The following is a 70,859-nucleotide window of genomic DNA, read 5'->3' on the forward strand; positions in this document are numbered from 1 at the left end:
TAGTCTACTATTAGACTGATAGAATACTGTAGTCTACTATTCTACTATTAGACTGATAGAATACTGTAGTCTACTATTCGACTGATAGAATACTGTAGCCTACTATTCGACTGATAGAATACTGTAGTCTACTATTAGACTGATAGAATACTGTAGCCTACTATTAGACTGATATAATACTGTAGTCTACTATTAGACTGATAGAATACTGTAGCCTACTATTAGACTGATAGAATACTGTAGCCTACTATTAGACTGATAGAATACTGTAGCCTACTATTCTACTATTAGACTGATAGAATACTGTAGCCTACTATTAGACTGATAGAATACTGTAGCCTACTATTAGACTGATAGAATTATGTAGCCTACTATTAGACTGATAGAATACTGTAGTCTACTATTAGACTGATAGAATACTGTAGTCTACTTAGACTGATAGAATACTGTAGTCTACTATTAGACTGATAGAATACTGTAGTCTACTATTAGACTGATAGAATACTGTAGTCTACTATTCTACTATTAGACTGATAGAATACTGTAGTCTACTATTAGACTGATAGAATACTGTAGACTACTATTAGACTGATAGAATACTGTAGTCTACTATTAGACTGATAGAATACTGTAGCCTACTATTAGGCTGATAGAATACTGTAGCCTACTATTAGGCTGATAGAATACTGTAGTCTACTATTAGACTGATAGTAGAATAGTAGACTACAGTATTCTATTAGACTGATAGAATACTGTAGTCTACTATTCGACTGATAGAATAGTGTAGCCTACTATTCGACTGATAGAATACTGTAGTCTACTATTAGACTGATAGAATACTGTAGCCTACTATTAGACTGATATAATACTGTAGTCTACTATTAGACTGATAGAATACTGTAGCCTACTATTAGACTGATAGAATACTGTAGCCTACTATTCTACTATTAGACTGATAGAATACTGTAGCCTACTATTAGACTGATAGAATACTGTAGCCTACTATTAGACTGATAGAATACTGTAGCCTACTATTCTACTATTAGACTGATAGAATACTGTAGCCTACTATTAGACTGATAGAATACTGTAGTCTACTATTAGACTGATAGAATACTGTAGACTACTATTAGACTGATAGAATACTGTAGTCTACTATTAGACTGATAGAATACTGTAGCCTACTATTAGACTGATAGAATACTGTAGTCTACTATTAGACTGATAGAATACTGTAGCCTACTATTCTACTATTAGACTGATAGAATACTGTAGCCTACTATTCTACTATTAGACTGATAGAATACTGTAGTCTACTATTCGACTGATAGAATACTGTAGTCTACTATTCGACTGATAGAATACTGTAGTCTACTATTAGACTGATAGAATACTGTAGCCTACTATTAGACTGATAGAATACTGTAGACTACTATTAGACTGATAGAATACTGTAGCCTACTATTCTACTATTAGACTGATAGAATACTGTAGCCTACTATTAGACTGATAGAATACTGTAGCCTACTATTAGACTGATAGAATACTGTAGTCTACTATTAGACTGATAGAATACTGTAGACTAATATTAGACTGATAGAATACTGTAGACTAATATTAGACTGATAGAATACTGTAGCCTACTATTAGACTGATAGAATACTGTAACCTACTATTAGACTGATAGAATACTGTAGTCTACTATTCTACTATTAGACTGATAGAATACTGTAGTCTACTATTAGACTGATAGAATACTGCAGACTACTATTAGACTGATAGAATACTGTAGCCTACTATTAGACTGATAGAATACTGTAGCCTACTATTAGACTGATAGAATACTGTAGCCTACTATTAGACTGATAGAATACTGTAGCCTACTATTAGACTGATAGAATACTGTAGCCTACTATTAGACTGATAGAATACTGTAGCCTACTATTAGACTGATAGAATACTGTAGCCTACTATTAGACTGATAGAATACTGTAGCCTACTATTAGAGTGATAGAATACTGTAGCCTACTATAAGAGTGATAGAATACTGTAGTCTACTATTAGACTGATAGAATACTGTAGTCTACTATTAGACTGATAGAATACTGTAGCCTACTATCCTACTATTCGACTGATAGAATACTGTAGCCTACTATTAGACTGATAGAATACTGTAGTCTACTATTAGACTGATAGAATACTGTAGCCTACTATTCTACTATTAGACTGATAGAATACTGTAACCTACTATTCTACTATTAGACTGATAGAATACTGTAGTCTACTATTAGACTGATAGAATACTGTAGCCTACTATTAGACTGATAGAATACTGTAGTCTACTATTAGACTGATAGAATACTGTAGTCTACTATTAGACTGATAGAATACTGTAGTCTACTATTAGACTGATAGAATACTGTAGCCTACTATTAGACTGATACAATACTGTAGCCTACTATTCTACTATTAGACTGATAGAATACTGTAGTCTACTATAGCCTACTATAAGAGTGATAGAATACTGTAGTCTACTATTAGACTGATAGAATACTGTAGTCTACTATTAGACTGATAGAATACTGTAGTCTACTATTAGACTGATAGAATACTGTAGCCTACTATCCTACTATTCGACTGATAGAATACTGTAGCCTACTATTAGACTGATAGAATACTGTAGTCTACTATTAGACTGATAGAATACTGTAGCCTACTATTCTACTATTAGACTGATAGAATACTGTAACCTACTATTCTACTATTAGACTGATAGAATACTGTAGTCTACTATTAGACTGATAGAATACTGTAGCCTACTATTAGACTGATAGAATACTGTAGTCTACTATTAGACTGATAGAATACTGTAGTCTACTATTAGACTGATAGAATACTGTAGTCTACTATTCTACTATTAGACTGATAGAATACTGTAGTCTACTATTAGACTGATAGAATACTGTAGCCTACTATTAGACTGATAGAATACTGTAGCCTACTATTCTACTATTAGACTGATAGAATACTGTAGTCTACTATTAGACTGATAGAATACTGTAGCCTACTATTAGACTGATAGAATACTGTAGCCTACTATTAGACTGATAGAATACTGTAGCCTACTATTAGACTGATAGAATACTGTAGTCTACTATTCTACTATTAGACTGATAGAATACTGTAGTCTACTATTAGACTGATAGAATACTGTAGCCTACTATTAGACTGATAGAATACTGTAGCCTACTATTAGACTGATAGAATACTGTAGTCTACTATTAGACTGATAGAATACTGTAGCCTACTATTAGACTGATAGAATACTGTAGACTACTATTAGACTGATAGAATACTGTAGACTACTATTAGACTGATAGAATACTGTAGCCTACTATTCTACTATTAGACTGATAGAATACTGTAGCCTACTATTCTACTATTAGACTGATAGAATACTGTAGCCTACTATTCTACTATTAGAATACTGTAGTCTACTATTAGACTGATAGAATACTGTAGTCTACTATTAGACTGATAGAATACTGTAGCATACTATTAGACTGATAGAATACTGTAGACTACTATTAGACTGATAGAATACTGTAGCCTACTATTCTACTATTAGACTGATAGAATACTGTAGCCTACTATTAGACTGATAGAATACTGTAGCCTACTATTAGACTGATAGAATACTGTAGTCTACTATTAGACTGATAGAATACTGTAGTCTACTATTAGACTGATAGAATACTGTAGCCTACTATTAGACTGATAGAATACTGTAGTCTACTATTAGACTGATAGAATACTGTAGACTACTATTAGACTGATAGAATACTGTAGCCTACTATTCTACTATTAGACTGATAGAATACTGTAGCCTACTATTAGACTGATAGAATACTGTAGCCTACTATTAGACTGATAGAATACTGTAACCTACTATTAGACTGATAGAATACTGTAGTCTACTATTAGACTGATAGAATACTGTAGTCTACTATTCTACTATTAGACTGATAGAATACTGTAGACTACTATTAGACTGATAGAATACTGTAGACTACTATTAGACTGATAGAATACTGTAGCCTACTATTAGACTGATAGAATACTGTAGCCTACTATTAGACTGATAGAATACTGTAGTCTACTATTAGACTGATAGAATACTGTAGCCTACTATTAGACTGATAGAATACTGTAGCCTACTATTAGACTGATAGAATACTGTAGCCTACTATTAGACTGATAGAATACTGTAGTCTACTATTAGACTGATAGAATACTGTAGTCTACTATTAGACTGATAGAATACTGTAGCCTACTATTAGACTGATAGAATACTGTAGCCTACTATTAGACTGATAGAATACTGTAGCCTACTATTAGAGTGATAGAATACTGTAGTCTACTATTAGACTGATAGAATACTGTAGTCTACTATTAGACTGATAGAATACTGTAGCCTACTATTAGACTGATAGAATACTGTAGCCTACTATTAGACTGATAGAATACTGTAGCCTACTATTAGACTGATAGAATACTGTAGTCTACTATTAGACTGATAGAATACTGTAGCCTACTATTAGACTGATAGAATACTGTAGCCTACTATTAGACTGATAGAATACTGTAGCCTACTATTAGACTGATAGAATACTGTAGTCTACTATTAGACTGATAGAATACTGTAGCCTACTATTAGACTGATAGAATACTGTAGCCTACTATTAGACTGATAGAATACTGTAGCCTACTATTAGACTGATAGAATACTGTAGCCTACTATTAGACTGATAGAATACTGTAGCCTACTATTAGACTGATAGAATACTGTAGACTACTATTAGACTGATAGAATACTGTAGTCTACTATTAGACTGATAGAATACTGTAGCCTACTATTAGAGTGATAGAATACTGTAGCCTACTATTAGACTGATAGAATACTGTAGCCTACTATTAGACTGATAGAATACTGTAGTCTACTATTAGACTGATAGAATACTGTAGCCTACTATTAGACTGATAGAATACTGTAGCCTACTATTAGAGTGATAGAATACTGTAGTCTACTATTAGACTGATAGAATACTGTAGCCTACTATTAGACTGATAGAATACTGTAGCCTACTATTAGACTGATAGAATACTGTAGCCTACTATTAGACTGATAGAATACTGTAGTCTACTATTCTACTATTAGACTGATAGAATACTGTAGTCTACTATTAGACTGATAGAATACTGTAGTCTACTATTCTACTATTAGACTGATAGAATACTGTAGTCTACTATTAGACTGATAGAATACTGTAGCCTACTATTAGACTGATAGAATACTGTAGTCTACTATTAGACTGATAGAATACTGTAGTCTACTATTAGACTGATAGAATACTGTAGTCTACTATTAGACTGATAGAATACTGTAACCTACTATTAGACTGATAGAATACTGTAGCCGACTATTAGACTGATAGAATACTGTAGCCTACTATTCTACTATTAGACTGATAGAATACTGTAGCCTACTATTAGACTGATAGAATACTGTAGCCTACTATTAGACTGATAGAATACTGTAGCCTACTATTAGACTGATAGAATACTGTAGCCTACTATTAGACTGATAGAATACTGTAGCCTACTATTAGACTGATAGAATACTGTAGCCTACTATTAGACTGATAGAATACTGTAGCCTACTATTAGACTGATAGAATACTCTAGCCTACTATTAGACTGATAGAATACTGTATCCTACTATTAGACTGATAGAATACTGTAGCCTACTATTCTACTATTAGACTGATAGAATACTGTAGCATACTATTCTACTATTAGACTGATAGAATACTGTATTCTACTATTAGACTGATAGAATACTGTATTCTACTATTAGACTGATAGAATACTGTAGCCTACTATCCTACTATTCGACTGATAGAATACTGTAGCCTACTATTAGACTGATAGAATACTGTAGTCTACTATTAGACTGATAGAATACTGTAGCCTACTATTCTACTATTAGACTGATAGAATACTGTAGCCTACTATTCTACTATTAGACTGATAGAATACTATAGCCTACTATTCGACTGATAGAATACTGTAGCCTAATGTTCTACTATTAGACTGATAGAATACTGTAGCCTAATGTTCTACTATTAGACTGATAGAGCTACAGCATGTCCACACGGCTAAAGTATGTCGACACGGCTACAGTATGTCCACACGGCTACAGTATGTCCACACGGCTACAGTATGTCCACACGGCTACAGTATGTCCACACGGCTAACGGCTACAGTATGTCCACACGGCTAACGGCTACAGTATGCCCACACGGCTACAGTATGCCCACACGGCTACAGTATGCCCACACGGCTACAGTATGCCCACACGGCTACAGTATGCCCACACGGCTACAGTATGCCCACACGGCTAACGGCTACAGTATGTCCACACGGCTACAGTATGTCAACATGGCTAACGGCTACAGTATGTCGACATGGCTAACGGCTACAGTATGTCGACATGGCTAACGGCTACAGTATGTCGACATGGCTAACGGCTACAGTATGTCAACATGGCTAACGGCTACAGTATGTCAACATGGCTAACGGCTACAGTTTGTTGATGCAGTAGCAGTATTGGGACTGAGCACAGCAGGCAGGCAAGCAGTGATTATTGTGCTAAGTAGCCTTTGTTTTGGACACAATTTACAATAACTGCTTAAGGAGAGGGCCATCCTATCCAAACCCTCTAAATTAAGAAGCCCTGGGCTATCCAAGCTAACAATCCAAACCCTCTTAAGGGCTAACCAAGCTAACAATCCCAACCCTCTTAAGGCCTGGGCTATCCAAGCTAACAATCCCAACCCTCTTTAGAAGGACTGGGCTATCCAAGCTAACAATCCCAACCCTCTTAAGAAGGACTGGGCTATCCAAGCTAACAATCCCAACCCTCTTAAGAAGGCCTGGGCTATCCAAGTTAACAATCCCAACCCTCTTAAGAAGGACTGGGCTATCCAAGCTAACAATCCCAACCCTCTTAAGAAGGACTGGGCTATCCAAGCTAACAATCCCAACCCTCTTAAGAAGGACTGGGCTATCCAAGCTAACAATCCCAACCCTCTTAAGAAGGACTGGGCTATCCAAGCTAACAATCCCAACCCTCTTAAGAAGGACTGGGCTATCCAAGCTAACAATCCCAACCCTCTTAAGAAGGACTGGGCTATCCAAGCTAACAATCCCAACCCTCTTAAGAAGGACTGGGCTATCCAAGCTAACAATCCCAACCCTCTTAAGAAGGACTGGGCTATTACATTTACATTTACATTTAAGTCATTTAGCAGACGCTCTTATCCAGAGCGGCTATCCAAGCTAACAATCCCAACCCTCTTAAGAAGGACTGGGCTATCCAAGCTAACAATCCCAACCCTCTTAAGAAGGACTGGGCTATCCAAGCTAACAATCCCAACCCTCTTAAGAAGGACTGGGCTATCCAAGCTAACAATCCCAACCCTCTTAAGAAGGCCTGGGCTATCCAAGTTAACAATCCCAACCCTCTTAAGAAGGACTGGGCTATCCAAGCTAACAATCCCAACCCTCTTAAGAAGGACTGGGCTATCCAAGCTAACAATCCCAACCCTCTTAAGAAGGACTGGGCTATCCAAGCTAACAATCCCAACCCTCTTAAGAAGGACTGGGCTATCCAAGCTAACAATCCCAACCCTCTTAAGAAGGACTGGGCTATCCAAGCTAACAATCCCAACCCTCTTAAGAAGGACTGGGCTATCCAAGCTAACAATCCCAACCCTCTTAAGAAGGACTGGGCTATCCAAGCTAACAATCCCAACCCTCTTAAGAAGGACTGGGCTATTACATTTACATTTACATTTAAGTCATTTAGCAGACGCTCTTATCCAGAGCGGCTATCCAAGCTAACAATCCCAACCCTCTTAAGAAGGACTGGGCTATCCAAGCTAACAATCCCAACCCTCTTAAGAAGGACTGGGCTATCCAAGCTAACAATCCCAACCCTCTTAAGAAGGACTGGGCTATCCAAGCTAACAATCCCAACCCTCTTAAGAAGGCCTGGGCTATCCAAGCTAACAATCCAAACCCTCTTAAGAAGGACTTGGCTATCCTAGCTAACAATCCCAACTATTTTAAGAAGGACTGGGCTATCCAAGCTAACAATCCCAACCCTCTTAAGAAGGACTGGGCTATCCAAGCCCTCTAATGGGTAGGATGTGCTGCCAAATAATGACAGAGACGACAGTCTACAGCCAAAGCCAACCAAACAGCAACCTTGTGTTAGTGGTGAATGATGCTGCACATTTTGTTAGTTGATTAGTGGTGATTTTATGATGTTTTAATGGCTTTGTTACTACTATATTCATGTAAATGAGTGACATTACAGACCGGTTAGAACTGGGTGGCCTAACAGGTAACTGGGTAGGTAGGCAACTGTGTATTCCATTCATGGACTCCAACTGCTTTAGCACCTATTGACGATAGTATCTTCTGGTCGGGGGATTTTTTACGAGCCCCGACGCTCGTTCTGAACGGTTAAACACCACTCGGGCTCCCGAGTGGCACTGGATCTTAGTGCAAGAGGCATCACTGCAGTACCTGGTTCAAATCCAGGCTGCATCACATCCGGCCGTGATTGGGTGTCCCATTGGGCGGCGGACAATTGGCCCAGCGTGGTTCGGGTTTGGCCGGTGTAGGCGTCATTGTAAATAAGAATTTACTCTTAACTGACTTGCCTCGTTAAATAAAGGTTAAATATTTAAAAAATAAAACTTGCGGTACAGTTTTCTAAACTGGGAAAAATCCTTTGTTTTTGTTAATGGTTAAATTACTACACGCTTTTATAGGGTTAGGGTCAGTGTTCCCACACGGCCATTTATCCATGTTACAGCGCTTGTTTAGGGAAGACAGCAGTGGCCACCTGGGATAATTAGCATGCTTTAAACACCTGTGCGTAAACTAACCGAGGAGGAAGTGTAGTCACCTGGAGACAGCATATGGATCTGGGCTACACTGCCACAGTAAGTAGATGTTACGCTGATATGAAAGATAAGGGGCATATTAGCATATGATTGGAAAAACGTTTCACAAGCAATGTTTACTGACGTTTCTAGATGTTAAAACACAGCGTGGAAATTATAGTTTCCACGCAGCCAACCTCTGAACACCCTACGGATAACCTAGTAACGTTAACTATGTAGGTCGGTAAGGTCGATCCTTATCAGACATCTCATGGATGGTCTGACCATAGAATAATTCTCATTCTAGAATTTGTGTGAATATTTATTATTATATTTGACTGGCATCCAACTCTAGGTGAACCACCACTTCTTACACATGATGAATTAACTCTCAGCCAGTCAATAATACGAATAGAATACAGTAGGCGTATGTTCCAGATTCCGTTCTATTATGTTCTAGATTCCGTTCTATTATGTTCCAGATTCTGTTCTATTATGTTCCAGATTCCGTTCTATTATGTTCCAGATTCCGTTCTATTATGTTCCAGATTCCGTTCTATTATGTTCTAGATTCCGTTCTATTATGTTCTAGATTCCGTTCTATTATGTTCCAGATTCCGTTCTATTATGTTCTAAATACCCATGCCATGGTGTATTACCAACTATGCTTATAACAGAGGCTGTAGTGAATGAACTGACATTAACCCTGGTTAGAGCTACTCCTAGTACCGTTTAGCCTTCATAAGCAAAGGCTGACAAGTGCGTCATGTTAAAAATGCGATCGGTTACAGTCATTATAGACTACAGTCAAGAGGTCAGCTCTTCTGTAACGTTTGGTCTAGTAACATAACTATGTTGCTAATGTATCCGATTACACTGATGCAGGATACATTTGTTCACCTTTTTAATATAATGTATCCGCCAAGAACTGTTGCCACGTTCAAGTGTCAATGTCTTTACAGCAAAGGTAACATTGTAGCCTACACGTGCATGACTGTGTATTAGAACTGAATAGGCTATTTCAGCAACTGGTGTGTCACTCAAAACTACCCTGTATTGTTAGCTAGGCTATCAAATGACAAGGACATTGTTTGTTATGAACAGTCAACAAGCGCCACTTTCCCGAGCAGAAAACTCTGGAAACAAAATTACATTTAAAAACAACACGACAATCTTTACAGACTCCAATATTTATCATGCCATTGCAACAGTTAATAAATAAGCTACGAATCGAAATGTCGTTCACATACCTGTAAAAAGTAGCAGGGACAACAAAGTAACGCAGATCGTCAACCCACTGGCAGACCTGCGGTCCGTCCCGTGTCCGTGCATCAGCTGTGAACACAACTCAGTGAGACTAGAGAAACGGAGAACACACCGCTGGCCTGTCTGAGGGGTTGTCACTATCTGGCCAAGCTGCAAAACCCGGAAGTTCTACAATTTATCTTCTTTAAAAATCGGATTTCAAAACTAACGCTAATATTAACCATACTCCTAAACGTGTGCCTGACCTACGCTTAAATGAAGAGCAAAAAGCGAATTGACGTCTTCATACATTTTCACAATTTATGCCAATTTCGACTTTGCAGCTTGGCACTATAGTGGGAGCTGTCTACTGTGGACTTCTTAGTTAGGTAATGACTGGTGCATTGTGGGATAGATTCCAGCGCCACAGGCACATATCTCCAAATATGAACAAGAGCAAAATCAGATTACGCGAAATTGAGTCCATACAGTAGTCAAAGTCAAAGGATCAAGTCAAACTAGCAGTCTATTTAAATGAGTTATCTTACTACTGGCTCTCATTCCTGGAAACATGATGGACTATTACAATAGATTGTTACTACAGCAGATTGGAAAGCGAGTCCAATGAGAGAAATAGAATAGCATAGCATAGCACTGTTAGAATAGTGAGTTAGAACAGCATAGCACTGTTAGAATAGTGAGTTAGAACAGCATAGCACTGTTAGAATAGTGAGTTAGAATAGCATAGCACTGTTAGAATAGAGTTAGAATAGCATAGCACTGTTAGAATAGTGAGTTAGAATAGCATAGCACTGTTAGAATAGTGAGTTAGAACAGCATAGCACTGTTAGAATAGAGTTAGAATAGCATAGCACTGTTAGAATAGTGAGTTAGAACAGCATAGCACTGTTAGAATAGTGAGTTAGAACAGCATAGCACTGTTAGAATAGAGTTAGAACAGCATAGCACTGTTAGAATAGTGAGTTAGAATAGCATAGCACTGTTAGAATAGTGAGTTAGAACAGCATAGCACTGTTAGAATAGTGAGTTAGAATAGCATAGCACTGTTAGAATAGTGAGTTAGAATAGCATAGCACTGTTAGAATAGTGAGTTAGAATAGCATAGCACTGTTAGAATAGAGTTAGAATAGCATAGCACTGTTAGAATAGAGTTAGAATAGCATAGCACTGTTAGAATAGAGTTAGAATAGCATAGCACTGTTAGAATAGAGTTAGAATAGCATAGCACTGTTAGAATAGTGAGTTAGAATAGCATAGCACTGTTAGAATAGTGAGTTAGCACAGCATAGCACTGTTAGAATAGTGAGTTAGCACAGCATAGCACTGTTAGAATAGTGAGTTAGAATAGCATAGCACTGTTAGAATAGTGAGTTAGCACAGCATAGCACTGTTAGAATAGTGAGAATAATCTCTATTCCTACAGTTTGGTTCTGGAGGTGAAGCAGAGGCCCAGTTAGAATAATCTCTATTCCTACTATTTGGTTCTGGAGGTGAAGAGGCCCAGTTAGAATAATCTCTGTTCCTACTGTTTGGTTCTGGAGGTGAAGAAGAGGCCCAGAGTTAGTAGGAACAGAGATTATTCTGTTTGATTCTGGAGGTGAAGAGGCCCAATCCAATGACAATAGATTATCAAGGTGTTCACCCCAACTCCTCGAATGACTGCAATATGACAGCATACTGCTGTAGACTCATGTTGGACAGCATACTGCTGTAGACTCATGTTGGACAGCATACTGCTGTAAACTCATGTTGGACAGCATACTGCTGTAAACTCATGTTGGACAGCACACTGCTGTAAACTCATGTTGGACAGCATACTGCTGTAGACTCATGTTGGACAGCATACTGCTGTAGACTCATGTTGGACAGCATACTGCTGTAGACTCATGTTGGACAGCACACTGCTGTAAACTCATGTTGGACAGCACACTGCTGTAAACTCATGTTGGACAGCATACTGCTGTAGACTCATGTTGGACAGCATACTGCTGTAGACTCATGTTGGACAGCATACTGCTGTAGACTCATGTTGGACAGCATACTGCTGTAGACTCATGTTGGACAGCATACTGCTGTAAACTCATGTTGGACAGCACACTGCTGTAAACTCATGTTGGACAGCACACTGCTGTAAACTCATGTTGGACAGCACACTGCTGTAAACTCATGTTGGACAGCACACTGCTGTAAACTCATGTTGGACAGCACACTGCTGTAGACTCATGTTGGACAGCACACTGCTGTAAACTCATGTTGGACAGCATACTGCTGTAGACTCATGTTGGACAGCATACTGCTGTAAACTCATGTTGGACAGCACACTGCTGTAGACTCATGTTGGACAGCATACTGCTGTAGACTCATGTTGGACAGCATACTGCTGTAGACTCATGTTGGACAGCATACTGCTGTAGACTCATGTTGGACAGCACACTGCTGTAGACTCATGTTGGACAGCATACTGCTGTAGACTCATGTTGGACAGCATACTGCTGTCAACTCATGTTGGACAGCATACTGCTGTAAACTCATGTTGGACAGCATACTGCTGTAGACTCATGTTGGACAGCATACTGCTGTAGACTCATGTTGGACAGCATACTGCTGTAGACTCATGTTGGACAGCATACTGCTGTAGACTCATGTTGGACAGCATACTGCTGTAGACTCATGTTGGACAGCATACTGCTGTAGACTCATGTTGGACAGCATACTGCTGTCAACTCATGTTGGACAGCATACTGCTGTCAACTCATGTTGGACAGCATACTGCTGTAAACTCATGTTGGACAGCATACTGCTGTAGACTCATGTTGGACAGCATACTGCTGTAGACTCATGTTGGACAGCACACTGCTGTAAACTCATGTTGGACAGCACACTGCTGTAAACTCATGTTGGACAGCATACTGCTGTAGACTCATGTTGGACAGCATACTGCTGTCAACTCATGTTGGACAGCATACTGCTGTAAACTCATGTTGGACAGCATACTGCTGTAAACTCATGTTGGACAGCATACTACTGTAAACTCATGTTGGACAGCATACTGCTGTAGACTCATGTTGGACAGCATACTGCTGTAGACTCATGTTGGACAGCCTGGTTCCTTCCCTGGTTCCAACATTGTCCATGCATCTCCACTCATTAGAGCAGTGGTTCCCAGACTGTGTGTCTGGACCCCCTATGGTTTGTGGTATTACACATCATTTCATTATTATACAGTACAATTCTTCAAATGGGTCACCGGAGCCCAGACTCAAATCTACATCGTCTGTTTTTGAGGAACATTTTGGTCCGAGTTTTTTTTGTCGTCTTTCCCCACCACTTATGGTAGGTCGACTCAGATACCTCAATTGGTGGGGTCAGGAAGCATAGTGGACACAGGCACAGCTGCTGGACAGGTTCTGCACTGAGGGACAGGTTGGGCTGAGGTAGAGACAGGCGAGGACACGTTGGGCTGAGGTAGAGACAGGCGAGGACACGTTGGGCTGAGGTAGAGACAGGCGAGGACACGTTGGGCTGAGGTAGAGACAGGCGAGGACACGTTGGGCTGAGGTAGAGACAGGCGAGGACACGTTGGGCTGAGGTAGAGACAGGCGAGGACACGTTGGGCTGAGGTAGAGACAGGCGAGGACACGTTGGGCTGAGGTAGAGACAGGCGAGGACACGTTGGGCTGAGGTAGAGACAGGCGAGGACACGTTGGGCTGAGGTAGAGACAGGCGAGGACACGTTGGGCTGAGGTAGAGACAGGCGAGGACACGTTGGGCTGAGGTAGAGACAGGCGAGGACACGTTGGGCTGAGGTAGAGACAGGCGAGGACACGTTGGGCTGAGGTAGACAGGCGAGGACAGGTTGGGCTGAGGTAGAGACAGCCGAGAACACGTTCCATTTCCATATAGAGAGAAAGCTGTGGAACAATACTTCAACACCATCAGCAGTCTTCACTGCACAACTGATTATAAAACAACTCTAATTATGTAGAGCAGTGATGGAAAAACAACTTTAATCAGAGCCATTTTTACAAGACAATTAAGTGACAAATGACATCTGAACCTTTTAAATGTCTGGGCATTACTGGACAACTTTAGCTTCATCTGGCTTGAGGGGGGGGTGTCGTGATAGGTCAATCTGAATGTTACAATAGAAATGAAACGGCTTCTGCATATAATACATATTACAGGTATAAAATGTACAATGTATACATAAAAATCAGAGAAATAAACATCATTTAGGGGGAGAAGCTGATAGTTGAAGCAGCAAGCGTCACCGTGAACCGTAGAGAAGAGCCACACAGAGAGGTTTGGAAACTTTTTACCCAGATTCCCAGAAATGCCGGTTGGAAGATACCCGGAATTATGAGGGAATAAGCAGAAAATACCAAAATCCCTCCAACCGGCATTTCTAGAAAACGTTAGTGTTTTTTTTGTAAGCCGCACACAGACCAAACTAACATATACACTCACTCACTCACTATATACAGTCTCATTAGTTTCTTATAAGAAAAACAACCTTCGGTTACATCACTGGTATTCAACATCCGGTTGTTGACAATATTACAAAAATATAAAAAGATTACCCATGATGCACCACGTAGGAAAGTACAGTCAGCAAAAAACAACTGGCTTCCATTTTGAACGTTGTTTATTTTGTACATATTCAGCTCTGTGCAGTGGAATACAATTGTTTAAAGTGAATGTAAAGGTCATTCTGTAAATGGGAAGGAGAGTAAGCACATAAAGTATCTAAACATTAAAATGACTACCCAAACAACAACATGACTTGAATTTAAAAAAAAGAATACTGGTTAAATCCCAAATGGCACCCCATTCACCATAGGGCTCGAGTCAAAAGTAGGGCTCGAGTCAAAAGTAGTGCACCACATAGGGCTCGAGTCAAAAGTAGTGCACCACATAGGGCTCGAGTCAAAAGTAGTGCACTATATGGGGAATAGGGTGCCATGAGAGGACGGACTCTGGTGGGGGGGTGCAGGAAAGCATATTGTTGGACACAAACACCCCGTTCTCGGTGTCGACCGGAAAAAAAATAATAACTTTCCAAGAAAACACAATTTGTAATAAAGCTCTTTCTTGCTGACCTCACGTTCCCTTTAAACAATGATTGTACCACTATAATAAACCCAAGACTTTCTTCAGTAATGCAGTGCCAGCTGTTTTTTTGTTTTAAAGCACAAAGTTAAGGCACAACCAGGTCAACAACTGCTGCAGGGGGACAGGACTGCACCAGGGTAAAAACTTTTATTTTTTAAATGTGCATTGTTTTGTACAACTTACTGCACCCCCACTTTCAACTTCACACTGCATTCCCCCCCCCCCAAAAAAAAAAAATACAACTAATGTTAATGGTGTGGAATCCTTTGATCGTGAAGCATCATGAACGTGTTAATAGGTCTAGCTCACATGCAATCATTCAGGACTTTACAGTCTCCATTTAGACACGAGAGGTGCTTGGAATACTTGGGGTGTGCAAGTATTGGCACCCTTTTCCCTAAATAGAGCACTACTTTGGGTTGAAAGAGGGTGGCGTTTGGCACCCTATTCCCTAAATAGTACACTACTTTGGGTTGAAAGAGGGTGGCGTTTGGGACACGGACACATGGAGCTTGTACTTTAAACAAAAAAAACGTATATATATATTTTTAAATCAGCTTATTTCTGCATCAACGTTAAACACCATTTTATTTCCGTTTTACATCTAAAAACAACGGTTTTGCGTGTGTTCTCTCTCTCTGCATCATATCTGACACGACTATAATAATATTACATTAGGTCTGCGTTTATCAACAACAATGGCTGGATACAATTAAAGAACCACAATAAACAAAGAAGTCAAATGACTTTTCAACATGGCAAGAAAACGGTTTTGCTCGCATCCAAAAATGGAACCCTATTCCCTATTTAGTGCACTACTTTTGACCAGGGTCCTATAGGATTAGTGCACTATATATAGGGAATAAGGGGCCATTTTGGGGACACAGATGATTTCTCTCTCACAAAGTAGTAATAAAACGGGTATAAACGTCCCATAAAGGGAATCTGGAGCGATGAAACCAGCTGAACTCTGTTCCTGTACACACAGGACCGGCTGCATCTGACATGACACGCACATCACTTTGTAGTGCACTACTTTAGACCAGGGCCCATAGGGGTAGTGCACTACTTTAGACCAGGGCCCATAGGGCTAGTGCACTGGCCCATAGGGCTAGTGCACTACTTTAGACCAGGGCCCATAGGGCTAGTGCACTACTTTAGACCAGGGCCCATAGGGCTAGTGCACTACTTTAGACCAGGGCCCATAGGGCTAGTGCACTACTTTAGACCAGGGCCCATAGGGCTAGTGCACTACTTTAGACCAGGGCCCATAGGGCTAGTGCACTACTTTAGACCAAGGCCCATAGGGGTAGTGCACTACTTTAGACCAGGGCCCATAGGGCTAGTGCACTACTTTAGACCAGGGCCCATAGGGCTAGTGCACTATGTAGGGAATAGTGTGCCATTTTAACACGCAGCAGAAACACAGGGCTGTATTGCAGGGATCATGGAACAGCTATACATTCACACCTTCCATTCCATCTATACCTCCAAGAATATATACAAAACGTATTAAACCAGTGTCTTACTGGGAATCCATTCACACACTCTGAATGGCACACACACACAATCCATGTCTCAAATCTCTTTCTTTAACCCGTCTCCTCCCCGTCATCTACATCCGTTTGAAGTGGATTTAGCGTGTGACATCAATAAGGGATCATAGCTTTTCACCTGAATTCACCTGGTCAGTCCATGCCATGGAAAGAGCAGGTGTTCCTAATGTTTTGTCCACGGACGTATCCTAAACGGGACCCTATTTAATCCCTATATAGTGGGCTCTGGTCAAAAGTAGTGCACTACCCCTATGGGCTCTGGTCAAAAGTAGTGCACTAGTAGTGCAGGGGGGGTGCACCAACACCACCTGCCAAAATCACTGTCTCGCAACAAGTTATCCTCCCAATCTCTCAAAAACGCTTCCACTTCTGAATACAGAATCTGATGCCGTCCGTATGTTAAAAAGTATTGTAGCGGTGGGCAGGACAAAAATGACAGTTTATGGTTTTTGCTTTATGAATACGGATCATTCAAAAGGAAGCCACCGTCACCAGCCAACCAGTCAACATGTATTTCCGGCTGACAGCTAAGCACCCACTCCCACCCTTCAGTCGGCTAAATGTTTATGTCTGCCTTTCCTCCGCCGCTCGACTAAAAACTACAAAAGAAAGAAAAGGGATTACATTCTCCAGGAAATAAAAATCCAGATTATGTTATAAATTCAAAAGCTTAAATAGAGGCTTTAACTTTAACCAACACATGCAGCAATTTCAATGTAAAGCCCGACTCAACTCCTTGAAAAATCATGGAGCCAGTCTCATTAAAAAAAGGATGGAGGGAGGAGAGGATGGGGAGACAAGAGAAAAGAAGGGGTTGTTTCTCTCTCATATCTGTTTTAAATATGCCATTAGAACGAAATGGAAGTTTTGTTTCCTTGTTAAATCCATAAAGTTTGTAATACAAAAATAACACATTAAATAGTGTTCGACGGCACCGGCGAATCACACATCTCCAGCTTGCTCAGACCACGCCCCCCTAGTCTCCAATCTCCCAGCCCATTGGTTGTTCAAGTGGTCTTCCAAAGTTTAGCTCGTCGTTTTGTTTTCAAAACTCTGATTGGTCTTTACGACAAAAAAACACAGCAGGACTGTCAGTCAGTCAGTCTAAAGCCTCCCACCACTCCTGTGGTCCAGACAGGTTGTGGACAACCAACAGTCAGTCCCATTTAAAAGAGAAAAAAAAGCCCTGTTTGTTGAGACGGTTCACCCAGCCCTGTGAGTCGAGACGGACGGTTCCACCCAGCCCTGTGAGTCGAGACGGACGGTTCCACCCAGCCCTGTGAGTCGAGACAGACGGTTCACCCAGCCCTGTGAGTCGAGACAGACGGTTCACCCAGCCCTGTGAGTCGAGACAGACGGTTCACCCAGCCCTGTGAGTCGAGACAGACGGTTCACCCAGCCCTGTGAGTCGAGACAGACGGTTCACCCAGCCCTGTGAGTCGAGACAGACGGTTCACCCAGCCCTGTGAGTCGAGACAGACGGTTCACCCAGCCCTGTGAGTCGAGACAGACGGTTCACCAAGCTGCCATCACCTCCAGTAGAGGCTTGTTAAGGGGAGACTGAAGGAAGGGGGCCTGTGTTGAGGTGAGATCGTTACACAGGGGTAAGAAGGAGCTGGTTGGGTTGGTAGCGGTGGTATCTGTGAGGGAGAGAGAGGAGGCTGGGGTAATCTGCCTCCCCCCTCAGGAGAAGCCTAGAGAGTTAGAGTTAGAGCTGCTATCAGGGCTGGTGTGGTGACGTAGTCTGGACATGGTGTTCATGTAGGTGTTAGAGGGCTTCAGGGAGGTGGTACAGCCCTGGGCCTGAGGAAAACGCTGGTGGTAGCGGTCCAGACGCAGGTACTTCACCGTCACCAGCTTACCTGGGAGGGGGGACGGTAGGTAGGGAGAGACGGTAGGTAGGGAGGGACGGTAGGTAGGTAGGGAGAGAGAGACGGGAGGGAGAGAGAGACGGTAGGTAGGGGGGGGGCGGTAGGTAGGGAGAGACGGTAGGTAGGGAGAGAGAGACGGTAGGTAGGAGGGGGGGGGGGGGGGGGCGGTAGGTAGGAGGGGGGGGCGGTAGGTAGGGAGAGACGGTAGGTAGGGAGAAACGGTAGGTAGGGAGAAACGGTAGGTAGGGGGGGACGGTAGGTGGGGGGGACGGTAGGTAGGTAGGGAGGGACGGTAGGTAGGGGGGGACGGTAGGTAGGGAGGGACGGTAGGTAGGTAGGGAGGGACGGTAGGTAGGTAGAGAGGGACGGTAGGTAGGGGGGGACGGTAGGTAGGGGGGGACGGTAGGTAGGGGGGGGGGGGCGGTAGGTAGGGGGGGTGCGGTATGTAGGGAGAGACGGTAGGTAGGGGGGGACGGTAGGGAGAGACGGTAGGTAGGGAGAGACGGTAGGTAGGGAGAAACGGTAGGTAGGGAGGGACGGTAGGTAGGGGGGGGGGGGTAGGTAGGGAGAGACGGTAGGTAGGGGGGGGACGGTAGGTAGGGGGGGACGGTAGGTAGGGAGAGACGGTAGGTAGGGAGAGACGGTAGGTAGGGAGAGACGGTAGGTAGGGAGAGACGGTAGGTAGGGGGGGACGGTAGGTAGGGAGAGACGGTAGGTAGGGGGGGACGGTAGGTAGGGGGGGACGGTAGGTAGGGAGAGACGGTAGGTAGGGAGGGACGGTAGGTAGGGGGGGAGGGTAGGTAGGGGGGGACGGTAGGTAGGGAGAGACGGTAGGTAGGGAGAGACGGTAGGTAGGGGGGGGGGGTAGGTAGGGAGAGACGGTAGGTAGGGGGGGCGGTAGGTAGGGAGAGACGGTAGGTAGGGGGGGACGGTAGGTAGGGGGGGACGGTAGGTAGGGAGAGAGAGACGGTAGGTAGGGAGAGAGAGACGGTAGGTAGGGAGAGAGAGACGGTAGGTAGGGAGAGAGAGACGGTAGGTAGGGAGAGAGAGACGGTAGGTAGGGAGAGAGAGACGGTAGGTAGGGAGAGACGGTAGGTAGGGAGAAACGGTAGGTAGGGAGGGACGGTAGGTAGGGAGGGACGGTAGGTAGGGGGGGACGGTAGGTAGGGAGAGACGGTAGGTAGGGGGGGACGGTAGGTAGGGGGGGACGGTAGGTAGGGGGGGACGGTAGGTAGGGAGAGACGGTAGGTAGGGGGGGACGGTAGGTAGGGAGAGAGAGACGGTAGGTAGGGAGAGAGAGAGACGGTAGGTAGGGAGAGAGAGACGGTAGGTAGGGAGAGAGAGACGGTAGGTAGGGAGAGAGAGACGGTAGGTAGGGAGAGAGAGACGGTAGGTAGGGAGAGAGAGACGGTAGGTAGGGAGAGAGAGACGGTAGGTAGGGAGAGAGAGACGGTAGGTAGGGAGAGAGAAACGGTAGGTAGGGGGGGACGGTAGGTAGGGAGAGACGGTAGGTAGGGGGGGACGGTAGGTAGGGGGGGACGGTAGGTAGGGAGAGAGAGACGGTAGGTAGGGAGAGAGAGACGGTAGGTAGGGAGAGAGAGACGGTAGGTAGGGAGAGAGAGACGGTAGGTAGGGAGAGAGAGACGGTAGGTAGGGAGAGAGAGACGGTAGGTAGGGAGAGAGAGACGGTAGGTAGGGAGAGAGAGACGGTAGGTAGGGAGAGACGGTAGGTAGGGAGAGAGAGACGGTAGGTAGGGAGAAACGGTAGGTAGGGAGGGACGGTAGGTAGGGGGGGACGGTAGGTAGGGAGAGACGGTAGGTAGGGGGGGACGGTAGGTAGGGGGGGACGGTAGGTAGGGAGAGACGGTAGGTAGGGGGGGACGGTAGGTAGGGAGAGACGGTAGGTAGGGAGAGACGGTAGGTAGGGGGGGACGGTAGGTAGGGAGGGACGGTAGGTAGGGGGGGACGGTAGGTAGGGAGGGACGGTAGGTAGGGGGGGACGGTAGGTAGGGAGAGACGGTAGGTAGGGGGGGACGGTAGGTAGGGGGGGCGGTAGGTAGGGAGAGACGGTAGGTAGGGGGGGACGGTAGGTAGGGGGGGACGGTAGGTAGGGAGAGACGGTAGGTAGGGAGAGACGGTAGGTAGGGAGAGAGAGACGGTAGGTAGGGAGAGACGGTAGGTAGGGAGAGAGAGACGGTAGGTAGGGAGAGAGAGACGGTAGGTAGGGAGAGAGAGACGGTAGGTAGGGAGAGAGAGACGGTAGGTAGGGAGAGAGAGACGGTAGGTAGGGAGAGAGAGACGGTAGGTAGGGAGAGAGAGACGGTAGGTAGGGAGAGAGAGACGGTAGGTAGGGAGAGAGAGACGGTAGGTAGGGAGGGACGGTAGGTAGGGAGGGACGGTAGGTAGGGAGAGACGGTAGGTAGGGAGGGAGAGAGACGGTAGGTAGGGGGGGACGGTAGATAGGGAGAGAGAGACGGGAGGGAGAGACGGGAGGGAGAGAGAGACGGGAGGGAGAGAGAGACGGGAGGGAGAGAGAGACGGTAGGTAGGGAGAGACGGTAGGTAGGGAGGGAGAGAGAGACGGGAGGGAGAGAGAGACGGTAGGTAGGGGGGGACGGTAGATAGGGAGAGACGGTAGGTAGGGAGAGACGGTAGATAGGGAGAGAGAGAAACAATGAAGACCAACCATGTGACTAAATCTCTTAAAATCCTTCCTATTTTATCCGGTATCAATGATCGGCTCAAAGTTAGCACACAAGGACTATTGGTTTTGTTCCAGTTGGTTAGATAAAATAGTCAACCGTAGGGAATTCAACAGGTAACAACAAGGTTCATTAGAGGATGGAAGGACAACGAAGGGCAAAGACAAGTGTGTTGTTGCTAAAGTGATTTACCATCGAACCAGGAGCCATGTAGCGCCTTGAAGGCTTTCCCCGAGTGTTCTGCTGACAGACACTTCACATAGACACAGCCCTGGAGAGAGAGGAGAGGTTAACGAGCTCTTCTATCACAGGTTATAACACAGCCACATCAGTCTGTCTGTAGGGTGACTCACTGCAATATATAACCAGATGGCTGTTAAAGTGTTAAATCAAAAACGTTATATTTGAGATTCTTCAAAGTAGGCACCCTTTGCCTTGATGACAGCTTTGCACACTCTTGGCATTCTCTCAACCAGCTTCATGAGGTAGTCACCTGGAATGCATTTCAATTAACAGGTGTGCCTTGTTAATTTGTGGAATTTCTTTCCTTCTTAGTGGGTTTGAGCCAATCAGTTGTGTTGTGATCAGGTAGGGGTGGTATACAGAAGATAGCCCTATTTGGTCAAAGAATAGGGAGCCACTTGGAACATAGCCATTGTTTGATATAACAGCTGTGACAGACACTCACCTCTCTGGAGTTCTTGTCGACAGCGATGTGGACGATACCGTCGTTGTCACAACACTTCTCCAAGATGGCCTCGTGGATGGCCAGATGCCAGTTTTCACCAACCTCCCTGTTACACACACACACACACGTGTAAAGGGGTCAGATGTCATCTAGAAGTCCTAACCCACCTCTAACCTGGTAGTCAAGAACACACAGGTAGGATGGGACAGTACATGGTGGTACATACAGGTGTCATTCCACTGGAATAGGTGTTCCATCACTGGACTATATCACATGCAGACAGACACTTCCAGCCCAGGGAAAACACTTGATACAATGTACAGTCGTGGCCAAAAGTTTTGAGAATGACAAATATTAATTTTCACAAAGTCTGCTGCCTCAGTTTGTATGATGGCAATTTGCATATACTCCAGAATGTTATGAAGAGTGATCTGATGAATTGCAATTAATTTCAAAGTCCCTCTTTGCCATGCAAATGAACTGAATTCCCCCCCCCCCCCCCCCCCCCCCAAAGAATTCCACTGCATTTCAGCCCTGCCACAAAAGGACCAGCTGACATCATGTCAGTGATTATCTCGTTAACACAGGTGTGAGTGTTGACGAGGACAAGGCGGGAGATCACTCTGTCATGCTGATTGAGTTCGAATAACAGACTGGAAGCTTCAAAAGGAGGGTGGTGCTTGGAATCATTGTTCTTCCTCTGTCAACCATGGTTACCGGCAAGGAAACACGTGCCGTCATCATTGCTTTGCACAAAAAGGGCTTCACAGGCAAGGATATTGCTGCCAGTAAGATTGTACCTAAATCAACCATTTATCAGATCATCAAGAAGAGCGGTTCAATTGTTGTGAAGAAGGCTTCAGGGCGCCCAGCAAGCACCAGGACCGTCTCCTAAAGTTGACTCAGCTGCGGGATCGGGGCACCACCAGTACAGAGCTTGCTCAAGAATGGCAGCAGGCAGGTGTGAGTGCATCTGCACGCACAGTGAGGTGAAGAATTTTGGAGGATGGCCTGGTGTCAAGAAGGGCAGCAAAGAAGCCACTTCTCTACGGGAAAAACATCAGGGACAGATTGATATTCTGCAAAAGGTACAGAGATTGGACTGCTGAGGACTGGGGTAAAGTCATTTTCTCTGATGAATCCTGTGTTATGCCAAAAGTAAAGCATCCTGAGACCATTCATATGTGGGGTTGCTTCTCAGCCAAGGGAGTGGGCTCACTCACAATTTTGCCTAAGAACACAGCCATGAATAAAGAATGGTACCAACACATCCTCCGAGAGCAACTTCTCCCAACCATCCAGGAACAGTTTGGTGACGAACAATGCCTTTTCCAGCATGATGGAGCACCTTGCCATAAGGCAAAAGTGACAACTAAGTGGCTCGGGGAACAAAACATCGATATTTGGGTCCATGGCCAGGAAACTCCCCAGACCTTATTCCCATTGAGAACTTGTGGTCAATCCTCAAGACGCGGGTGGACAAACAAAAACCCACAAATTCTGACAAACTCCAAGCATTGATTATGCAAGAATGGGCTGCCATCAGTCAGGATGTGGCCCAGAAGTTAATTGACAGCATGCCAGGGCGGATTGCAGAGGTCTTGAAAAAGAAGGGTCAACACTGCAAATATTGACTCTTTGCATCAACTTCATGTTATTGTCAATAAAAGCCGTTGACACTTATGAAATGCTTGTAATTATACTTCAGTATTCCATAGTAACATCTGACAAAAATATCTAAAGACACTGAAGCAGCAAACTTTGTGGAAATTAATGTGTCATTCTCAACTTTTGGCCACGACCGTACATCCACATCTAAGAGAGAGTCTGCCGACATCCACATCCACATCTATGCAGCTGCTGATACCGACATGCAAAGAGACTGTTTGTCTGCTGATACCGACATGCAAAGAGACTGTCTGCTGATACCGACATGCAAAGAGACTGTCTGCTGATACCGACATGCAAAGAGACTGTCTGTCTGCTGATACCGACATGCAAAGAGACTGTCTGTCTGCTGATACCGACATGCAAAGAGACTGTCTGTCTGCTGATACCGACATGCAAAGAGACTGTTTGTCTGCTGATACCGACATGCAAAGAGACTGTTTGTCTGCTGATACCGACATGCAAAGAGACTGTCTGCTGATACCGACATGCAAAGAGACTGTCTGCTGATACCGACATGCAAAGAGACTGTCTGCTGATACCGACATGCAAAGAGACTGTCTGCTGATACCGACATGCAAAGAGACTGTCTGCTGATACCGACATGCAAAGAGACTCTTTGTCTGCTGATACCGACATGCAAAGAGACTGTTTGTCTGCTGATACCGACATGCAAAGAGACTGTTTGTCTGCTGATACCGACATGCAAAGAGACTGTCTGCTGATACCGACATGCAAAGAGACTGTCTGCTGATACCGACATGCAAAGAGACTGTCTGCTGATACCGACATGCAAAGAGACTGTCTGCTGATACCGACATGCAAAGAGACTGTCTGCTGATACCGACATGCAAAGAGACTGTCTGCTGATACCGACATGCAAAGAGACTGTTTGTCTGCTGATACCGACATGCAAAGAGACTGTCTGCTGATACCGACATGCAAAGAGACTGTCTGCCTGCTGATACCGACATGCAAAGAGACTGTCTGCCTGCTGATACCGACATGCAAAGAGACTGTCTGCCTGCTGATACCGACATGCAAAGAGACTGTCTGCCTGCTGATACCGACATGCAAAGAGACTGTCTGCCTGCTGATACCGACATGCAAAGAGACTGTCTGCTGATACCGACATGCAAAGAGACTGTCTGCTGATACCGACATGCAAAGAGACTGTCTGCTGATACCGACATGCAGAGACTGTCTGCTGATACCGACATGCAAAGAGACTGTCTGCTGATACCGACATGCAAAGAGACTATTTGTCTGCTGATACCGACATGCAAAGAGACTATTTGTCTGCTGATACCGACATGCAAAGAGACTGTCTGCTGATACCGACATGCAAAGAGACTGTCTGCTGATACCGACATGCAAAGAGACTGTTTGTCTGCTGATACCGACATGCAAAGAGACTGTTTGTCTGCTGATACCGACATGCAAAGAGACTGTCTGCTGATACCGACATGCAAAGAGACTGTCTGCTGATACCGACATGCAAAGAGACTGTCTGCTGATACCGACATGCAAAGAGACTGTTTGTCTGCTGATACCGACATGCAAAGAGACTGTTTGTCTGCTGATACCGACATGCAAAGAGACTGTTTGTCTGCTGATACCGACATGCAAAGAGACTGTTTGTCTGCTGATACCGACATGCAAAGAGACTGTCTGCTGATACCGACATGCAAAGAGACTGTCTGCTGATACCGACATGCAAAGAGACTGTCTGCTGATACCGACATGCAAAGAGACTGTTTGTCTGCTGATACCGACATGCAAAGAGACTGTTTGTCTGCTGATACCGACATGCAAAGAGACTGTTTGTCTGCTGATACCGACATGCAAAGAGACTGTCTGCTGATACCGACATGCAAAGAGACTGTTTGTCTGCTGATACCGACATGTAAAGAGACTGTCTGCTGATACCGACATGCAAAGAGACTGTCTGTCTGCTGATACCGACATGCAAAGAGACTGTCTGCTGATACCGACATGCAAAGAGACTGTCTGTCTGCTGATACCGACATGCAAAGAGACTGTCTGTCTGCTGATACCGACATGCAAAGAGACTGTCTGTCTGCTGATACCGACATGCAAAGAGACTGTCTGCTGATACCGACATGCAAAGAGACTGTCTGTCTGCTGATACCGACATGCAAAGAGACTGTCTGTCTGCTGATACCGACATGCAAAGAGACTGTCTGTCTGCTGATACCGACATGCAAAGAGACTGTCTGCTGATACCGACATGCAAAGAGACTGTCTGCTGATACCGACATGCAAAGAGACTGTCTGCTGATACCGACATGCAAAGAGACTGTCTGCTGATACCGACATGTAAAGAGACTGTCTGCTGATACCGACATGCAAAGAGACTGTCTGCTGATACCGACATGCAAAGAGACTGTCTGCTGATACCGACATGTAAAGAGACTGTCTGCTGATACCGACATGCAAAGAGACTGTCTGCTGATACCGACATGCAAAGAGACTGTCTGCTGATACCGACATGCAAAGAGACTGTCTGCTGATACCGACATGTAAAGAGACTGTCTGCTGATACCGACATGTAAAGAGAGCGTTTTAGTCCCCTGACAAGTGCATGCTCATCCCTAACCCCAACAGAAGCCTACAGATTGCTGGTGAACACAGTGACTTAGTAATCCCCTCTGGTACTCACATGACTGGATCAAACATGTTTCTGATCTTCAGACATGGTGTTAAACTGTTGGGAGGAGAGTTCCTCCTGTCCAGAGGGAACGCTGGGAGGACAGACAGGAGATGTGTTCGATGGACAGAGACAGACAAGAGACGTTAGGTGGACAGAGACAGACAAGAGACGTTAGGTGGACAGTGTAACAGGAGGGAAGAAACATTTTCTTATTTTTGACAAACTACCATGACCAAAAGTATGTGGACACCTGCTCATCCAACATCACGTTCTAAAATCATGGGCATTAATATGGAGTTGGTCCCCCCCTTTGCTGCTGCAACAGCCTCTACTCTTCAGGGAAGGCTTTCCACTAGATGTTGGAACATTGCTGCTATAACAGCCTCCACTCTTCTGGGAAGGCTTTCCACTAGATGTTGGAACATTGCTGCTATAACAGCCTCTACTCTTCTGGGAAGGCTTTCCACTAGATGTTGGAACATTGTTGCTATAACAGCCTCCACTCTTCTGGGAAGGCTTTCCACTAGATGTTGGAACATTGCTGCTATAACAGCCTCTACTCTTCTGGGAAGGCTTTCCACTAGATGTTGGAACATTGTTGCTATAACAGCCTCCACTCTTCTGGGAAGGCTTTCCTCTAGATGTTGGAACATTGCTGCTATAACAGCCTCTACTCTTCTGGGAAGGCTTTCCACTAGATGTTGGAACATTGCTGCTATAACAGCCTCCACTCTTCTGGGAAGGCTTTCCACTAGATGTTGGAACATTGCTGCTATAACAGCCTCTACTCTTCTGGGAAGGCTTTCCACTAGATGTTGGAACATTGCTGCTATAACAGCCTCCACTCTTCTGGGAAGGCTTTCCACTAGATGTTGGAACATTGCTGCTATAACAGCCTCTACTCTTCTGGGAAGGCTTTCCACTAGATGTTGGAACATTGTTGCTATAACAGCCTCCACTCTTCTGGGAAGGCTTTCCTCTAGATGTTGGAACATTGCTGCTATAACAGCCTCCAGTCTTCTGGGAAGGCTTTCCACTAGATGATGGAACATTGCTGCTATAACAGCCTCCACTCTTCTGGGAAGGCTTTCCCATAGATGTTGGAACATTGTTGCTATAACAGCCTCCACTCTTCTGGGAAGGCTTTCCCATAGATGTTGGAACATTTCTCCAGGGACTCCATTCAGCCACAAGAGCATTAGTGAGGTCTGGCACTGATGTTGGGCGATTAGGCCTGGCTCGCAGTCGGTGTTCCAATTCATCCCAAAAGGTGTTAGATGGAGTTGAGGTCAGGGCTCTGTGAAGGCCAGTCAAGTTCTTCCACACCGATCTCGACAAACCATTTCTGTACGGACCTCACTTAGTGTCATGCTGAAACAGTAAAGGGCCTTCCCCAAACTGTTGCCACAAAGTAGGAAGCATAGAATCGTCTAGAATGTCGTTGTATGCTGTTAAGATTTCCCTTCGTGGGAACTAAGAAGCACGAACCATGAAAAACAGCTCCAGACCATTATTCCTCCTCCACCAAACTTTACAGTTGGCACTATGCATTTGGGGTAGGTAGCGTTCTCTTGGCATCTGCCAAACCCAGATTAGTCTGTCGGACTGCCAGATGGTGAAGCGTGATTCATCACTCCAGAGAAAGCGTTCCCACTGCTCCAACGTTCCCACTGCTCCAAGAGTCCAATGGCTCGGCCCTGGAAACCCATTTCATGAAGCTCCCGACGAACAGTTATTGTGCTGACGTTGCTTCCAGAGACAGTTTGGAACTCGGTAGTGAGTGTTGCAACCAAGGACAGAAGATTTTTTTTTACACGCTTCAGCACTCGGCAGTCCTGTTTTGTGAGCTTGTGTGACCTACCAGTTCCCAGCTGAGCCGTTGTTGCTCCTAGACGTTTCCACTGCACAATAACAGCACTTACAGTTGACCGGGGAAGCTCCAGCAGGGCAGAAATTTGACGTACTTACTTGTTTGGAAAGGTGGCATCCTATGACGGTGCCACATTCTACTGCCAAAGTTTGTCTATGGAGATTGCATGGCTGTGTGCTCGATTTTATACACCCGTCAGAAACGGGTATAGCCGAATCCACTAATTTGAAGGGATGTCCACATACTTTTGTATAATTTGTGTATTTGCATATTACAGTACATGTTGTTTGTTAGAGTCCAATGCATTGGTCTATTTAATACAATACACTTTGATATAGACCAAACTCCATGTACAACCTACATGCTGCACATAAAAGCAAGGTACATCCCACTCTTGGAATCCATAACCAACTCTTTACCAGTTAAGAGAGACTAGGCCTGCGTCCCAAATGGCAGGGCTCTGGGGTCAAAGGTAGTGCCCTACATAGGGAACAGGGTGCCATTTGGGGGCACGCTAGGAATGGGGACAGGTTAGTTACCTTTGCCCTGCCAGACTTTGGAGGGGATGAGTGAGATCTGGTCGCAGCTCAGAGAGGGCTGGAGCCACCTCCACACCAGGAAGTCAGCTCCGCCAATCCGCTGAGACTCTGTCCTGATACGGCTCTCATTGGCTGAGAGGAATGTCACGGCCCGGTCCCAAACCTTCTTCAGCTTCTTTCTGGAATGGTAGAATAGAAACTAACAGTCATTATGACTATCTTGTCTCTCTATCTCTCTAACTAACATAGCTGGTCTCTCAATGGTAGAATAGAAACTAACATAGCTGGTCTCTCAATGGTAGAATATAAACTAACATAGCTGGTCTCCCTGAATGGTAGAATATAAACTAACATAGCTGGTCTCTCTAAATGGTAGAATATAAACTAACATAGCTGGTCTCTCTAAATGGTAGAATAGAAAGTAACATAGCTGGTCTCTCTAAATGGTAGAATAGAAAGTAACATAGCTGGTCTCTGAATGGTAGAATAGAAACTAACATAGCTGGTCTCTCTGAATGGTAGAATAGAAACTAACATAGCTGGTCTCTCTGAATGGTAGAATAGAAACTAACATAGCTGGTCTCTCTGAATGGTAGAATAGAAACTAACATAGCTGGTCTCTCTGAATGGTAGAATAGAAACTAACATAGCTGGTCTCTCTGAATGGTAGAATAGAAACTAACATAGCTGGTCTCTCTGAATGGTAGAATAGAAACTAACATAGCTGGTCTCTCTGAATGGTAGAATAGAAACTAACATAGCTGGTCTCTCTGAATGGTAGAATAGAAACTAACATAGCTGGTCTCTCTGAATGGTAGAATAGAAACTAACATAGCTGGTCTCTCTGAATGGTAGAATAGAAACTAACATAGCTGGTCTCTCTGAATGGTAGAATAGAAACTAACATAGCTGGTCTCTCTGAATGGTAGAATAGAAACTAACATAGCTGGTCTCTCTGAATGGTAGAATAGAAACTAACATAGCTGGTCTCTCTGAATGGTAGAATAGAAACTAACATAGCTGGTCTCTCTGAATGGTAGAATAGAAACTAACATAGCTGGTCTCTCTGAATGGTAGAATAGAAACTAACATAGCTGGTCTCTCTGAATGGTAGAATAGAAACATAGCTAGTCTCTCTGAATGGTAGAATAGAAACTAACATAGCTAGTCTCTCTGAATGGTAGAATAGAAACTAACATAGCTAGTCTCTCTGAATGGTAGAATAGAAACTAACATAGCTGGTCTCTCTGAATGGTAGAATAGAAACTAACATAGCTAGTCTCTCTGAATGGTAGAATAGAAACTAACATAGCTAGTCTCTGAATGGTAGAATAGAAACTAACATAGCTGGTCTCTCTGAATGGTAGAATAGAAACTAACATAGCTAGTCTCTCTGAATGGCAGAAGAGAAACAAACATAGCTAGTCTCTCTGAATGGTAGAATAGAAACTAACATAGCTAGTCTCTCTGAATGGTAGAATAGAAACTAACATAGCTAGTCTCTCTGAATGGCAGAAGAGAAACAAACATAGCTAGTCTCTCTGAATGGTAGAATAGAAACTAACATAGCTGGTCTCTCTGAATGGTAGAATAGAAACTAACATAGCTAGTCTCTCTGAATGGCAGAAGAGAAACTAACATAGCTAGTCTCTCTGAATGGTAGAATAGAAACTAACATAGCTGGTCTCTGAATGGTAGAATAGAAACTAACATAGCTGGTCTCTCTGAATGGTAGAATAGAAACTAACATAGCTGGTCTCTCTGACTGGTAGAATAGAAACTAACATAGCTGGTCTCTCTGAATGGTAGAATAGAAACTAACATAGCTGGTCTCTCTGAATGGTAGAATAGAAACTAACATAGCTAGTCTCTCAATGGTAGAATAGAAACTAACATAGCTGGTCTCTCAATGGTAGAATATAAACTAACATAGCTGGTCTCCCTGAATGGTAGAATATAAACTAACATAGCTGGTCTCTCTAAATGGTAGAATATAAACTAACATAGCTGGTCTCTCTAAATGGTAGAATAGAAAGTAACATAGCTGGTCTCTCTAAATGGTAGAATAGAAAGTAACATAGCTGGTCTCTGAATGGTAGAATAGAAACTAACATAGCTGGTCTCTCTGAATGGTAGAATAGAAACTAACATAGCTGGTCTCTCTGAATGGTAGAATAGAAACTAACATAGCTGGTCTCTCTGAATGGTAGAATAGAAACTAACATAGCTGGTCTCTCTGAATGGTAGAATAGAAACTAACATAGCTGGTCTCTCTGAATGGTAGAATAGAAACTAACATAGCTGGTCTCTCTGAATGGTAGAATAGAAACTAACATAGCTGGTCTCTCTGAATGGTAGAATAGAAACTTAACATAGCTAGTCTCTCTGAATGGTAGAATAGAAACTAACATAGCTAGTCTCTCTGAATGGTAGAATAGAAACTAACATAGCTGGTCTCTCTGAATGGTAGAATAGAAACTAACATAGCTGGTCTCTGAATGGTAGAATAGAAACTAACATAGCTAGTCTCTCTGAATGGTAGAATAGAAACTAACATAGCTAGTCTCTGAATGGTAGAATAGAAACTAACATAGCTGGTCTCTCTGAATGGTAGAATAGAAACTAACATAGCTAGTCTCTCTGAATGGCAGAATAGAAACAAACATAGCTAGTCTCTCTGAATGGTAGAATAGAAACTAACATAGCTAGTCTCTCTGAATGGCAGAAGAGAAACAAACATAGCTAGTCTCTCTGAATGGTAGAATAGAAACTAACATAGCTGGTCTCTCTGAATGGTAGAATAGAAACTAACATAGCTAGTCTCTCTGAATGGCAGAAGAGAAACAAACATAGCTAGTCTCTCTGAATGGTAGAATAGAAACTAACATAGCTGGTCTCTGAATGGTAGAATAGAAACTAACATAGCTGGTCTCTCAATGGTAGAATAGAAACTAACATAGCTGGTCTCTCTGAATGGTAGAATAGAAACTAACATAGCTGGTCTCTCTGAATGGTAGAATAGAAACTAACATAGCTGGTCTCTCTGAATGGTAGAATAGAAACTAACATAGCTAGTCTCTCTGAATGGCAGAAGAGAAACAAACATAGCTAGTCTCTCTGAATGGCAGAATAGAAACAAACATAGCTAGTCTCTCTGAATGGCAGAATAGAAACAAACATAGCTAGTCTCTCTGAATGGCAGAAGAGAAACAAACATAGCTAGTCTCTCTGAATGGCAGAAGAGAAACAAACATAGCTAGTCTCTCTGAATGGCAGAAGAGAAACAAACATAGCTAGTCTCTCTGACATTGCTATTCGGGGGGCTAAACAACAGAATCTGCCCTAAACACAACAAAGTAGTTTAGTTTAAGAAGCCGTGGCCATTTTAAGTCTGAGATCCATACAGTTTAAATGGCCACGGCTTCTTAAAGTCCGTGAGATCCATAACAGTTTAGAGACTTCAAGAAGCCATGTCCATTTCTGTAACCACTTAGCTAATCGACACAAACAATGAAGTGTGGTGATGGTTCTGTTGGAAGTCGAAGGTGGTTCTGTACTGTAGGGCCCTATAAAATCTGGAAACTTGTGTTTCCTTCCCCAAATTCTATTTGTTCCGTTTAGTTTTTCCCAGTGTTCTAAGATCACACTATTTATAGAAAAACAACAATATTGGATGTTCTAAGTCCAAAACAGTGCTTAAAAATCACACCAGGAGTCCATTTTTGAAGTCTGGGAAATGTAGATATTTTGGTGTAGTTACCCTTTAATTCACCTGTGAACCAGCCAGAGAACATTGTTTGGTCAGCGATGTTTCTGTAGCGCACTCATGTGATGGCACAGTTTGCAAAACAAAATGGCCACTGGACTGATGCTAATAAATGATGATGTCATTCTGCCAGGAAGGCAATAGGCCACTTTGTAGTTAACATTTAATTGAGAAGGTTTTTGTGTGAAAGCCTTTCCATCTACCAGAAGACTGTTGTCATTATTAGCATCATCGCTAACAGCTACACTTAGTGGTAGACAAACACGCGCACACACAGACAGGGTCATTCCTGTGCCGTTGCCTGAAAATACAAAACGTCACTGAGTACGGTTACACGCACCCAATACAAGTATTGTGCATAGTCAGGTTAATATAGTACATTATATATATAAATATATACATTTACATGCTTTGCAAGAAGGACGATTTCCCTAATAATCCTGTTTCCATGGACGCATCTGAAAATCAGACTTCCTGATGGGGACTTAAATAAATGCAGAACCAAATCAGACTTCCTGATGGGGACTTAAATAAATGCAGAACCAAATCAGACTTCCTGATGGGGACTTAAATAAATGCAGAACCAAATCAGACTTCCTGATGGGGACTTAAATAAATGCAGAACCAAATCAGACTTCCTGATGGGGACTTAAATAAATGCAGAACCAAATCAGACTTCCTGATGGGGACGTAAATAAATGCAGAACCAAATCAGACTTCCTGATGGGGACTTAAATAAATGCAGAACCAAATCAGACTTCCTGATGGGGACTTAAATAAATGCAGAACCAAATCAGACTTCCTGATGGGGACTTAAATAAATGCAGAACCAAATCAGACTTCCTGATGGGGACTTAAATAAATGCAGAACCAAATCAGACTTCCTGATGGGGACTTAAATAAATGCAGAACCAAATCAGACTTCCTGATGGGGACTTAAATAAATGCAGAACCAAATCAGACTTCCTGATGGGGACTTAAATAAATGCAGAACCAAATCAGACTTCCTGATGGGGACTTAAATAAATGCAGAACCAAATCAGACTTCCTGATGGGGACTTAAATAAATGCAGAACCAAATCAGACTTCCTGATGGGGACTTAAATAAATGCAGAACCAAATCAGACTTCCTGATGGGGACTTAAATAAATGCAGAACCAAATCAGACTTCCTGATGGGGACGTAAATAAATGCAGAACCAAATCAGACTTCCTGATGGGGACGTAAATAAATGCAGAACCAAATCAGACTTCCTGATGGGGACTTAAATAAATGCAGAACCAAATCAGACTTCCTGATGGGGACTTAAATAAATGCAGAACCAAATCAGACTTCCTGATGGGGACTTAAATAAATGCAGAACCAAATCAGACTTCCTGATGGGGACTTAAATAAATGCAGAACCAAATCAGACTTCCTGATGGGGACTTAAATAAATGCAGAACCAAATCAGACTTCCTGATGGGGACTTAAATAAATGCAGAACCAAATCAGACTTCCTGATGGGGACTTAAATAAATGCAGAACCAAATCAGACTTCCTGATGGGGACTTAAATAAATGCAGAACCAAATCAGACTTCCTGATGGGGACTTAAATAAATGCAGAACCAAATCAGACTTCCTGATGGGGACTTAAATAAATGCAGAACCAAATCAGACTTCCTGATGGGGACTTAAATAAATGCAGAACCAAATCAGACTTCCTGATGGGGACTTAAATAAATGCAGAACCAAATCAGACTTCCTGATGGGGACTTAAATAAATGCAGAACCAAATCAGACTTCCTGATGGGGACTTAAATAAATGCAGAACCAAATCAGACTTCCTGATGGGGACTTAAATAAATGCAGAACCAAATCAGACTTCCTGATGGGGACTTAAATAAATGCAGAACCAAATCAGACTTCCTGATGGGGACTTAAATAAATGCAGAACCAAATCAGACTTCCTGATGGGGACTTAAATAAATGCAGAACCAAATCAGACTTCCTGATGGGGACTTAAATAAATGCAGAACCAAATCAGACTTCCTGATGGGGACTTAAATAAATGCAGAACCAAATCAGACTTCCTGATGGGGACTTAAATAAATGCAGAACCAAATCAGACTTCCTGATGGGGACTTAAATAAATGCAGAACCAAATCAGACTTCCTGATGGGGACTTAAATAAATGCAGAACCAAATCAGACTTGTCGTTCTGCCGCAGCACCACGTTATTTTTGGAGAAGACTATCGGAGTTCGGACACAAAGTTGGACGGTGAAACCTATTTCTAACATGCATACGTTCAGTTGTTCCTAACTCGCTCCGCTCGCTCGTAAGAGAGAGGCTTGTCGTAACGCTGCTTGGCATATGATCAGATCAAATACACCGCTGGAACGCCGATGAAATGTCCTGATCATTTGAAAGATTGCTCAGAAAACCAGTTGGTTTAAAATCGGCGTATGCTTACCCGGACAGAGAGGATACGTTTTGATCTTACGCCGATTACGATAAGCAGAGTTAGGTGTTTACATCACTGTTGCCATACTCGGTACTGCCATAAAATCAGTTTAATATGGAATTATTACTGCCATAAAATCAGTTTAATATCGAATTGATCCATTTTGTTCACGTCTTATGATAAACTTGGGCAAATGTATGCATTCCCTACCGAGCCGGATACATTTAGTCGATTCCCTACCGAGCCGGATACATTTAGTCGATTCCCTACCGAGCCGGATACATTTAGTCGATTCCCTACCGAGTCGGATACATTTAGTCGATTCCCTTCTAAAGATCAATAGATTTTTGAATATTGTTGAATTCCATTTTAATGTCTGGATTCCATGATTCCATCCAACTTCTCCACAACGCAGATTTTATAGGGCCCTAGGACTGACCTGTCCCTGGGGTTGAACCAGGGAGTCTCTGACGTGAGGGATGGGCAGGTAGGAGGTTAGTACTGACCTGTCCTGGGGTTGGACCAGGGAGTCTCTGACGTGAGGGATGGGCAGGTAGGGCTGGAGGTCATTGTTCTCCTGACACGATGCATTGTGGATCCTCAGAGCACCGATGATTCTCTCCACCATGTCATACATCTGCCTGGTCTCCTCTTCCTCTCTCCTCCAACGATACTTCATATAGTAGAATACACCCCACACCAGACCAATCACTGGAGAGAGAGAGAGACGTTAGATTAGATACTTCATATAGTAGAATACACCCCACACCAGACCAATCACTGGAGAGAGAGAGAGATGTTAGATTAGATACTTCATATAGTAGAATACACCCCACACCAGACCAATCACTGGAGAGAGAGAGAGAGACGTTAGAATAGATACTTCATATAGTAGAATACACCCCACACCAGACCAATCACTGGAGAGAGAGAGAGACGTTAGATTAGATACTTCATATAGTAGAATACACCCCACACCAGACCAATCACTAGAGAGAGAAGGTTAGATTAGATACTTCATATAGTAGAATACACCCCACACCAGACCAATCACTAGAGCGAGAGAAGGTTAGATTAGATACTTCATATAGTAGAATACACCTCACACCAGACCAATCACTAGAGAGAGAGAAGGTTAGATTAGATACTTCATATAGTAGAATACACCCCACACCAGACCAATCACTAGAGAGAGGTTAGATTAGATACTTCATATAGTAGAATACACCTCACACCAGACCAATCACTAGAGAGAGGTTAGATTAGATACTTCATATAGTAGAATACACCCCACACCAGACCAATCACTGGAGAGAGAGAGAGACGTTAGATTAGATACTTCATATAGTAGAATACACCCCACACCAGACCAATCACTAGAGAGAGAGAAGGTTAGATTAGATACTTCATATAGTAGAATACACCTCACACCAGACCAATCACTAGAGAGAGGTTAGATTAGATACTTCATATAGTAGAATACACCCCACACCAGACCAATCACTAGAGAGAGAAGGTTAGATTAGATACTTCATATAGTAGAATACACCTCACACCAGACCAATCACTAGAGAGAGAAGGTTAGATTAGATACTTCATATAGTAGAATACACCTCACACCAGACCAATCACTAGAGAGAGAAGGTTAGATTAGATACTTCATATAGTAGAATACACCTCACACCAGACCAATCACTAGAGAGAGAAGGTTAGATTAGATACTTCATATAGTAGAATACACCCCACACCAGACCAATCACTAGAGAGAGAAGGTTAGATTAGATACTTCATATAGTAGAATACACCCCACACCAGACCAATCACTAGAGAGAGAGAAGGTTAGATTAGATACTTCATATAGTAGAATACACCCCACACCAGACCAATCACTAGAGAGAGAAGGTTAGATTAGATACTTCATATAGTAGAATACACCTCACACCAGACCAATCACTAGAGAGAGGTTAGATTAGATACTTCATATAGTAGAATACACCCCACACCAGACCAATCACTAGAGAGAGAAGGTTAGATTAGATACTTCATATAGTAGAATACACCTCACACCAGACCAATCACTAGAGAGAGGTTAGATTAGATACTTCATATAGTAGAATACACCTCACACCAGACCAATCACTAGAGAGAGAAGGTTAGATTAGATACTTCATATAGTAGAATACACCCCACACCAGACCAATCACTAGAGAGAGAAGGTTAGATTAGATACTTCATATAGTAGAATACACCTCACACCAGACCAATCACTAGAGAGAGAGAGACGTTAGATTAGATACTTCATATAGTAGAATACACCCCACACCAGACCAATCACTAGAGAGAGAAGGTTAGATTAGATACTTCATATAGTAGAATACACCCCACACCAGACCAATCACTAGAGAGAGAAGGTTAGATTAGATACTTCATATAGTAGAATACACCTCACACCAGACCAATCACTAGAGAGAGAGAAGGTTAGATTAGATACTTCATATAGTAGAATACACCCCACACCAGACCAATCACTAGAGAGAGAGAAGGTTAGATTAGATACTTCATATAGTAGAATACACCTCACACCAGACCAATCACTAGAGAGAGGTTAGATTAGATACTTCATATAGTAGAATACACCTCACACCAGACCAATCACTAGAGAGAGAAGGTTAGATTAGATACTTCATATAGTAGAATACACCCCACACCAGACCAATCACTAGAGAGAGAAGGTTAGATTAGATACTTCATATAGTAGAATACACCTCACACCAGACCAATCACTAGAGAGAGAGAAGGTTAGATTAGATACTTCATATAGTAGAATACACCCCACACCAGACCAATCACTAGAGAGAGGAGGTTAGATTAGATACTTCATATAGTAGAATACACCTCACACCAGACCAATCACTAGAGAGAGAAGGTTAGATTAGATACTTCATATAGTAGAATACACCTCACACCAGACCAATCACTAGAGAGAGAAGGTTAGATTAGATACTTCATATAGTAGAATACACCTCACACCAGACCAATCACTGGAGAGAGAGAAGGTTAGATTACATACTTCATATAGTAGAATACACCTCACACCAGACCAATCACTAGAGAGAGAGAAGGTTAGATTAGATACTTCATATAGTAGAATACACCTCACACCAGACCAATCACTAGAGAGAGAAGGTTAGATTAGATACTTCATATAGTAGAATACACCCCACACCAGACCAATCACTAGAGAGAGAGAAGGTTAGATTAGATACTTCATATAGTAGAATACACCTCACACCAGACCAATCACTGGAGAGAGAGAGAGAAGGTTAGATTAGATACTTCATATAGTAGAATACACCTCACACCAGACCAATCACTAGAGAGAGAGAAGGTTAGATTAGATACTTCATATAGTAGAATACACCTCACACCAGACCAATCACTAGAGAGAGAGAAGGTTAGATTAGATACTTCATATAGTAGAATACACCTCACACCAGACCAATCACTAGAGAGAGAGGTTAGATTAGATACTTCATATAGTAGAATACACCTCACACCAGACCAATCACTAGAGAGAGAGAAGGTTAGATTAGATACTTCATATAGTAGAATACACCCCACACCAGACCAATCACTAGAGAGAGAGAAGGTTAGATTAAATACTTCATATAGTAGAATACACCCCACACCAGACCAATCACTAGAGAGAGAAGGTTAGATTAGATACTTCATATAGTAGAATACACCTCACACCAGACCAATCACTAGAGAGAGAGAAGGTTAGATTAGATACTTCATATAGTAGAATACACCCCACACCAGACCAATCACTAGAGAGAGAAGGTTAGATTAGATACTTCATATAGTAGAATACACCTCACACCAGACCAATCACTAGAGATAGAGAAGGTTAGATTAGATACTTCATATAGTAGAATACACCTCACACCAGACCAATCACTAGAGAGAGAGGTTAGATTAGATACTTCATATAGTAGAATACACCTCACACCAGACCAATCACTAGAGAGAGAGAGACGTTAGATTAGATACTTCATATAGTAGAATACACCCCACACCAGACCAATCACTAGAGAGAGAAGGTTAGATTAGATACTTCATATAGTAGAATACACCTCACACCAGACCAATCACTAGAGATAGAGAAGGTTAGATTAGATACTTCATATAGTAGAATACACCTCACACCAGACCAATCACTAGAGAGAGAGGTTAGATTAGATACTTCATATAGTAGAATACACCCCACACCAGACCAATCACTAGAGAGAGGTTAGATTAGATACTTCATATAGTAGAATACACCTCACACCAGACCAATCACTAGAGAGAGAGAAGGTTAGATTAGATACTTCATATAGTAGAATACACCTCACACCAGACCAATCACTAGAGAGAGAAGGTTAGATTAGATACTTCATATAGTAGAATACACCTCACACCAGACCAATCACTAGAGAGAGAGAAGGTTAGATTAGATACTTCATATAGTAGAATACACCTCACACCAGACCAATCACTAGAGAGAGAGAAGGTTAGATTAGATACTTCATATAGTAGAATACACCCCACACCAGACCAATCACTAGAGAGAGAAGGTTAGATTAGATACTTCATATAGTAGAATACACCTCACACCAGACCAATCACTAGAGAGAGGTTAGATTAGATACTTCATATAGTAGAATACACCTCACACCAGACCAATCACTAGAGAGATGAATACTTACAGGAAGAGATTAGCTGGTTGTCATTAAAAAAACTGAATACATTATTTTTTTACTTTATTTATTTAACTAGGCAAGTCAGTGAAGAACAAATTCTTATTTTCAATGACGGCCTAGGAACAGTGGGTTAACTGCCTTGTTCAGGGGCAGAACGACAGATTTTTACCTTGTCAGCTCGGGGGATTCGATCTAGCAACCTTTCGGTTACTGGCCCAACACTCTAACCACTAGGCTACCTGCCGCCCCTACACTCTAACCACTAGGCTACCTGCCGCCCCTACACTCTAACCACTAGGCTACCTGCCGCCCCTACACTCTAACCACTAGGCTACCTGCCGCCCCTACACTCTAACCACTAGGCTACCTGCCGCCCCTACACTCTAACCACTAGGCTACCTGCCGCCCCTACACTCTAACCACTAGGCTACCTGCCGCCCCTACACTCTAACCACTAGGCTACCTGCCGCCCCTACACTCTAACCACTAGGCTACCTGCCGCCCCTACACTCTAACCACTAGGCTACCTGCCGCCCCTACACTCTAACCACTAGGCTACCTGCCGCCCCTACACTCTAACCACTAGGCTACCTGCCGCCCCTACGCTCTAACCACTAGGCTACCTACCGTCCCTACGCTCTAACCACTAGGCTACCTGCCGCCCCTACGCTCTAACCACTAGGCTACCTGCCGCCCCTACACTCTAACCACTAGGCTACCTGCCGCCCCTAGACTCTAACCACTAGGCTACCTGCCGCCCCTACGCTCTAACCACTAGGCTACCTATCGTCCCTACGCTCTAACCACTAGGCTACCTATCGTCCCTACGCTCTAACCACTAGGCTACCTACCGTCCCTACGCTCTAACCACTAGGCTACCTGCCGCCCCTACACTCTAACCACTAGGCTACCTGCCGCCCCTACACTCTAACCACTAGGCTACCTGCCGCCCCTACACTCTAACCACTAGGCTACCTGCCGCCCCTACACTCTAACCACTAGGCTACCTACCGCCCCTACACTCTAACCACTAGGCTACCTACCGCCCCTACACTCTAACCACTAGGCTACCTGCCGCCCCTACACTCTAACCACTAGGCTACCTACCGCCCCTACACTCTAACCACTAGACTACCTACCGCCCCTACACTCTAACCACTAGGCTACCTACCGCCCCTACACTCTAACCACTAGGCTACCTAATGCCTCAAATACACCACATCTTTACTTTCAACAAGTCCTCTTTCTAGTTGATTCCTAGAGTGGAAGACATGTCTAACCTGTTAGGATGAGCAGCACCCTGTGGATGACTGTAAAGAAGAGGAGACATGTCTAACCTGTTAGGATGAGCAGCACCCTGTGGATGACTGTAAAGAAGAGGAGACATGTCTAACCTGTTAGGATGAGCAGCACCCTGTGGATGACTGTAAAGAAGAGGACAGGAGACATGTCTAACCTGTTAGGATGAGCAGCACCCTGTGAATGACTGTAAAGAAGAGGAGGGAAGACATGTCTAACCTGTTAGGATGAGCAGCACCCTGTGGATGACTGTAAAGAAGAGGAGGGAAGACATGTCTAACCTGTTAGGATGAGCAGCACCCTGTGGATGACTGTAAAGAGGAGGACAGGAGACATGTCTAACCTGTTAGGATGAGCAGCACCCTGTGGATGACTGTAAAGAAGAGGAGACATGTCTAACCTGTTAGGATGAGCAGCACCCTGTGGATGACTGTAAAGAGGAGGAGAGGAGACATGTCTAACCTGTTAGGATGAGCAGCACCCTGTGGATGACTGTAAAGAAGAGGAGACATGTCTAACCTGATAGGATGAGCAGCACCCTGTGGATGACTGTAAAGAGGAGAAGACATGTCTAACCTGTTAGGATGAGCAGCACCCTGTGGATGACTGTAAAGAGGAGGAGAGGAGACATGTCTAACCTGTTAGGATGAGTAGCACCCTGTGGATGACTGTAAAGAAGAGGACAGGAGACATGTCTAACCTGTTAGGATGAGCAGCACCCTGTGGATGACTGTAAAGAAGAGGACAGGAGACATGTCTAACCTGTTAGGATGAGCAGCACCCTGTGGATGACTGTAAAGAAGAGGAGACATGTCTAACCTGTTAGGATGAGCAGCACCCTGTGGATGACTGTAAAGAGGAGGAGACATGTCTAACCTGTTAGGATGAGCAGCACCCTGTGGATGACTGTAAAGAAGAGGAGACATGTCTAACCTGTTAGGATGAGCAGCACCCTGTGGATGACTGTAAAGAGGAGGAGACATGTCTAACCTGTTAGGATGAGCAGCACCCTGTGGATGACTGTAAAGAGGAGAAGAGAAGACATGTCTAACCTGATAGGATGAGCAGCACCCTGTGGATGACTGTAAAGAAGAGGACAGGAGACATGTCTAACCTGATAGGATGAGCAGCACCCTGTGGATGACTGTAAAGAAGAGGAGAGAAGACATGTCTAACCTGATAGGATGAGCAGCACCCTGTGGATGACTGTAAAGAAGAGGAGACATGTCTAACCTGATAGGATGAGCAGCACCCTGTGGATGACTGTAAAGAAGAGGAGACATGTCTAACCTGTTAGGATGAGCAGCACCCTGTGGATGACTGTAAAGAGGAGAAGACATGTCTAACCTGTTAGGATGAGCAGCACCCTGTGGATGACTGTAAAGAAGAGGAGGGAAGACATGTCTAACCTGTTAGGATGAGCAGCACCCTGTGGATGACTGTAAAGAGGAGGAGAGAAGACATGTCTAACCTGATAGGATGAGCAGCACCCTGTGGATGACTGTAAAGAAGAGGACAGGAGACATGTCTAACCTGTTAGGATGAGCAGCACCCTGTGGATGACTGTAAAGAGGAGGAGAGGAGACATGTCTAACCTGTTAGGATGAGCAGCACCCTGTGGATGACTGTAAAGAGCAGGAGAGAAGACATGTCTAACCTGTTAGGATGAGCAGCACCCTGTGGATGACTGTAAAGAGGAGGAGAGAAGACATGTCTAACCTGTTAGGATGAGCAGCACCCTGTGGATGACTGTAAAGAAGAGGAGGGAAGACATGTCTAACCTGATAGGATGAGCAGCACCCTGTGGATGACTGTAAAGAAGAGGAGGGAAGACATGTCTAACCTGTTAGGATGAGCAGCACCCTGTGGATGACTGTAAAGAGGAGGAGAGAAGACATGTCTAACCTGTTAGGATGAGCAGCACCCTGTGGATGACTGTAAAGAAGAGGAGGGAAGACATGTCTAACCTGTTAGGATGAGCAGCACCCTGTGGATGACTGTAAAGAAGAGGAGACATGTCTAACCTGATAGGATGAGCAGCACCCTGTGGATGACTGTAAAGAGGAGAAGACATGTCTAACCTGTTAGGATGAGCAGCACCCTGTGGATGACTGTAAAGAGGAGGACAGGAGACATGTCTAACCTGTTAGGATGAGCAGCACCCTGTGGATGACTGTAAAGAGGAGGAGAGAAGACATGTCTAACCTGTTAGGATGAGCAGCACCCTGTGGATGACTTTAAAGAAGAGGAGGGAAGACATGTCTAACCTGATAGGATGAGCAGCACCCTGTGGATGACTGTAAAGAGGAGGACAGGAGACATGTCTAACCTGTTAGGATGAGCAGCACCCTGTGGATGACTGTAAAGAGGAGGAGACATGTCTAACCTGTTAGGATGAGCAGCACCCTGTGGATGACTGTAAAGAAGAGGAGACATGTCTAACCTGTTAGGATGAGCAGCACCCTGTGGATGACTGTAAAGAAGAGGAGACATGTCTAACCTGTTAGGATGAGCAGCACCCTGTGGATGACTGTAAAGAGGAGGACAGAAGACATGTCTAACCTGTTAGGATGAGCAGCACCCTGTGGATGACTGTAAAGAAGAGGAGACATGTCTAACCTGTTAGGATGAGCAGCACCCTGTGGATGACTGTAAAGAGGAGGACAGGAGACATGTCTAACCTGTTAGGATGAGCAGCACCCTGTGGATGACTGTAAAGAGGAGAAGACATGTCTAACCTGTTAGGATGAGCAGCACCCTGTGGATGACTGTAAAGAAGAGGAGACATGTCTAACCTGTTAGGATGAGCAGCACCCTGTGGATGACTGTAAAGAGGAGGAGACATGTCTAACCTGTTAGGATGAGCAGCACCCTGTGGATGACTGTAAAGAAGAGGAGACATGTCTAACCTGTTAGGATGAGCAGCACCCTGTGGATGACTGTAAAGAAGAGGAGACATGTCTAACCTGTTAGGATGAGCAGCACCCTGTGGATGACTGTAAAGAGGAGGACAGGAGACATGTCTAACCTGTTAGGATGAGCAGCACCCTGTGGATGACTGTAAAGAAGAGGACAGGAGACATGTCTAACCTGTTAGGATGAGCAGCACCCTGTGGATGACTGTAAAGAAGAGGAGGGAAGACATGTCTAACCTGTTAGGATGAGCAGCACCCTGTGGATGACTGTAAAGAGGAGGACAGGAGACATGTCTAACCTGTTAGGATGAGCAGCACCCTGTGGATGACTGTAAAGAAGAGGAGACATGTCTAACCTGATAGGATGAGCAGCACCCTGTGGATGACTGTAAAGAAGAGGACAGGAGACATGTCTAACCTGTTAGGATGAGCAGCACCCTGTGGATGACTGTAAAGAGGAGAAGACATGTCTAACCTGTTAGGATGAGCAGCACCCTGTGGATGACTGTAAAGAGGAGAAGACATGTCTAACCTGTTAGGATGAGCAGCACCCTGTGGATGACTGTAAAGAAGAGGAGACATGTCTAACCTGATAGGATGAGCAGCACCCTGTGGATGACTGTAAAGAAGGCTCTTCTGAAGCGGCAGGAGAAGGACATCTTGGGGTGGGTCGACTCCAGACGAGTCACCTCACTCACCTCCGCTACTGTCTCCTCTGGGTTATCCCCGATCAGCCTGGGAGAGAAGAAGAGAGGAGAGAAGACAGGGGGGGTGGAGAGGGGGAGGGGGAGGAGAGGGAGAGAAGAGAGGAGGGGGAGGAGGGCGAGAAGACAGGAGGGGGAGGAGAGGGAGAGAAGAGAGGAGGGGGAGGAGAGGGAGAGAAGAGAGGAGGGGGAGGAGAGGGAGAGGGAGAGAAGAGAGGAGAGGGAGAGAGAGCAGCGGGAGAGAGGAGAGAGAGGAGGGGGGGAGCGAAAGGAAGGGGGGGATAGAGGAGAGAGGGGGGAGAGAGGAGGGGGGAGCGGAAGGAAGGGGGGAGAGAGGAGAGAGGGGGGGAGAGAGGAGGGGGAGCGAAAGGAAGGGGGGATAGAGGAGAGGAGAGGGGGAGCGAAAGGTGGGTGGGGGGTTCCATTAGTATGAGAATACATCATAGGGGTTGATAACAGGGTTAGGCACCAAACACAAGAACACAGACAAACAGGGAGGAACTACCTGGACAATATGAAATGTCCATTTCTGTTTTCTGCTGCGTGTCCTAATGACCACGACCCGATATGCTCTTCACTTCAGAGAACCTGAGAAGAGAAACAATATTTACCGTATGCCAACATCCTCCCCTGTCCGTATGATCCACTCCAGAGAGAGGAGAACCCAGTCACGGTACTGTTCATTCTGCTGCGCCAGATAGTCAGAGGCTTCCTTCAGAGACAGACTCCTGTTGGCCTGCTGCTGCTCCGGGTCTGTACAGTCATGTTGGCCTGATGGGGACAACATTAACGTGAGCTGCAGAGAAACCACCTATTATTAGACGGGCGGAGACAGACGGACGGGCGGAGACAGACGGACGGGCGGAGACAGACGGACGGGCGGAGACAGACGGACGGGCGGAGACAGACGGACGGGCGGAGACAGACGGACGGGCGGAGACAGACGGACGGGCGGAGACAGACGGACGGGCGGAGACAGACAGACGGGCGGAGACAGACAGACGGGCGGAGACAGACAGGCGGGCGGAGACAGACAGGCGGGCGGAGACAGACAGACGGGCGGGCGGAGACAGACAGACGGGCGGGCGGAGACAGACAGACGGGCGGGCGGAGACAGACAGACGGGCGGGCGGAGACAGACAGACGGGCGGGCGGAGACAGACAGACGGGCGGGCGGAGACAGACAGACGGGCGGGCGGAGACAGACGGGCGGGCGGAGACAGACAGACGGCGGGCGGAGACAGACAGGGCGGGCGGAGACAGACAGACGGGCGGGCGGAGACAGACAGGCGGGCGGGCGGAGACAGACAGGCGGGCGGAGACAGACAGACGGGCGGGCGGAGACAGACAGACGGGCGGGCGGAGACAGACAGACGGGCGGGCGGAGACAGACAGACGGGCGGGCGGAGACAGACAGACGGGCGGGCGGAGACAGACAGACGGGCGGGCGGAGACAGACAGACGGGCGGGCGGAGACAGACGGGCGGTGACAGACAGACGGGCGGTGACAGACAGACGGGCGGTGACAGACAGGCGGGCGGTGACAGACAGGCGGGCGGTGACAGACAGGCGGGCGGTGACAGACAGGCGGACAGACACCTCATTTCAACAGTAATCCACCGAGATTTCAAACTATCCTTGAGCAGTTAGTGTCATCATTACAGGTAAAAAAGGTGTTTGTCATTAGACAACACCCACTGAGTGGACCAAACATTAAGAACACCTTCCTAATACTGAGTTATACCCCCCTTTTCCCTCAGAACAGCCTCAATTCGTCAGGGCATGGACTCTACAAGCTGTCGAAAGCGTTCCACAGGGATGCTGGTCCATGTTGACTCCAATGATTCCCACAGTTGTGTCAAGTTGGCTGGATGTCCTTTGGGTGTTGGACCATTCTTGACACACACAGGAAAACTGTTGAGTGTGAAAAACCCAGCAGCGTTGCAGTTCTTGACACAAACCGGTGCGCCTGGCACCTACTACCATAACCCGTTTCAAAGGCACTTAAAATCTTTTGTCTTACCCATTCACCCTCTGAATGGCACACATACACAATCCATGTCTCAATCCATGTCTCCTCCCCTTCATCTACACTGATTGAAGTGGATTTAATAAGTGACATCAATAAGGGATCATAGCTTTCACCTGGATTCACCTGGTCAGTCAGTAATGGAAAGAGGTTTAAACACTGTGTATATACCCTGAGGTCTTCATTTGAAAACAACACATTCTAACTAATTAAGCATAGCATACAACCAAGGCTGGAAGAGTCTCCATGAAATGTATTTATAAAGCCATTTTTACATCAGCTGATGTCACAAAGTGCTGTACAGAAACCCAGCCTAAAACCCCAAACAGCAAGCAATGCAGATGTAGAAGCACGGCGGCTAGGAGAAACTCCCTAGAATGGCAGGAATCTAGGAAGAAACCTAGAGAGGAACCAGGCTCTGAGGGGGTGGCCTGTCCTCTTCTGGCTGTACCAGATAGAGATTATAAACCTAGAGAGGAACCAGGCTCTGAGAGGAGGCCTGTCCTCTTCTGGCTGTACCAGGTAGAGATTAGAAACCTAGAGAGAGGAACCAGGCTCTGAGAGGTGGCCTGTCCTCTTCTGGCTGTACCAGGTAGAGATTAGAAACCTAGAGAGAGGAACCAGGCTCTGAGAGGTGGCCTGTCCTCTTCTGGCTGTACCAGGTAGAGATTAGAAACCTAGAGAGAGGAACCAGGCTCTGAGAGGTGGCCTGTCCTCTTCTGGCTGTACCAGATAGAGATTATAAACCTTTGAGAGAGGAACCAGGCTCTGAGAGGTGGCCTGTCCTCTTCTGGCTGTACCAGATAGAGATTATAAACCTAGAGAGAGGAACCAGGCTCTGAGAGGTGGCCTGTCCTCTTCTGGCTACCGAAAAGTTCCTTTCTTAAACGTACCAGCAATATGAGCCAGGTGGTCGTGAAGGTTGAGCAGCAGTTTCAGAATGGTGTCTTTCTCCGTCTTGTTCTGAAATCCAGAAAAATATCAAGTCAAGATTTTAGTCTCAGTAAAACAGACATCTGTCAATACAATATGTAGTGCTAAAAAGTCTATTTATTAATTTAAATGTAACACAGATAATTAAATGTTCTTCAGGTAAATGCTCATGTGTGGCAGTATAAAAGACATCGTTTCATGTAGACTACTATATATAATCTATATATCTTTCAGTCTTTTACATTACAATATAATCCCAGCCCCTCGTAGGAGGGCCTTTTGTCTTTTGGTAGGCCGTCATTATAAATAAGAATTTATTCTTAACTGACTTGTCTAGTTAAATAAAAGGTTAAATTAAATAAAAATAAACAATATCACTGTATTTGCTAGCAGGGCCTCAAACTAACTTTTTGGTCAACCAGTCTCTGTGGCAGGTAGATTTAAAACAAAATATCTACCAGCCACTCAGATTTTCTGCCAAAATTACAAACAAAAAAACCCAGATAAGCTTTAAAGTTCATTAAACAATAAATATATTACTAATCAGACAGTGGTGTGTTGCTTAATTTCATGAAATATTTTGTGTCTTTACTAAAATATGATGTAACCTGCCCCTTTAAGGGTGGGAGGTTACCGCGGTAACGCCGCCATGTTTGTTCCCAGTGAGATTGAGAGAGTCTGACTAGCACCTTGTCTTGAAACTCAAACATAGAAAACAACAACCTAAGCTTGTGAACCACACAAATGTAAAACAGACAAGAAATACGAGGACAAAGTCTGACTTAAGTAGACTTTAATTTTCAAGTCAATTTGACCGAATGCTACTGCAGCATTTTATTTAGCTATAAAATGTGATCATATTTTACTATTTATATTGTTTGCAGTGTGAAGTCCTGACCCACCTGCCAACGTGGCTGGTGAGAGAGACGACTTCTTACCCGCCAACGTCAAAACCTAATCAATAATGTCTCTCTGCAGACCGTAGTTACTACAAGACGCGCCCACTACGCCTCACTTATTAAAATGCTGTGCCCACTGCCATTGAGGCTGTTAGCTCCCCCTCTGGCCCACACTCCAGCACAGCAGGTGGCGCTAATGCACCAGCGTTGGATGCCAACCGCCGGGGGGGAAAAAAACACTGAAGGAGGCTGCTAACGAGCTAGGCTAGGGGACACCGGTAAACAGGGTCCTTCGACCCCGCCTGCCGAGCACTGCTTTCCCACAGTGCTGTTAACTTTATGGGTTGGAAATTCAAAGAGGCACTCGCACATCCGAGCAATCTTTTTTGCAGGTGTCTGGTAACAGTTGAACAAGATGAAGGAACAAGGAAACCGCACACTGCTCTCGATAGTATCACTGCTCTTTAATAAACTGTGTGCGGTTTCCTTTTTCCCCTCAACTTTATAGGTTGGGAAGTCACTAGGTAGTGTCGCCAACCCGACTCTTGCGTGGCCCTACCGGGTAGTGATTACCCTCGCCGTAATGTTAAAATAACTGGGGGAAAGCAGTGCTCTGCAGGCAGGGGCGAAGGACAGTGTGTGCCAGTGTCCTAGCTACCTAGCAGCCTCAATGTCAGTGGGTGTGGCGCGTAGTGGGAGGGAGCACCGTGTAGAGGGAGGGAGCGTCGAGTAGTGGGAGGGAGCGCCGTGTAGTGGGAGGGAGCGAGGTGTAGTGGGAGGGAGCGAGGTGTAGTGGGAGGGAGCGCCGTGTAGTGGGAGGGAGCGCCGTGTAGTGGGAGGGAGCGAGGTGTAGTGGGAGGGAGCGCCGCGTAGTGGGAGGGAGCGAGGTGTAGTGGGAGGGAGCGAGGTGTAGTGGGAGGGAGCGCCGTGTAGTGGGAGGGAGCGCCGTGTAGTGGGAGGGAGCGCCGTGTAGTGGGAGGGAGCGCCGTGTAGTGGGAGGGAGCGCCGTGTAGTGGGAGGGAGCGAGGTGTAGTGGGAGGGAGCGCCGTGTAGTGGGAGGGAGCGCCGTGTAGTGGGAGGGAGCGCCGTGTAGTGGGAGGGAGCGCCGTGTAGTGGGAGGGAGCGAGGTGTAGTGGGAGGGAGCGAGGTGTAGTGGGAGGGAGCGCCGTGTAGTGGGAGGGAGCGCCGTGTAGTGGGAGGGAGCGCCGTGTAGTGGGAGGGAGCGAGGTGTAGTGGGAGGGAGCGCCGTGTAGTGGGAGGGAGCGAGGTGTAGTGGGAGGGAGCGCCGTGTAGTGGGAGGGAGCGCCGTGTAGTGGGAGGGAGCGCGGTGTAGTGGGAGGGAGCAAGGTGTAGTGGGAGGGAGCGCCGTGTAGTGGGAGGGAGCGCCGTGTAGTGGGAGGGAGCGCCGTGTAGTGGGAGGGAGCGCCGTGTAGTGGGAGGGAGCGCCGCGTAGTGGGAGGGAGCGCCGCGTAGTGGGAGGGAGCGCCGCGTAGTGGGAGGGAGCGCCGCGTAGTGGGAGGGAGCGAGGTGTAGTGGGAGGGAGCGCCGTGTAGTGGGAGGGAGCGCCGTGTAGTGGGAGGGAGCGCCGTGTAGTGGGAGGGAGCGCCGTGTAGTGGGAGGGAGCGAGGTGTAGTGGGAGGGAGCGCCGTGTAGTGGGAGGGAGCGCCGTGTAGTGGGAGGGAGCGCCGTGTAGTGGGAGGGAGCGCCGTGTAGTGGGAGGGAGCGCCGTGTAGTGGGAGGGAGCGAGGTGTAGTGGGAGGGAGCGCCGCGTAGTGGGAGGGAGCGCCGCGTAGTGGGAGGGAGCGCCGCGTAGTGGGAGGGAGCGCCGCGTAGTGGGAGGGAGCGCCGCGTAGTGGGAGGGAGCGCCGCGTAGTGGGAGGGAGCGCCGCGTAGTGGGAGGGAGCGCCGCGTAGTGGGAGGGAGCGCCGCGTAGTGGGAGGGAGCGCCGTGTAGTGGGAGGGAGCGAGGTGTAGTGGGAGGGAGCGAGGTGTAGTGGGAGGGAGCGAGGTGTAGTGGGAGGGAGCGCCGTGTAGTGGGAGGGAGCCCCGTGTAGTGGGAGGGAGCACCGTGTAGTGGGAGGGAGCACCGCGTAGTGGGAGGGAGCACCGCGTGGTGGGAGGGAGCACCGCGTAGTGGGAGGGAGCACCGCGTAGTGGGAGGGAGCACCGCGTAGTGGGAGGGAGAACCGCGTAGTGGGAGGGAGCACCGCGTAGTGGGAGGGAGCACCGCGTAGTGGGAGGGAGCACCGCGTAGTGGGAGGGAGCACCGCGTGGTGGGAGGGAGCACCGCGTAGAGGGAGGGAGCACCGTGTAGTGGGAGGGAGCACCGTGTAGTGGGAGGGAGCGCCGTGTAGTGGGAGGGAGCGCCGTGTAGAGGGAGGGAGCGCCGTGTAGTGGGAGGGAGCGCCGTGTAGTGGGAGGGAGCGCCGTGTAGTGGGAGGGAGCGCCGTGTAGTGGGAGGGAGCGCCGTGTAGTGGGAGGGAGCGCCGTGTAGTGGGAGGGAGCGCCGTGTAGTGGGAGGGAGCACCGTGTAGAGGGAGGAAGCACCGTGCAGTGGGAGGGAGCACCGTTTCGTAAGGTCCCAGAATGCAGTGGGCGGTCTGCAGATGTTCATGTTTGGTCCTGATTGCTAGACTGCGAAACAAACTCGGCCTTTAAACTAGGGCCAAAATTGTAAGAAAATATACTTACATAAGAACTGTCAAACTCGCTGCCAAACGGGTGGTTCTTAACTGAGGAAAGAACAAAAATACAGACATTATAATCCAACCACGCCCCTTTAATCCAACATTTGAAACACGGGGGCTATGGGGACAATAATGACAGACAGTAAATGAATACATCACAGAAATATGGTCTTTCATAACCTAGTGTAGTTACCCTAGTGTAGTTACCCTAGTGTAGTTACCCTAGTGTAGTTACCCTAGTGTAGTTACCCTAGTGTAGTTACCCTAGTGTAGTTACCCTAGTGTAGGCCGCCATTGTAAATAAGAATTTGTTCTTAACTGACTTGCCTCGTTAAATAAAGGTTAAATAAAAAATAAAGAGTGAGGGTTGAGGAGAGAGAAGAGCAGACGGTCACAGTGAGGGTTGAGGAGAGAGAAGAGCAGACGGTCACAGTGAGGGTTGAGGAGAGAGAAGAGCAGACAGTCACAGTGAGGAGAGAGAAGAGCAGACGGTCACAGTGAGGGTTGAGGAGAGAGAAGAGCAGACGGTCACAGTGAGGGTTGAGGAGAGAGAAGAGCAGACAGTCACAGTGAGGAGAGAGAAGAGCAGACGGTCACAGTGAGGGTTGAGGAGAGAGAAGAGCAGACAGTCACAGTGAGGAGAGAGAAGAGCAGACGGTCGCAGTGAGGGTTGAGGAGAGAGAAGAGCAGACGGTCACAGTGAGGGTTGAGGAGAGAGAAGAGCAGACAGTCACAGTGAGGAGAGAGAAGAGCAGACGGTCACAGTGAGGGTTGAGGAGAGAGAAGAGCAGACGGTCACAGTGAGGGTTGAGGAGAGAGAAGAGCAGACAGTCACAGTGAGGAGAGAGAAGAGCAGACGGTCACAGTGAGGGTTGAGGAGAGAGAAGAGCAGACGGTCACAGTGAGGGTTGAGGAGAGGGAAGAGCAGACGGTCACAGTGAGGGTTGAGGAGAGCAGACGGTCGCAGTGAGGGTTGAGGAGAGAGAAGAGCAGACGGTCACAGTGAGGGTTGAGGAGAGAGAAGAGCAGACAGTCACAGTGAGGAGAGAGAAGAGCAGACGGTCACAGTGAGGGTTGAGGAGAGAGAAGAGCAGACGGTCACAGTGAGGGTTGAGGAGAGAGAAGAGCAGACGGTCACAGTGAGGGTTGAGGAGAGAGAAGAGCAGACGGTCGAGTCACACGTGAGTCACTGTCTGAACACGAGGATGGATGTAGACCAACATTAGCAGGGCTGTGGTGAGCTAGTGAGTGTGAGCATTGTACACACACACACACACACACACACACACACACGAGCTGTATGCTTGGCATACAGCCACAGACGTATTATTATCTTAAAACATTCATTAAAGTAGTGGGTGTTACATTAATACAGTCTATGATTAACACATTAACAACGTTACAGACGGTGAACCAATGGCGTCTGTCCATAATGGCCTTCTATTCCCTACGTAGCGCACTACTTTAGAACAAGGCCCGTTGGGGATTCATACATGAGTTCGACCCATTTAATTTCAAATGGGGTCAACTGAGAGCTCTGGGCGTCTGCAGTTCAAACACCATTTCGCAATTTGCATTGTGTTATATCTATTTACTTGGCAGTGCCCTTCACTCTGTGGATGATTTGCATGGCTTACAATACATTCATCAGCCGACTACCAGCAGCCTGGTCCGGTCTGCTGAAGTGAAGAGCTTCTATTTACCAGGCTGCAGGACACGGACAGGAGCTGGAGGAACCTAGTGTCTAATCCAACAGGGACAGAGGGAGCTGGAACAACCTAGCTAGTGTCTAATCCAACACGGACAGAGGGAGGAACCTAGCTAGTGTCTAATCCAACAGGGACAGAGGGAGCTGGAGGAACCTAGCTAGTGTCTAATCCAACAGGGACAGAGGGAGCTGGAGGAACCTAGCTAGTGTCTAATCCAACAGGGACAGAGGGAGCTGGAGGAACCTAGCTAGTGTCTAATCCAACACGGACAGAGGGAGCTGGAGGAACCTAGCTAGTGTCTAATCCAACAGGGACAGGAGCTGGAGGAACCTAGCTAGTGTCTAATCCAACAGGGACAGGAGCTGGAGGAACCTAGCTAGTGTCTAATCCAACAGGGACAGAGGGAGCTGGAGCAACCTAGCTAGTGTCTAATCCAACAGGGACAGGAGCTGGAGGAACCTAGCTAGTGTCTAATCCAACAGGGACAGAGGGAGCTGGAGGAACCTAGCTAGTGTCTAATCCAACAGGGACAGGAGCTGGAGCAACCTAGCTAGTGTCTAATCCAACACGGACAGGAGCTGGAGCAACCTAGCTAGTGTCTAATCCAACAGGGACAGAGGGAGCTGGAGGAACCTAGCTAGTGTCTAATCCAACAGGGACAGAGGGAGGAACCTAGCTAGTGTCTAATCCAACAGGGACAGGAACTGGAGGAACCTAGCTAGTGTCTAATCCAACAGGGACAGGAGCTGGAGCAACCTAGCTAGTGTCTAATCCAACACGGACAGGAGCTGGAGCAACCTAGCTAGTGTCTAATCCAACACGGACAGGAGCTGGAGGGACCTAGCTAGTGTCTAATCCAACAGGGACAGGAGCTGGAGCAACCTAGCTAGTGTCTAATCCAACAGGGACAGGAGCTGGAGCAACCTAGCTAGTGTCTAATCCAACACGGACAGGAGCTGGAGGGACCTAGCTAGTGTCTAATCCAACAGGGACAGGAGCTGGAGCAACCTAGCTAGTGTCTAATCCAACAGGGACAGGAGCTGGAGCAACCTAGCTAGTGTCTAATCCAACACGGACAGGAGCTGGAGGGACCTAGCTAGTGTCTAATCCAACAGGGACAGGAGCTGGAGCAACCTAGCTAGTGTCTAATCCAACAGGGACAGGAGCTGCAGCAACCTAGCTAGTGTCTAATCCAACAGGGACAGGAGCTGGAGGAACCTAGCTAGTGTCTAATCCAACAGGGACAGAGGGAGCAACCTAGCTAGTGTCTAATCCAACACGGACAGAGGGAGCTGGAGGAACCTAGCTAGTGTCTAATCCAACACGGACAGAGGGAGCTGGAGGAACCTAGCTAGTGTCTAATCCAACACGGACAGAGGGAGCTGGAGGAACCTAGCTAGTGTCTAATCCAACAGGGACAGAGGGAGCTGGAGGAACCTAGCTAGTGTCTAATCCAACAGGGACAGAGGGAGGAACCTAGCTAGTGTCTAATCCAACAGGGACAGAGGGAGCTGGAGGAACCTAGCTAGTGTCTAATCCAACAGGGACAGGAGCTGGAGGAACCTAGCTAGTGTCTAATCCAACAGAGACAGAGGGAGCTGGAGCAACCTAGCTTGTGTCTACCGCCTGCTGCACCTACACAGCAGTAAGTGTGGTTGGGGTGTGTGTGTCCTATACAGGGAAATCACCGGTCACTCTGTACTCCCTGCTCTGCTCCTCATCTGCATCTAAAATGTACATTTTACAAACATTTGAGTCATTTAGCAGACGCTCTTATCCAGAGAGACTTACAGGAGCAATTAGGGTTAAGTGACTTGCTCAAGGGCACAGACAGATTTTCCCACCTAGTTGGCTTAGGGATTCGAACCAGCGACCTTTCGCTTACTGGCCCAATGCTCTTAACCGCTAGGCTACCTGCCGCTGGCACCCTATTCCCTATGTTAGACCAGGGCCTGTAGGGAATAGTGTGACATTTGGAAGCAATCCCAGCTCCCTGCTCTGGCCTGCCCCAGTCTCTGCTCCCCCCCGGCCTGCCCCAGTCTCTGCTCCCCCCCGGCCTGCCCCAGTCTCTGCTCCCCCCCGGCCTGCCCCAGTCTCTGCTCCCCCCAGGCCTGCCCCAGTCTCTGCTCCCCCCCGGCCTGCCCCAGTCTCTGCTCCCCCCCGGCCTGCCCCAGTCTCTGCTCCCCCCCGGCCTGCCCCAGTCTCTGCTCCCCCCCGGCCTGCCCCAGTCTCTGCTCCCCCCCGGCCTGCCCCAGTCTCTGCTACCCCCCGGCCTGCCCCAGTCTCTGACCCCCCCGGCCTCCCCCAGTCTCTGCTCCCCCCGGCCTGCCCCAGTCTCTGCTGTGACCTGACACCACCACTATCTGTCTCAGACACCTTCCATTATTCAACACTTCCTCACTTGCTCTCCCCACATGAAATGCTTCCTATACAGAGAGCCTGTAGTGAACGGTTTAACTTTAATGAATGAAAAGCTGTAGGCATGAATTTGTCTAAAACACACAATGGTCGGGGGGTATATATATATGCATGTATGTAGCCGATCCCTTCAAACCACAACAAGTCAGGACCCTATTTGTTTTATTATCTGAGAAGGTGAACTGAGAAACTAACTGCACTGTAAAATGCTTCTGAATGGGTTATTGAATATTTCATGTGTTTTGTGGCTTTGACAGCACTTACTGGTGCAGTTGTGAGGTAGCATGAGAGTGTAGCTGCAGTGTCCAGGCAGGCATAGGCCTCTTTCAAAAAGGCACTCGCACATCTGACCAATCTTATTAAATATCGGTGATACTATCAAGAGCAGTGTGCGGTTTCCTTTTTCCTTCAGGCATAGGCATCTTACCTGCTGATTTGGCTAATGCTAGTCATTTACTTAGGTCTATAGGTTTAATAGCTCACAGTAAATACTACACTATCTGTATTAAAAGGCTTTAAATCGAGTCATTTCTATGAGCATACTCTGAAGCGCACACGCAGCGGGGTTGAACGGGCTAGTGGCCGATCGTTCGCTATGGAAGCCAACGGATGGAGGTAGCTTTCTATGCTGACATGCTAAAATGTCTGCTGTACCCTCCATAAAGAAGAAGAGTCCCTCTATGTAGAATGATGATGTAGGACTTCCTGTCTCTGAAGGTGTGAATGGCTGAAGGGGGGGGGGGGGGGGGCAACTGCTAAGCCTGCTTCTTTACACACCAAATTAGTCCTATGAAATCATCGTTTTTAGGCCTAAACGTTTAGGTTCCCTGTGGTGATTTTCTACTAAGAGGCAAATAACTGATTTTCATGTCAGACGAGTGACTCTGTGCAGAATACTAAAAACACATGTACTGTAATGTAAACTATGGAAAATCATTTCTGGGGGGTATAGATTTAACATCTCTTCTTATTGTCTCTTAAAATGTAGCAATTTCAAAATATGTGAGTAGCAATTTAAAACTTCTGTTAAGATTGTTTTCATATTACGTCCATGGCACAAGGCAAAAGTCTGGCCATCAAATGTATAAAGCAGAATCTAGACAGTCAGTCACTAATATTACAAAATACCTGGGCTGGTTATCAATCCGTTTTAAATATTGATATTATACTCCAATTTGGAAGCAAATTGTATCGTTATAGAATGCTACAATTGCACGGTAAACCTAACTACAGAATGATGGATTGGATTGAGAGACAAAACACTACTAGCTAGCTATGTTTAGGAAGTTGCATTTACTAGGCTGGATACTTACTGACAACATCGACCTCAGAGGCTCCAGACCCCCTCATCCGGAGATACATGAGGCCGAGCAGGAGGAAGAACAGGCAGGCGGCCATGAGCAAGAACATGGACAGGTAGTGGGCGCTGAACCCCCAACCACCGGTGGACGACCCCACCTCCTCCCGCTTGAATTGCTGGAGCAGCTCATCCTCCGGCACCGTGTACTTCTGCTTGAGACTCGCCTGGCTGTAGGCATGGTTAGGACCGCTATGATTTGAATGGTTGGGTCGGTAAGTAGCGGATAGACTGTTGTAGTTGGAGAATCGCGGTCTCAGGCCGATGCTGAATCGGCTACTGCTGCTGCTAGTGGCGCCATCCCCGCTGTCGATGTGGTTTTTGTTGTAGGCGGAGGACGGGGAATTGTTGCCGCTGCTCTCCCCGGGGCTGCCGCGGTCGCTCTCCCCAGTCACAGCCGACACGTAGATGGCCCCCCTGGGGTAATGGCGTCGCAGCAAGCTCCCGCTCAGGGACGATTCGCCGGGGCCTCGCTTCTTTCCCTCTTCCTCTTCATCCTCCTCCCGGCCTCCCATCATGTCTAGTCGACTCCTACTAGCGCCAGGCGTGTCATTTTGCCTGATTTCCATGCCTAAAGTCGTTTCCTGGCCGCTCTCTGACCCCCTGGCACTTCTGTGGGGAGACGGCTTGGAGGAGTGACTCCGTCTGGAGTAGTGTTGCTGTAAACGCCGGTCTCGTTGACGGTCCTGCCCATATATTATCCCCCCTTCTTCCTCTTCCTCCTCTTCCGAATCCGAGTAATCCCCGACTACCTTACTACTGGTGTTCAGTGAGTAAGACGCCCTGTTCCCATTCAGAGACCGACTGTCTCTCTCCGTCTCCCCCTGAAAATCGCCTTCCTCTTCGGGCTCTTCGTCGTAACCCTTCACTTCCGCGGCCCGCGAGACCTCGAGGCTCGATTTTCCCCGGTCCACCCAGCCGAGAGAACCGGGTCCGCTTCTCCTCTCCTCCAGTAGCCCAGTGGGAGAGGAGTTGTTGCTGCTGGTACTCACAGCGACTCCCAGGCTCTTTCGAGTGGCGGAGGCAGCTCCCGTTGTAGGCCTGATCTGCTGTTGTTGTTGGTACGCGGAGCCTCGGTCTCTCCTACCGCTGTGGTTCGCTCCTCGTTTTTTCTTCGGGTCGTCCACGTCCGATTCGTCCGAGCTAAAGCCCAATACGAACTTCCCCGCTCCACCAGTTCGCTTTTCGTTCAGGACCGGTCGACCACCGGGGCTCCGACTGCTAGGGCTCAGGTGCTTGACGTCACGGCTAGCTGGCCTGGCTCCGAATCCCGAAGCTCCCGCCGCTGTGTAGCTGCCGTTGCCACCGCCGCTACTGTTGTTGATGATGCTGCCACTGTTTCGGTTTTTCCCCGCCCTGGTTCCTTTCTGTTGTTGTTCCTCACGTAGTTTCTTTAGTTTTTTCAAATAAACCGGTCTCGTGTTCTCGGAAACCGGGCCTGGAATGAATCCAAAGCTCTTTAACTCAGAGAAAAGCTCATCGTCCGTTAGCTGCGCCGTCGCCATCTTTGCTCGAAAAACTCAAAGCTGTGACGGAAGTGACGAACAAATAGTAGACCCAGACAGAAAAAACTAAAAACCGTATCCTGAGTAAGTAAAGCTGTCTACAGGCAGGGGGCAGGCGTCTCAATGACCTGCTATAAGAACAGTCACGTCTAAATAGCAGGTTATATCTAGTGTCTGACAGAATTGTAAATGCGTCGTTTTACAAACACATTGTTTTACATGAATATTGATTTTGGAGGTTTACCTCGTAGGGGAGTCTAAAGGTTGATCCAATCAAATACATGGTTGGTGATAGCCGCATCTAGCTACTGTAGATACGATTTGTGTTTAGTCACGTACTCAGGGTCGCAGATGCAGTTGCAATGTACAGTGAAATACTTAAGCGCCGAGCTCCAACGGTGCATAATTCCTGTAATAGTCTATAGGAATCTATAGTGTATTGTTTATTGTCTATTGTGAGTACTCTAGACTGTTTTTGCATAAACCACCTAACGGTATGGTAAAAGGCCTAGTACATTTTTAATTTTGTAATTTTTTATTTCACCTTTATTTAACCAGGTAGGCTAGCTGAGAACAAGTTCTCATTTACAACTGTGACCTGGCCAAGATAAAGCAAAGCAGTGCGACACAAACAACAACACAGAGTTACACATGGAATAAACAAACATACAGTCAATAATACAATAGAAAACGTCTATATATAATGTGTGCATACATACTGTATGAGACTGTCTTGTCACCTTACATACTGTATGCATGTCATGTCACCTTTAGACCAGGTGAGGGTATGATTATGTGTGGAATAGGGTTGTAGGAAAGATAGTCTAAATTCATTTGAAGTTCACAAATAAAAATGTCATGATTAATACAAGTTGTAGGGCTACTGGTTTGAAACATTCTATTGTAGGAGTTTATTATGGGAAAAAATATATATATACATTTTTTTTATGTAACCTTCATTTAGGCAAGTCATTAATTAATGAAAATATATAATAAAAACGAATGGAGAAAAAAATCATTGTATACTCAGTGTAGCCTATGGCATTTGTTCTTCGGTAATCTAATGATATTGATTTGAAATATTTAATCATGAATAACACCAATTCTCATTGACAAAACTCTGTTGGAATGCAATAAAATAACACATGTCTGGCATTTCTGCATTTCTCGCCCGTTTCCACTCTAATATCCCAGACGAGTACCATCCTTTAGAATATGGGCACCAGGTGACATACCACAATCTGAAGTGTTTATCTTGGAGAGTTTATGGGCCTTATAAGACAAAGACCACACAGGAAGATGATTTGTCTTGAAGCCCCGCCCCCCCGGTCCCTCCCCCCTCTTCCTATTCTGGAGGCTTGAATTGAGTCAATGCAACAAACACATTTTTGTTTCAGAGAATAGGTCCGCTAGTTACATCATGCAACTCTCATCACCATGTTAATATTTTGTAGGCTATAATTTATAATGATTGTTATGTTTATTTTACTGGGATTCATCAGAAAAACGGATGTGTGGGTAAAAAAAAAATTTTATCAGGGAAAGATTAGACCACTACTCAGACCAATAAATAAGTGTTTATGGTGCCAGTTGTTTGTCAACATGTTACGCCATTTACTTCCTACCGCATGAATCAATAGGCAGGCATAGCCTAACTAAATGCGCACCAACTCTTTACTTCCCATGTCCCACTGCGCCACCGTGTGGCCACACATCCTCCCTGCAGCGCCCGCTGTGTACAAGTAGCTTGCGACGTAGCACAGGCGTCTCACTGTCAATGAAAGAGGCTCACTCACGGCATACCAGACTTGAGTACAGTGGCTAACCCAGCATACACAGACACACAATTTAACTACGAGGAGACCGAACGGAGATACATTTACAATTTAAAGGGTTAGATTTGAGAGGCTGCAACTCAGGATGGCTACAGAGACAGACTCTGTTTTTCTGTCCCCCATCAAAACGTGCTTTCTTCTACTTTTGGGTGGTTTGATGTCCAAAGCTGCGCAGGAGCAGCAGGGAAGTTTCTACATGTGGATTGATGCCAACCAAGCCAGAATCCTAATTGGTAAGTAGCGTTTATTTTTCAATTAATCCAATGTTACAGTGTCACTTGAATTAGCTTAAATGTGCATAGAAAAGATGGATTGTAACTTTAAAGGGATGAGTTCCATACACTGTGACCCCTTATTAAATTGGACTGAGTTAAACTTTTGTAGACACCCATGCGCTTTCGTATGTGTTTAAATGCTCTTGTTGAAATGTCAGTGTGCGTTACTGTGCAGGTTTTGAGGAGGATATCTTGATCGTGTCAGAGGGAAAGATGGCTCCATTCACAACTGACTTCAGAAAGGCCCAGCAGAGGATGCCTGCGATACCTGTCAATATCCAGAACGTCAACTTCACCTGGCAAGCGACTGAACAGGTAGGAGACGGTGATAGGGTCACAGTAGCCTATAGGCCTACTTTCATTTGAAAAGAGGAAAATGTGTATATTTGATTCCATTTATTGTAATACTTTTAGTGATCATCGATAGGCTATATCAAAGGCTATTGATCTGAGAACATGCGCGTAATTGTAGCCAGTGCGCAACGCGGTGCCCAGGGCGCAATTCTATATAGCGAAAAGGCTGCAATTAATTTTGTTTTTTAGAAAATAATGATTAAGGTTGTTTTTCTTATTATTTTGAATCGATATGTTAATAGCCAATGTTTAGTATGCATTGATTAACCACATTATGCATTTTAAAAACGAACTTCAAATGAAGAATGTCTTTGAAATTATTTTCTCGGTAAAGATCAATACACTAGGCAAGAGCCTAAACAAGGCAAGAGCCACTGACTATCCCCCGCACTTAAGCCTTCATTCAAAAACGAGTCCACATTTCTTCTGAACGATTGTTTCTCACGCTTTCCCTACATCAAAGACCCAATTCTGATCAAACAACTACGCCATTTTTGGAGGTTTAAAAAGAAGCCTATGCGCGCGGTAGCAGTAGATGATTGATTTTAAAAGAGCTTGAGCTCTCTAACCAGTTTCCTTTTTTTAATATTCTAATTCCCATTTCTTGCGGTATTTTACATGTCGGTGTCGTGGACCTTCCGCCACGGATCAAAGCGCCGGGGCGCCGCTAGGCCGCGTCTAGGACATGTGCCAAACATCTGGTCCATCTGCGCTTTTGAAAACATTGGTCAAATTCTCAGACGCGTGCCAGACCCATCCCGCGTTCTTTATTGGAACTGAGAAGGAGAAGAAGGTTCCATTTGGAATCGCTTTGTGCAATGAGGTGTCCTTGTTCATAAGCTTTGTTATGAGAAAAGCTTTGGCAATAACAGTCAGTGCAGTGGCAAAATTATTGTATTTATCTACACACACAAAAAATGCCTTGCAAACAAGTCTTCTCTCTCCTATAAGTGATTTGGTAACCTATTGTTGAGGCCATTGGACAATATTGACATTTATGTATAACACAAATAAAACGGTTATAAACTATTGATGATAATAATGTAATGAGGATGCAAATGTACCCACTTTTATGTTCAAATACATTGAGCCATATATATATATTTATTTATTTATTCATTCATTTATTTATATACAGTACCAGTCAAAAGTTTTGGACACACCTACTCATTCAAGGGTTTTTTCTTATTTTTTTTTTTACTATTTTCTACATTGTAGAATAATAGTGAAGACATCAAAAGTATGAAATAAGTAACCCAAAAAGTTTTAAATCAAAATATATGTTATGTTTTAGATTCTACAAAGTAGCCATTCTTTGCCTTGATGTCAGCTTTGTAGACTCTTCGCATTCTCTCAACCAGCTTCACCTGGAATGCTTTTCCAACAGTTTTGAAGGAGTTCCCACATATACTGAGTACTTCACTATGCTGTCCATCTCATTCCAAACTATCTCAATTGAGTTGAGGTCGGGTGATTGTGGAGGCCAGGTCATCTGATGCAGCACTCCATCACTCTCCTTCTTGGTCAAATAGCCCTTACACAGCCTGGATTTGTTTTGGGTCATTGTCCTGTTGAAAAACAAATGATAGTCCCAGCACAAACCAGATGGGATGGGGTATCACTGCAGAATGCTGTGATGGCCATGATTGTTAAGTGTGCCTTGAATTCTAAATAGATGAGACAGTGTCACCAGCAAAGCACCCCCACACCATCACAACCTCCTCCTCCATGCTTCACGGTGGGAACCACTCATGCAGAGATCATCTGTTCATCGACTCGGCAGTTGGAACCAAAAACCTCAAATTTGGACTCATCAGACCAAAGGACAGATTTCCATGTCTAATGTCCATTGCTCGTGTTTCTTGGCCCAACCAAGTCTCTTCTTCTTATTGGTGTCCTTTAGTAGTGGTTTCTTTACAGCAATTCGACCATGAAGGCCTGATTCACGCAGTCTCCTCTGAACAGTTGATGTTGAGATGTGTCTGTTACTTGAACTCTGTGAAGCATTTGTTTGGGCCGCAATTTCTGAGGTGCAGTTAACTCTAATGAACTTATCCTCTGCAGCAGAGGTAACTCTGGATCTTCCTTTCCTGTGGCTGTCCTCGTGAGAGCCAGTTTCATCATAGCGCTTGATGGTTTTTGTGACTGCACTTGAAGAAACGTTCCAAGTTCTTGAAATGTTTCATATTGACTGACCTTCATGTCTTAAAGTAATGATGGACTGTCGTTTCTCTTTCCTTATTTGAGCTGTTCTTGCTTTAAGAAGGCACACCTGTTAATTGAAATGCATTCCAGGTGACTACCTCATGAAGCTGGTTGAGAGAATGCCAAGAGTGTGCAAAGCTGTCATCAAGGCAAAGGGTGTCTACTTTGAATAATATAAAATGTATTTTGATTTGTTTAACACTTCTTTGGTTACTATATGTGTTATTTCATAGTTTTGATGTCTTCACCATTATTCTACAATGTAGAAAATAGTAAAAAATAAAGAAAAACCCTTGAATGAGTAGGTGTGTCCACATTTTTGACTGGTACTGTATAGTATATATACAGTATATATATACTTTTTGGGGCCCCCCCAGATAGCATATGAACCAGTGGAGGCTGCAGATGGGAGGACGGCTCATAATAATGGCTGGAATGGAGCCTAAATGAATCAGGAATGTGCAGGGCCAGCTATACCATAAAGGACCCCTGTTTATGTCCTCTTTACATGTAGTGAAGCAAGGCCACTCATAGTCTGGAAAGTTCTCTACTTTTGGAAGATTTAAACAAACAATATTGAAATCACCATTGTCACAACCATAAACTGTCAAATCCATCTATCTGCCTTATAGAATATGAATTTTGGATATAAAATATGTTACATTTAATTATGTTTTTTTGGTTCATAAAACAACTGATGGAAAAACTAAATTGCTACTGTGTATACTGCTTGAGTAAAGAAAACAAACTTTTTGTTAACTCCGTAAAACATGAACTCTTTCAGAATGTTGTCTAACGTCCAGGTGGGAATTTAACTTTTTGGTCCACCAGACACTCACTGGCGTACCAGACACCTGTGGATCACCCTCAAATCAAATGTCACGTGCGCCGAATACAACAGGTTTAGTTAGACCTTACAGTGAAAATGCTTACGGACGAGCTCTTAACCAACAGGTGTAGGTAGACCTTACAGTAAAAATGCTTACTGACAAGCCCTTAACCAACAGGTGTAGGTAGACCTTACAGTAAAAATGCTTACTGACGAGCTCTTAACCAACAGGTGTAGGTAGACCTTACAGTGGAAATGCTTACTGACAAGCCCTTAACCAACAGGTGTAGGTAGACCTTACAGTGGAAATGCTTACTGACGAGCTCTTAACCAACAGGTGTAGGTAGACCTTACAGTGGAAATGCTTACTGACGAGCTCTTAACCAACAGGTGTAGGTAGACCTTACAGTGAAAATGCTTACTGACGAGCTCTTAACCAACAGGTGTAGGTAGACCTTACAGTGGAAATGCTTACTGACAAGCCCTTAACCAACAGGTGTAGGTAGACCTTACAGTGGAAATGCTTACTGACAAGCCCTTAACCAACAGGTGTAGGTAGACCTTACAGTGGAAATGCTTACTGACGAGCTCTTAACCAACAGGTGTAGGTAGACCTTACAGTGAAAATGCTTACTGACAAGCCCTTAACCAACAGGTGTAGGTAGACCTTACAGTGGAAATGCTTACTGACGAGCTCTTAACCAACAGGTGTAGGTAGACCTTACAGTGGAAATGCTTACTGACAAGCCCTTAACCAACAGGTGTAGGTAGACCTTACAGTGAAAATGCTTACTGACGAGCTCTTAACCAACAGGTGTAGGTAGACCTTACAGTGGAAATGCTTACTGACGAGCTCTTAACCAACAGGTGTAGGTAGACCTTACAGTGAAAATGCTTACTGACAAGCCCTTAACCAACAGGTGTAGGTAGACCTTACAGTGGAAATGCTTACTGACGAGCTCTTAACCAACAGGTGTAGGTAGACCTTACAGTGAAAATGCTTACTGACGAGCTCTTAACCAACAGGTGTAGGTAGACCTTACAGTGGAAATGCTTACTGACGGGCTCTTAAACCAACAGGTGTAGGTAGACCTTACAGTGAAAATGCTTACTGACGAGCCCTTAACCAACAGGTGTAGGTAGAACCTTACAGTGAAAATGCTTACTGACGAGCTCTTAACCAACAGGTGTAGGTAGACCTTACAGTGAAAAATGCTTACTGACGGGCTCTTAACCAACAGGTGTAGGTAGACCTTACAGTGAAAATGCTTACTGACGAGCTCTTAACCAACAGGTGTAGGTAGACCTTACAGTGGAAATGCTTACTGACGGGCTCTTAACCAACAGATGTAGGTAGACCTTACAGTGAAAATGCTTACTGACGAGCCCTTAACCAACAGGTTTAGGTAGACCTTACAGTGAAAATGCTTACTGACGAGCCCTTAACCAACAGGTGTAGGTAGACCTTACAGTGGAAATGCTTACTGACGAGCTCTTAACCAACAGGTGTAGGTAGACCTTACAGTGAAAATGCTTACTGACGAGCCCTTAACCAACAGGTGTAGGTAGACCTTACAGTGAAAATGCTTACTGACGAGCTCTTAACCAACAGGTGTAGGTAGACCTTACAGTGAAATGCTTACTGACGAGCTCTTAACCAACAGGTGTAGGTAGACCTTACAGTGAAAATGCTTACTGACGAGCCCTTAACCAACAGATGTAGGTAGACCTTACAGTGAAAATGCTTACTGACGAGCTCTTAACCAACAGGTGTAGGTAGACCTTACAGTGAAAATGCTTACTGACGAGCCCTTAACCAACAGGTGTAGGTAGACCTTACAGTGGAAATGCTTACTGACGAGCTCTTAACCAACAGGTGTAGGTAGACCTTACAGTGAAAATGCTTACTGACAAGCCCTTAACCAACAGGTGTAGGTAGACCTTACAGTGAAAATGCTTACTGACGAGCTCTTAACCAACAGGTGTAGGTAGACCTTACAGTGAAAATGCTTACTGACGAGCTCTTAACCAACAGGTGTAGGTAGACCTTACAGTGGAAATGCTTACTGACGGGCTCTTAACCAACAGGTGTAGGGAGACCTTACAGTGAAAATGCTTACTGACGAGCTCTTAACCACAGGTGTAGGTAGACCTTACAGTGGAAATGCTTACTGACGGGCTCTTAACCAACAGATGTAGGTAGACCTTACAGTGAAAATGCTTACTGACGAGCTCTTAACCAACAGGTGTAGGTAGACCTTACAGTGAAAATGCTTACTGACGAGCCCTTAACCAACAGGTGTAGGTAGACCTTACAGTGGAAATGCTTACTGACGAGCTCTTAACCAACAGATGTAGGTAGGACCTTACAGTGGAAATGCTTACTGACGAGCTCTTAACCAACAGGTTTAGGTAGACCTTACAGTGGAAAATGCTTACTGACGAGCCCTTAACCAACAGGTGTAGGTAGACCTTACAGGGGAAATGCTTTACTGACGAGGCCCTACCAACAGGTGTAGGTAGACCTTACAGTGAAACTGCTCTAGCTGACGAAGCCCTTAACCAACAGGTGTAGGTAGACCTCCTACAGTGAAAATGCTTACTGACGAGCCCTTAACCATACAGGTGTAGGTAGACCTGACAGTGAAAATGCTTACTGACGAGCCCTTAACCAACAGGTGTAGGTAGACCTTACAGTGAAAAGGCTTACTGACGAGCCCTTACCCAACAGGTGTAGGTAGACCTTACAGTGAAAAGCTTACTGACGAGCCTCTTAACCAACAGGTGTAGGTAGACCTTACAGGGAAATGCTTACTTAACGAAGCCCCGTAACCAACAGGTGTAGGTAGACCTACAGTGGAAATGCTTACTGACGAGCTCTTAACCAACAAGTTGTAGGTAGACCGTACAGTGGAAATGCTTACTGACGAGCACCTTAACCAACAGGTGTAGGTAGACATCTACAGTGAAATGCTTACTGACGGTCTCTTAACCAACAGGTGTAGGTAGACCTTACAGTGAAACTGCTTACTGACCGAGCTCTTAACCAACAGGTTTAGGTAGACCTTACAGTGGAAATGCTTACTGACGAGCTCTTAACCAACAGGTGTAGGTAGACCTTACAGTGAAAATGCTTACTGACGAGCTCTTAACCAACAGGTGTAGGTAGACCTTACAGTGGAAATGCTTACTGACGGGCTCTTAACCAACAGGTGTAGGTAGACCTTACAGTGAAAATGCTTACTGACGAGCTCTTAACCAACAGGTTTAGGTAGACCTTACGAACATAAGAACACGATTGGTTAAGAGCCCATAAAACGGCAGCCATCTTTTATTCAAGGCAGGGGACCCACAAGCTCTGGGGGCCCATTCGAATGTTATCGGTCTAATTATTTTATTTTTTTAAATTAATAAATCATTTTGACAGTAACCCTCCGAAAAAGTAATTCATAAACCTTTTTAATTTCCATATGTACTAGGAAGCTAAGTGTATGTTTCTTCTGCTTCAGGAATGTGACTGAAACAGTGAAAAAAGGAAACTGATTGAAAGTATAAGGGGATATCAGGTGAACGTCGTGATCAAAGCTACCAAGACGCCAGTGCAGTGAGGGAAGCTCACTCAGGTGTTCTACAGCCCATATCAGACCGAGAGCCTAACGCTTCTTAGACAGGCCTAGTTCTAAATGAGTTTTAGTTTAGAACGATCTCTCCGCAGCTGCGACAGTTACAGGGAGGGGGAAGAAAGGAAACAGCTTGATTGTCATAGCAACATCAGGGGAAAGTGGGCAAAAGGGAGTTGGAGTACAGCAGTTCTGTAACATCGTTAATAATTGAGACTCTCATTCTCCTTAATTGCTGGTCTCAACACGTTATGGAAATACATGAAGTGTACAGGAAGCTCTGGGGACAGGTCGTCTGGATACTGAACAGACAATACATTGGCAGATCCACACAGATTATCATCTTTAGCAGACAACAGTTCTTGAGGGACTGAACCAACAAACAAACAAAAACCGGTTTGGTTCATATCCGGTGAACCGATGTTTGAGTTGTGTGGTTACAATATCAACAGTCCCTTATCTCTGGTATATCTTGGCATGCATCATTCAAGACTAAGTTTAAATGGACCTATAATGCACAATGCCTCTGGAAAGACTGTCTGGGGTGGCAATACTCAGTATAGAAAACAGTCGGGCCCACAACCTGGACCTAAAAGCTGTGGTGAAAACATTTGCACACACAAAAAAGGAGGCTTCAGATCTCTCAAGTTGGATTTAATTTGATTTAATTTAATTGACCTTGAATATTGCAGCCCATTTGTGTCGGCTATTAGCCAGACAAAACCCCACTGAGGTCAACAGTAAATAGTGTCTGAATTTATCCTCAAGCCGACTACTTTTTTCCCTCATTGTTAGGCTATTTGATGTGTAATATTTATAAAAGGTTTATAAATGGCATCTCAGTATGGTAAATAGCTATAGATGCTGTAGTGCACTGCATAATGAAACAATCCTATTAATGAGCCGGTGCTTTGAGGCTGGACTGACTACTGTTTGTCATTAATAGACTCGTTTTACTCACAACTTTCTACCCAAGCTGGGAGAGAAGTGCGAGGACGGCTCGTGTCATGCAGGTTCAGGTAGTCTATATACCTTACGGGTCCGAGAGAAACTGCGTTACCACCAGCAGACTCTGAGGCAGGTAGATTTTTTTTAAATCTGCCAGCCACTCAGGATCTTTTTATACCAGACGGATTCTTTTTTTGCCATAGAGTGTACAAAACATTATAAACATCTTCTTAATATTGAGTTGCACCCCTTTTTTTCAGAATAGCTTCGATTCGTCGGGGCATGGACTCTACAAGGTGTCGAAAGTGTTCCACAGGGATGCTGGTCCATGTTGACCAATGCATCCCAAAGTTGTGTCAAGTTGGGCTGGATGTCCTTTGGCTGGTGACCATTCTTGATACACACAGGAAACTGTTGAGAGTGAAAAAACCCAGTTCAAAGGCACTTCAATCTTTTGTCTTGGGGTATAATTAATTAATGAATTATTATTTGATAAATATATAATTTTGGCCTTTAATACTATAGCCCATATAAATGCATTTGATAACACATTCATAAACAGACAGTCAAAAAATAAATCATAAGGAATAAGGTTTGAAGTGTCTGTCCTATATCTAGGAGACATAAGAAAGCTCAGGAAGGATATACAGTGTATATATTTTTGTTGGCATGAAACTACCTCCATACTGCCATTCATTTTTTAAACCGTTACCAGGTTCCTTCAGACGAGTCACTTGTAAACACCATCGTGTTCGTGAGAGTCTCATCTTTCCAAAAAAGTGGTCATATTAGTTTTGTAGGCCAACCCGTTCTAACGCTACAGACGTTTGTGAGAATCCTGATTTTGGAGATGTCTCCTGTCTGATAAACACCGCTCTAGCTCTGCCACCTTTCCACCGCGGAAGTGCGACATCGGCGGATGCGATAGATTGAGACGTATCAAATGCACACAAAAAAAAACAGATATCTCTATTTTAAATTGATGGGTTTTGATGGGGATTTTTGATATTATGTTAATTAGATTGACACACGGCGGCGTCAATCGACTGTTAAGTATTAATGGACGGACCATTACCGTGGGTAACAGCACTCTGTGGCAGTGTCAGGTATGAGAATCTCCGTGTCTCTTCGCTAGCAGCAGAGAGTTGCAGCAAACTCAAACTAATATTGAAAAACAACCTAGCATGTGAACAAAACGATGGAACTAGCCAAGAAACACCAGGGGGCTGAAAGATCTGATAGACTGGTTGTTTCTATTGGGGATTTTCAAATAAATCATTTTCCATATTTTACTCATGTTTGTTTTGAACTTTTATATTTTATATGTCTGTTTTGAGTACCGTTGTCAACTCAGTCACCGATGGAGTCAATATTTTGTGTTATTCGGGAAAAATATTTGAGTCACTGTTCTGCGGAGGGGCGCCCCGCGAAACTGCAGCGTGACATATCATATCTGAATCATGAGTGAATGATCATCTTGAAATGGTTTTAAAGGCACCAGTATTGTCCTCTGACATAATAACTATCATCGTTTGGATTGTGGCATTTCACCTACATCCATAGGAAGTGAGATAAGAAACATTGTCTGTGTCCATAATGGCACCCTATTCCCTATATAGTGCACTACTTTAGACCAGAGCCCATGGCATCATATTCCATATATAGTGCACTACTTTAGACCAGAGCCCATAGAATCATATTCCATATATAGTGCACTACTTTTGACCAGGACCCATAGCATCATATTCCCTATATAGTGCACTACTTTTGACCAGAGCAAGGAATAGGGTGCCATTGGGACACAGGCCTTGTGTTGAGAGAGCATTGTTCCCCTGCCACATGAAGGGGCTGTCTCTGTCAGGAGGAATCCAGGGGCCACGCGTTACATTGTTATTAGGTCACAGAGCCATGACCTCACCGCTCCCTGGGTGGGAGGCCCCTGGACCACGGTGCCATTCATTCTTCTAGAAAGATCACCTCTTCACCCTCTTCTCTTCTTCACCCTCTTCTCCTCTTTACCCTCTTCACCCTCTTCTCCTCTTACCCTCTTCTCCTCCTCTACCCTCTTCTCCGCTTCACCCTCTTCTCCTCTTCAACCCTCTCCCTCTTCCCTCCGCTTCACCCTCTTCTCCTCTTCACCCTCTTCTCCTCCGCTTCACCCTCTCTCCTCCTCTTTCACCCTCTTCTCCTCCTCCTCTTCACCCTCTTCTCCTCCGCTTCACCCTCTCCTCCTCTTCTCCCTCTTCTCCTCCGCTTCACCCTCTTCTCCTCCCCTTCACCCTCTTCTCCTCCGTTCACCCTCTCCTCCTCCTCCTGTTCACCTCCCTTCTCCTCCTCCTCTTCACCCTCTTCTCCTCCGCTTCACCCTCTTCTCCTCTTCACCCTCTTCTCCTCCGCTTCACCCTCTCCTCCTCCTCCTG

The 70,859-nt window shown here is 45.2% G+C and overlaps 1 protein-coding gene across 1 annotated transcript; it reads right to left on the reverse strand.

Moving 5' to 3' along the window:
* Positions 1-17,028: 17,028 nt before the first annotated feature.
* Positions 17,029-58,391, reverse strand: LOC120036455 (inner nuclear membrane protein Man1-like). Its single transcript, XM_038982892.1, has 11 exons — positions 56,825-58,391; positions 51,389-51,429; positions 47,760-47,829; positions 45,449-45,608; positions 44,723-44,868; positions 35,681-35,885; positions 28,963-29,141; positions 26,563-26,644; positions 22,212-22,317; positions 21,716-21,794; positions 17,029-18,813 (listed from the first exon to the last, which is right to left on the reverse strand). Exons 1-11 carry the CDS (start codon positions 58,371-58,373, stop codon positions 18,635-18,637), a joined length of 2,796 nt encoding a protein of 931 aa, XP_038838820.1. The 5' UTR covers positions 58,374-58,391; the 3' UTR covers positions 17,029-18,634.
* Positions 58,392-70,859: the final 12,468 nt, after the last annotated feature.

This window comes from Salvelinus namaycush, unplaced genomic scaffold (assembly GCF_016432855.1).
Source record: "Salvelinus namaycush isolate Seneca unplaced genomic scaffold, SaNama_1.0 Scaffold1337, whole genome shotgun sequence".
NCBI classification, from domain to species: domain Eukaryota; kingdom Metazoa; phylum Chordata; class Actinopteri; order Salmoniformes; family Salmonidae; genus Salvelinus; species Salvelinus namaycush.

Bases quoted from the DNA above. Each gene is read 5' to 3' on its own strand.
- LOC120036455 (XM_038982892.1), bottom strand. From the start codon at position 58,373: ATGGCGACGGCGCAGCTAACGGACGATGAGCTTTTCTCTGAGTTAAAG. The intron at 47,830-51,388 runs GTAAGTATATTT...TCTGGATTTCAG, and splicing joins GCGAGTTTGACAGTTCTTAT to AACAAGACGGAGAAAGACAC. The intron at 35,886-44,722 runs GTTAGACATGTC...CTCTCTCTCCAG, and splicing joins GGTGCTGCTCATCCTATCAG to TGATTGGTCTGGTGTGGGGT.